Source organism: Gastrolobium bilobum, unplaced genomic scaffold (genome assembly GCF_033153095.1).
Source record: "Gastrolobium bilobum isolate Gb01-03AN ecotype WA unplaced genomic scaffold, APGP_CSIRO_Gbil_v1 utg11336, whole genome shotgun sequence".
Lineage (NCBI taxonomy): Eukaryota > Viridiplantae > Streptophyta > Magnoliopsida > Fabales > Fabaceae > Gastrolobium > Gastrolobium bilobum.
Window position 1 is genome coordinate 169,649 of NW_026898076.1, and position 72,089 is coordinate 241,737.

Below are 72,089 nucleotides of genomic sequence, written 5' to 3' on the forward strand. Positions count from 1 at the left end.
GAAGCTAAAAGCTGTTTGGAAATTACATAAAAAAATTTGTTTAAAAATTACTTAAAAGCACATATTTCAAGAAAATTATCTCTCTCTATCTTTATCACTCTTCATTTTAAAAAAAAACATACAATTCAAGAAAAAGAGATAAGAGCTTGAAAAAAATTCCTCCTATGAGCTTTTAGTTTTTAGTTTTTTTTGTTATAAAAAAGAGAGTTTTTCCGTTATAAGAGCTTTTCTCAAACCTGTTTGGCCTAGCTTATGCTTATAAGTAATTTTTAGCTTAAAAAAGAGAGAATCTAAAGAGGCACTTAGACGTATGGATGTGTGTATGATAGTTTTCTCCATTTTAGACTCCCTTGATTGCTGCCCAATATTTGTTTACTATACTCGTAGCAATTTTCAACATGATACAAAAAATTGGTGATCGGATCAATCCATTTTTAAATTTGTGTTATGTTCATGTTGACAAAATTGACACCAAATTGTGTCATGTCGTGTGTTAACCTCAAACTCAAAATTGACCCGCTTTAATAATCTGACGGGTTATTAGTTTCACATCGTTTCATAAATATGTTATTTATGTCTTATCGTATCTTGTCAATCCGTATAATAAGTGATATATTTTGAGGTTATCCATTATTCATATCCTATCATGTCAATGAAAAAATAAGTGGGTTATGTTTGTGCTAAAAAAATTAGAAGTATTGGGTGTATTCATAATCGTGTTATTGCATCGAATCGCAACCCTAAATTATAAGGAAGATAGAAAATCAATATAATTCCCAACAAAAGTTATTGAAGTTCATGCTTTTATGCTTTTATATCTTTTGCTATTTCTTCTTAAATTTACATAGATATGATGACACGCTGACACATTGACCGAGCCACCCAACCACAGCTTTTGTAAGTGGTGGCCAACTTGCAACTTAACCTTTTGTCCCGAGTCTAACTTCGACAAAGCCATTACAACCATAGATTGAAACATATTATATAGGTTATCAACAAGACAGTGTATGTATAAGCTGGAATCATCTTGGGGTTGATAAAGGTGGAGGACTAGCTCGTATGACGGCTTCTCCTTTTCTCCTCAATAATTTCCATGTTATCAGAAATTTTCTTTATGAAAGTCGTACTTGGTGGATGTGTTGTGCGAGAAATCCAATGCCAGCTGACGAAGCTCTTTGGTGAGGGTGGGTGGCCCACAGTAAAATACCCCTGCATTACGTAAAGCATGCTTATCTTTATCTCTTGCAATGAGATGATGAGCTTTAAATTTTATGAAACACGTCAAATATAATAAATGATTGATATTGATCGAAAGCACCTTCACTAGGGACTGACCGTAGGAATCTTTGAAAAAAAAAACTATATATCATCATGGATCAGCAATTATTGATGTGTTTTAACTTGGAGTTGTTGAAAGAAAGAAACAAAAGCAATGTCAATTAAAAAAGTGGGAACTCACCAACTCGGCCTTGTGGATGATTAAGCGCAATGCGCTTGTAGACACTGCGCCAATTGGGTTTGGCAAAGTGAGACATGACGCGTGTGCCAGAGACGATGTCGACGCCATTCTTTGCATGGTTTATAGACTGTAACATAGCAATAAGGGCAGAGCGAGCGTCACCCTCTTCGTAGACGCTGGTGCAGTAGCTATGTAGCTCAATGACTCCCTTGCGGTCCTCTTCGGCTACCTCGTTCATCACCCCTTTAAACCAATCAAAGGAATTCTGCTCTCTAGTCACCCAGTAGAAGTATGCCCTCCTTGTCTTGAAGTCGCTGAACTTGGCGCTTTTTTGATGGGTTGTCGTTAGTGATTTAGCAACACTTAACCCGTCCTCTATTGCAGCCCCCTCCTCCTCTTCCATGGCCTTAAGATTATTCACCACGTCCTTTAGTATACTAATCATAGGGGTAGCCCCAATCCCCAGCCCCACTAGCAAAACCACCTCATACTGCTTGTAATCTTGTGCTGGCGCTCCATACGGACCATCAACCAGAACTTTAGGAAATGTACTGCATATCATTATCATAGTAAACAATCCTTTTTGTCAGAAAACTAAAACATAAATTCTTAAAAAGCCGCCGTTAGTATGTAGGGAAGAGGAAATCGACATCCTTCAAGAATGATTCGTACCAATCCTCACAACTTACGAGATTTTTTTATTTTTTTTTGTTACAAGGTTACGTGTTATTTTAATATCATATGAACACTGACTAATTTTTTAAATGCTTGCACTAGGCTTGCATGTGGACATTTCAAAAGACGTCCTAGTCGCCCTGATTTTTTTTATTATTTTTTTCAAAGTCCAGATAACAACCACTCTTTTCCCCCCGCGTGACAATAATCATTTTTTTAGTACAACGTGACAATAATAATTTGATTATAAATCATATACATGTGCGAAGGTGCCCTAAGAATCTCGGTAGCTATTATTGACACCCAAACCAACATGCACAAACAAACAAGTACCGTCTGGTGGATTTGGTATAAATAATTTTAAACAAGCTATTGTTAATTATGTTTTTCTTTTAGTATATATTTTTTATTTTCTTCCTTCAATCAATTATGCATATATCTTTTATAATTTTAAATATTTTTATTTTAATTAATAATTATATTTTTATCTAAATCTAAAAATACCTATGCAATTCAAAAGATATTTGCTAGTCCAATTAATAAGTAGTCAAATTCAAATAGTGTGAAATTTTTATTAATAAATAATTAGTATTAACAAATTAAAGTATACTAACATTTATTTAGTTTTATTTTATTTTGATTAAAGTAATTGGTGGAATTGATACAACCCATTCTAGATTACCTCCAACTTAAGTTGTGAATGACAAACTATAGTTTTTACTTGTTAGCTATCCATCACATATTTACCTTGGGCTGTTATTTCCGTTCAAGCATTCAGCTCTTAGAAGTCCACTCTGCCCATTGAGGGGTGGCTGACATGCCTAAAAGAAACCAAAGCAATAGACTTGTTAATTACGAGAAACCCACACCTTAATAATTAAAAAAATAAAGATTGATTCACCTTTGAGAATGTGGCTTTCAGACTTCGAGTCCAATCTCCAAGTATTTTAATGTGAACGCTAAGGTAATCATCATCAGGAGCGGAAGTTATGGAAAATGGATGCCTGTAAATGCATAAACAATGAACAACAGTGTGGGAATTAGATATAATGGCAAAGGGGAGGTGGCCCATGAGCCTTGAGGGTTATACAATGGTATTTAGATGCAACATCTCTTATAGAAGATGTTTCTTCAAATGCATACCATTCAAATGGAGACACGGCAGAACATTTGACAAACATGTATTGTCCACTCTTGTAGCTAAACCCCTGAGGCTTTGACATATTAAGTGCTAACACATTTCCAGGATAAACAGCCACCTTCAAATTTGTCAGTGAAAATGTGATGAGACGTGCATTTCGATATTTATACATGTATCATACTTTCTAAGCTTAGCCAAAAGTAATTATGACGTAACCATATGTTTCTTCATGAAGTAAATAATTGAATTTTGATTATTTGGTAGTTACCTTTAATATTCTCACAGTACTCTTGCTCGATCTGAATGCTCTATTCAGTCTTTCCAACACATAAAGGGTGATGGGAATAGCCAGATACATCCAGGTCTACAAAAACACGTAATATTAAGTGCCTGTAATCGATTATTTTTCTGCTCAAAACAACTAGATAAATAGACAAAAGGGTTAACTGAAGGCACTAACCGTTTTCTTGTACCAATCCCTAGTCAAGTAAAGTTTGATTCCATGCACAACCAGCAGGGCATAGACAAAGATGAAGAGGTGATGGGAATACCAAAAGGCATTGAAACCTGTGAGTTTGTCGAAGGGTTTAGGTAGTTTGGCCCGGCCTCTCCTGAATCTAGGATTGGCCAGAGTAAAGGCTATTGCCATTAGCACAACCATTATAATCCCAGTTACTCCTTCCCATGATTTGACAAAATGCCAATAATTTGATGGTTTATCTCCGAAAAAAGGTTTCATGAGCTTGTACTTTTCATTGCTTGCATGAAGAAGGCGAGGAAAATCACAAGTAAGATGATAAATAGCATGTATACCAACACCAATTGCTATTGCCACAGCTATCACCTGCAAAAGTACTCACATTTGTTTACTACTGTAAAATTTTATATGCCTTGTTGATTTGTGAAAGCTGCTATAACCCAACAAACACATGAATAAATTAGATATACTTTATTTTATTGTTACTCTCGAAGGAACGAGCAGAAGTAAAAATTACCTTGTGAAAGTTGAGGTTGTCATCAAAAGGAACTACTCCGCCTAGCTTGGTCCTATTCCTGAGCCAGGTGATGGTGTTTCGGCAAACAGGTAACAAGATAAGAGCCATGTTCAATTTAAGTGTCTCAGCTGCACCTTTTGCCATGCATACACAATGGCCCATCACCTCATAGGCAGCTCTTCTCCGATATTGCACGAATTTGTAGGCAAATAAACCTAACATCACACAAATCCACAGTGCAAGTACCCAAACTCTTTGCCAATTGTCCTGCAAGAAGTACTTGGTATCTGTATACCACCTACTAATAGGATTTTCCACAAATGTAGGCGTAAGCTTTTGGCTTAGCATTTGGCTCAGGTACTTACTATCTCCTCTTGTAGTTTCTTCAGGTCCATGTAATAAAAGCATCTCCAAGTTGTCTATCTGTTTTTTCCCAATAAAAAATGGCCAAACGTTTAAAGAGGTTCGGCTAAGGTGAGAATTCTATAATAGTGAATAGAGTCATTCCCATCTGGAGACTATAGGGTAGGCTCTGTCATTTACCATGATATATCCTGCCTCATCAGGGTCTAGTTCTTCCATGATCAGAGCCGCATATTCCTCTGCTTGTTTCTGGATGTTTGACAGTTTGTTGGCTGTGGCGCTTAGGCATATAATCTGAAAGCATAATTGATTACAAATGATCGAGGAAAATCATAATCTGCTGAGGGGGGAAATGCAGACTAACAAAATTTGCTGTTAAAACTACTTTTTTATATTAATTTTTGACTGTTGAAGAAACTTAGAAAGTAAAGTTCTGTGCAGCTCATATTCAGATTCATTAATGGTGAACTAATGATGTCATACCTCTTTAATTTCTTCCTCACTGATTCTGCCATCTGCGTCTTTGTCAACCCTGCATTCCAAATTAATCTTGGGTGAGATATACTTACAAGCCATTTCAACAAATTATTCATGTTTATAACAACCAAAAAAAGAATGAATTACATGTCAAAGAATGTCTTGAGCCTAGAATCAAAGCTCTGGTCAGAAATATGGTCCCAGAAGTCCCTTAGCTGGATCTTGTTAATAGAACCCCCCTGAATACCTCTCTGCCGAGCAAGAGTATCAAACAGCTTCTCTGCATACGCCTCAGACTCCTTGTTCATTCCTAAAATCAAATCCAAGGATATATATACTTAAAAAATTACTCTATATTCAATATAGCTACCAATACCATTTAAAGCAAGATGGTAAGGAATCTGGGATTTTAATAATACCTACGCATTTGGCAAAGAGAGCACGAGGAAGATAGCCATCAGTTGTAGCAGTAAGCTTGTCAAACTGCTTCTCAACCTCACCCCATCCTGCACCACCATCGGTTTTGCTGATAAACTTGAGTCCCGTAAGAGCATGAGACACTGCAGACTTAGTCCTATCATATTGTTTTGATGGTGATGGTTTTGAAAATGATGTCAAACGCTTCAGCTGCTTCATGCGAAGGGAAGCATTCTGAACAACAGAGGCACCAAACGAGGTTTTCTTCTCAAGCCTTTTCCCCATCAAACTCAATTTCTCATCTCCTCCGATGTCATCACCACCTGCAACATTTTTAACGCTATGTAAGGCAACAGAGTCACCTTGAACATCCATGGTGACCTCAACATAGTGTGCTTCATCTCCATTCTGGGATTTGGTGCCACTACTATGTCCAACATCACTGCCAGCGTTAGTGCTGTTCATGGCAACCCTTGCAGCACCAGTGAGTTCTATATCCGATTCATGATGATGAAGATCTGCAGAAGCTCCTCCCATTTTGTTCCTTTTTTTGTCTGAAACACTGACTCAAACAATTTCAGGTCTCTTTTTCCACTCCCATTTGCTCCTCTGTGAGCTCCTGTGTGCTGGCTTTTGCTTTATACGTATACATACATACCTCTCTCTCTCTCTCTCTCTCTATATATATATATATATATATATACACACACGGGAAAAAACATCTATCATTTTAAAAGATATAACTTTATATCATTTTAGATCCTAACCGTTGATTTCCGTCCATCAACAATTATAATCTATTGGGTCAAACTTAATAGGCCAAATTTATTATTAATTAATTAATAATTTTGATTCAATAAATTATAGCTGTTGATGGACAGAAATCAACGGTTAGGATCTAAAATAATATAAAATTCTATCCTTTAAAATGACAGATGTTATTCCCATATATGGGAAACATCTATGTACTCCCGTAAGTACATAGTGTAACATAATATATTTCTGCGGAGTACATAGCGTAGTTTGTAAACAAAAAATTTGTAAATATAACCCTCTCCATATATATATATATATATATATATATATATATATATATATATATGGCTTATCGTTTGTTAAGCTGCTTGAGATATTTTTTTCTCCAGTCACTAAATCATAACCGTACAAAGATGGATCTATGGTGATAAAAGAAGAGAGAGAAAAAGGAATCATAATCATTCAAAGGTGAATCAATTAATATAAGAATAAATAAACAAGACAACATAATTTTGGGATGGCCGGAGATAAATATATCTCAAGCAGCTTGAGAAATATTTTTCTCATATATATATATATATATATATATATATATATAGTTAACATTTATCCATATATATATAGTTAACATTTATCCAACCACTTGAGATAAGTTTATCTCAAACTACCTCTTTAACTATGTACTATGGATAGTATATAGTTATAGCATTAAGTTTGCTTTTTTATTTCTTTCTCCTCAGTCACTTTTCATATTTGTCTGCTGACGTAGAGAAAAAAATAACTTTAATATTATAACTATGTACTACTCATAATACATAATTAAAAGGGATACTTTAAGACAAATTTATCTCAAGTGACTGGAAGTTGATGTTAATGTTAATATATATAGAGAGGGGGGATTTTAATTTTGTTGTAGAGATATATATGTAACGAAAAAAGTTATTGAAATTACTTTTAAATGGCTTAAGGGAAGATATATGCATGAAATTCACTAAAATTTAATCTTTTTAATTTTGCAATAAAAAACAAAAAAATACAAGTTCGCATGTTGAACTTTTGTAGAAAGAGAAGAGACTGGATGTAGCTTATTTGACAACTGAACAGACTGGAAAGAGAATCTGTATTTGATTCTATCAAATATATTTTTAGGGGGAGGGTGAAGCTAAGCCGGAGTTGATTTCATAGTCAACTCAAAGAGTTAAAACTTGTAAGAATAGAGGTAGTTAACTCTTCTGAAACAATTAATTAGAATCTGTGTAAATAAAGAGAAGAGACGCTACATTTCGCAACTGTGAAACATAAACCTAAAATTTAGGCTTTTTGACAAATCCTACAAAAAAAATTTGATTGGGTGTATTTGGGAAACAAATTCCTTGTTGTCTAATTGATTCCAACTTTTTTTTTGGTAAACAAATTGATTCCAACTTAATTCGTCATTAAAATTGCAAAATTAATTCTATTTGATTTTAAAATTGTAACTCTGACTAACGATTTTTTTACTTTTTGGCCTGAAGAAAGAGAATGAGAAACCAATTAATATATGAATACATATTAACTAATAATTGTTAAGAAGAAGATATGGGAGAAGCTTTTATATGGAACATATTATTTTGCAAGATTTTTAAATGACTCTTGGATCGAACTTGAATTCAAGACTATTTTACTAGGAAATTCAGTATTCAATGTCCTTAAATTTGTTTCTCTCCATTAATTTGTATTTTGTATGATTTTTTTATCTCTCTATTAATAGAGAATTAGAATCAATTTTGGTTAGAATCAATTGATGATAAATTAATTGAAAAAATGATGTAAGTGGAATTTGTGTAATGCAAGTGCCGTCACATGACTATATATATATATATATATATATATATATATATATATATATATATATATATATATATATATATATATGAGGTAGGATCCTTTGACATTGGTGTCAAATTTAAAGTTTGACACCTCATTTGAGAGTCGTTAGATCAAAAAAGATCAACGACTCTTATTTGTAAGCATGTGACACCATTGATCTTTTTTGATCTAATGGCTCTCAGATGAGGTGTCAAACTTCAAATTTGACATTAGTGTCAAAGGATCATACCTCTCTATATATATATATATATATCATTTTTTGAGATAGCAAGTTTGCCTCACCCACCACATGTAAAGGCCTAAACTAGATAGGAAATTTATTTCCCAAATATATTCGATGAAAAAAAAATTTATACTCTCAAAGTCAATAATAGGCCCAAAAATTAAAATCATTCATACGTAGCTCGTTTATTTGTGTACTGTTGGGAGACAAAGGACGTATGATTGGAGAGAGACGGCACAAAACTCCAAGGATACTAATAATGATTGAGAAATTATAAATCTTCCTAAACATTTCCCATTTACTTTAAAGAACAAAAAAGCAAAAAGACATACGCCAATAAATTTTGGCACTTGATTTATGTCATCACGACATTAAACGTGAGTGACACTTGACAATTAAGTGTTATTCAGGATTTGAATTCTCTCATGTGAAAAAGTAATTATGTGATTATATTATTTGATCATAATCATTCATTTAAATTCATATAATTTTCTCTCTCTTATCTCATCATCAATGAATGATTGTGATCAAATAATATGATTACGTGATCAAATAATATGATTACATGATCATTTTTTCATGTAAGAAGATCCAAATCCGTTCTTAAAATAGAATTTCAAATGTATTTAAAGCAAAAAAAAAAACTCAAGTTACCCTAAGAGGTTAATTTAATTTCACAATTAATTAACTCAGTTTGAGTATTTATCCCTTAAGGAATTAAGATATATAGTGAGAAACAAAATTGAAAAAAAAAATATTGACTTGAAAAGTTTAGGTGCATTTTTTACTATAGTATTTAAATTCATCATGATATAATGTAATCCAGCATAACTTCTCTTTTCTTCAACTTACTTTTCTTTTTCTTTTTTTCTTTTAAAAAAAGACATATGTTTTGACTTTTTAGAGTTTTAAACTTTTTGTAATACTTTTTATACAGTTGAAAATCTATTAAAGTAATATTTCAAGAACATTTAACATTGCACGCAATGATATCTGCCTGGCCAGTAAAGAACCACCACCTTATACAAGATATAAAAAATTCAGCAAACACGCAATAAGAGGAACATATCATGTGACACTCTCACTTTCACCACCTTCATCTCAACGCATGCCACTGATAATTAGGCAAGTATTGGACTGATGCGACAACAGCAACGCTAAACGACATTGAATTGAAATCCACGATTTAAATATTGAACACGTAGTTGTAGATATTAGTACTTTCGACTATTTATTCACTTTTTTGCATCAATTTTTATTTTAACTTTTTCAATTATTTCAATTAAATTATATCATTTGATTAAGGATATTATAATTAAAAATTCAAAACTAACAAAACATGTATATAAAAAATAGGAAAATATTTTCTCATGTTGCATGAGAATTCAATTCTCATGTTGTGACCTTTCGATTTGCGTGCAAATTTTTTCTTTTCTTTTTCTTTTTTTAATAAATGTGGGACTCACCACTGGTTGAGTCACAACAATGAGAATTGAATTCTCATGCAACATGAGAAAATTAAACCCCATAAAAAATTGCAAATCATTTTTAAAAGCAAGCACGGGAACAACATTACAGCTAGATGTACATTTTACAGCTCGATAACAGCCAATTGCCTTGCGTCTTTGATCAGTAAATTTAATCGATGGATATGATAATTTTCCAAAATTAATTTATATTTTCAATTTTATAAACAATTAAATAATAAAATATGTCATTCTTGAAATAACACATTTTTTTTGTATTTAGATTAGGTATTTGGTTTAGGTTTTGAAAATTAAAAAAAAAAACTGATTTTAAAAGGATTAATTTTTAATTCTACTCAACCGAATTGAATTTAAGAATCCAAATATTAAACAAACAACCAAAGATACTGTTGAACTTGATTTTAATTTTTTTGACAGCTCCCTTGATTCGGTGGGTAACAAAACAAGGAACGGATCTATAACATTAATTGGTTGTTCCCTTAATCAACGCTGTTCTTGACTCACAAAAAACATTAATGGGAAATGACCTCTTATGGATATGAATATCATATCTCAACTACTCATTTAAGAATCTACTAAGAGATAGAGTTATAAATATCTCAACGCTCTAAACAGCTAAGAGGCACAAGATAGGAATCACATCCCAACAGGAAGGGAGTTAAATCCTACTGTAATTGGAGGAGTTCAAAAGGCCAAGCCTAGAAAGGTGATCTATAAATAAGAGTCTAAGGACTCCAGGTAAACACTTTTAACCTAAAGCAATGTAAAGTTATCTATTTTTGCAATTGTGATTGACTTGGTGTCGGTCACTGACAACAAGCTTTTGGACGAGGGAAAAGCAATTATTCAATTATGTAATAGTTAGAAAGTGAGCATAGCGGGGGTATCTACTACACAACTAGTCAAACACACTAATCATGCATTGTTTGGTAACAAATAATGAGAAAGAAAGGAAGTAGAATATATATATTTATTTAAACTAAACGTAGCCTAGACATATGCTGTCCTTCTCCTTCCTATTCTTTATCTCTTTTTTTGTTATTTTATTTTTCTTCAAAATAGTTGGCATGCACGATACAAGTGAGGTTGCATGGAATTGTGAATTATTTTGTCACTTAATAAAGTTCCTTATTTTATAAAAGTTAGAGGTAAATTTTATATAGTGTTGTTCTATATCTTTTATGATGCGTTTAGTTTACTAAGTAAAAAGTAATAATTAAAGAATTAGGTAACTATTTTGAAATGAAAATAACTTTTCATTTATTTATTATAACAAATATTTAAAAAAAATATAATCATTTTTTTCTTTATTTTATTTTATTTTTTATGTTTTCCTTGTTTATCTGTTCATCCCAAATAGATTTATTTATCATCGAAATATATATCATATATGTATGGGCATGACTACATTATATTAACAATTAAATACATGTGAAATTAACAGTTATAATTGAGTGTAAGATTTTATATTCTTGTACCAATATAATTTGATTAGTGATATTTATTTTCCCAACATTGTTTGGAATAGTATATTTGGTTTTGATTATTTCGTGGGGTTTTTTTTGTAGTCAATAACCCTTTTTTTTGTAGTCAATAACCCTTTTAATATAAACGGTTACCAAACACAGAATGAACTAATTTAAATACACATCTCAAGATAGTAAATGACCATACTTAATATGATGTAAGAAAAATGACTCTTATGTCAAAAAGCAATATCCCCCCTTTGATAAATTCACAGCTGAAATCAGGTGAGGATATGTAATCCGAAGTAGTTTCAATTAAGCTGTAAATTAGTTAGTGGTTCATGCATTTCATAGTTTTTTTTTCCCCTCTTAATGTTAGACATAACAGTATCTAATTTTATTTGAAATTTGAACATATTATCGTTTAAAAATTACAGAAAAAACAATAAACTAAATTTATATAAAAAAAAAAAGAATTGATAAATATTGAGTAATAAATAAGAATTTATAAAAAATAAAATAATAACAAAAGAGAATGAAAGTTCTATTTTATTACAGAGGGATTGGTACCAGATTTATTCTTTAATCTTTACAAAATTTGTGTAATTTATAGAAGCCGTACGTTAATTATTAAATTTTTGTTCTGCAATGAATTCCAAACGGAGTTAAATTAAATTCACTGAATTCAATTTTTTTTTTCACGTGCATTTTCATTGTAATTGTGACTTTGCATTGACAGCTTTACCACGAGGGTATTTGGCTGTTTATATAGAAATGGATCATCGATCGTGCATGGGACTGGAATTTTGATGGCAAAGGGTGTTGTGGACGTAAATGACAAATGTTGCTTCATGGTTATTTGGCTTTTGCGTCGATTGCATGTACCAACCATGTTACTGCTCAGAGTTCAATTTGAGAATTTCTTTGGATTTTAAAATAATAAATCAATAACCATTTGTTTAAGGGGTAGAAAAAGCTCCAATTTAGCCCAAGCCAGAAATTTTGTAAAATATAACAGAAAAGGAGTCAATAATTTATATATTTTTATTTTATATTTGAACAGATTTATGTACATTACATAATATGTGACTATGTCTGAGTATTTGAAGATATAGTTCTGGTGGTGGTAGCACCACGCTCCTTCGTGTGCTCCGGTGAAAAAAGGAAATGTGCATCTACAGGGTATTTTGATACTCAAGTCAATAGTGATCATATCTATTATGTGCAAGATAAAACATTTAATTATTTCATGTGTTGTTTTCTTAATGAGGGTGAAGACCTCCGTTTTTATATGGCAGTTGTAGATTCCCCGAAGGGATTTATAGCATGTTTGTTTCCCCTTCTTCGAAAAGTAATTTTTATCTTTTCCTTAATTTAGAAGTATTTTTTACAAAAGTTAAAGCTATTTATATTTTTATAAAAATATTTAATTTTTGAAAAAAATTAACTTTTGACTTTTACTTTTTTTAGAAGTTGAAATTTTTAACTTCTGAAAAAAAGTAGGTTTTTGACTTTTTTGTGACTTCTGTTTTTTTTTAAAGCAACATCCAAACGCTAAAGTAGCTTTTGGAGAGAGAAAAGCTCCTCCAAACGAGCCTTTAGAATTTTCTCTTTAGTTTATATTATCCAGCACAATTTTAATTTCTAAAGAGACTCTAAAGTAATCTAAAACAATTTAGGACAATGTTTTTCTCATGCTACATAAGATAGTATTATCTTATATAGAGACATAATTAGGTAAGTTTGGTTAGGATAAATTTATATTTAAAATGATTAAATAAAATAAATCATTTTCAAATTTCAGTAAATTAAAATAGGAAAAAACGTTTGTCATTTTAAAAGACATAATATTATATTATTTTAATTGAAACAATTACATTGTGGTGTATATTTGTTGGTTTTTTGATATTTTATTGCCTCTACAATACTCATTCCCCCCACCCCACCCCCAACTTTGTGCAGAAGAGAAAACGTAAAAAAGTCAGTAAATATATATCAAAACTGGGTCATTTCATTTAAAATAATAAATATTTTTTTTCATTAAAACATCAATAGACATTTTACTAAATCACTCTAAAACATTACTATCCCTTTAATTTTTTTCATCTATATTACATTGAAAAAGTTGCGCAACAATAAGCAAATTCTTTAGACTGCAAAATGACGAATAAAATACAGTATTAGTAGTTATTAATTTAAAAACTAACTGTTTCATGTAAAGTGCACAATACACTTGTGAGTCCAAAATCATTTCAATTTGATGATGATGTGTACAGTTTAAATTGCTTACGGGCAGGGGTGGTAAAAAAACCAGGGACCTTTAATTCGGTTCGTGAAAATCTGTATTTATATATCTAAAATTGATTGTTAGAATTAGACTTTGACTTGTATAAAAGCTCGTTTAATTAAAAAGTCTTAGACTCCAAAAGTCTGATCTTAGAGTCTCTCAGGTTTGCATAATATACTAACTTTTATTTTTATTTTATATTCTTATACTACTTATAATAGTTCTCTCTCTCCAATCCATTTCATTCTATTTTATTGGTTAAACAGATTTTTTAAATAATTTTATTTTATATTATGATGTTTGGATGTACATTAAATTTATGAATCTTTATGAAATTATTAGTGCGGTTAATCATATATTCTGTTTGGATAGATTTTAATTATTATTTTTTTAAAACATGTTAAACTATGCTTTTATTTTTTATAAATAAGTCAGATCATATACCAATAATTTATATTCATAACGAATAATAAATTAGGTCATATCAGCCTGACACATTTAAACACTACTTTGATGGGGATAGGGCAAGTGCCAAGACTTTGTTGTGAGGTCACGAAGATGAAGTAAGCACTCCATTATTATTATTAAGCAGATTGGCCCCAGCCCACCCTTATCATGTTTCCTTCTTTAAAATTTCACACTCAAAGCTTAATAACGTTTTGTTCAATGAATTAATAAAGAAGCTTTGTGACATGATTTTTACGTGAGGTAACGTGGCGAAAGAGTATTTATCTGAGATAATTTCAGTTATTATTAAGATAAAAGATCGAGGAAAATATAACGGTTAAGTCGTCTATGTACACTGAAATTGGGCTATTTGATCATTTTACCCCTCATTAATTAATTAATAATCATTTTGTCTCTGATTCGAAACTATCTACCAATCTGCTCCTCTTTAATCGACTACCTTGCATTTGTAATCGACTAAATGATTGTTGGAAGATTTAATCGACTAAATCTCCCTACTTAATCGATTAAAAAATCATACTGACTTATTTTTCTTTGTTGTCTGTTGGGAGATTTAGTCGATTAAATAGGGAGATTTAGTCGATTAAATCTCCCAACAGTCATTTTTGCCTGTTTTTGGCCATTTAGTCGATTAAAAATACAGGGTAGTCGATTAAAGAGGAGCAGATTGATAGATAGTTTCGAATCAGGGGCAAAATGGTTATTAATTAATTAATAAGGGACAAAAGGGTGAAAAAGCCATAGTTTTTGTCTCTACATTTTTTTTAGAGCGTTTGGTAGGTTTTTTCACCCTTTTGCCTCTTATTAATTAATGGGTGAAATTTGCCCTTGTTAATGATCATACTATCTTTAATTAGTAACTTTTTGATATATTGGTCAGTGTTCCTTTCTATTTTCTACTTTTTTTCTACGGTGTCTCACTCTTTTCTCTTTAGGAAAATTTTATGCATCATGAAAAGTTACAAGCCCTTAATATAATCATACCAAATCAATAATTATTAATTTCGTACTTTTTATTTTGATAGTTTTTCTTTCATTTCTCTTCACTGCTATTTGGTCATGAGTGGTTGTGATCATGTGAAAAAATATAGGAGAGAATTCATTTCCCATGACAATAGAGTTGGAAAAAACTTCACCAAAAAAAAAAGAGTTAGAAATTTTTTTGAAAGAGATTATACTTATTACCTTTTCTTCTTGCCACTTCTTATTATCAATTTAGTTATTATTGGATCAAAATTAAATTAATGGCTCTCGCTTGATGTTATTTTATAGGGGTTGGTGTTTGTCATTTTAAATGACATGAGTTATGCCATTTTAGGAGAGAGATAGACACAGAAAAATAAAAATCATGGGAGAGAGAAAGTTGGTATTTTTTTAATTTAAATAAAATTTGTTTTTCTGTGTCTGTCTCTCTTTTAAAAGGACATAGTGTTATGTCATTTAAAATGACAAATACTTTTTCCTATTTTATAACTGTTGATTTAATTTTGATCAAATGAATAAAATTTGTAGTAAAAGGTGATAAGAAAAAAATTAAGGTAAGTACAACATATCACAAAAAAAAATACTTATTTATTTATGACCACATATATGGTATCATATAATTAAAAATATTAAATAAAATATGAAATGATTCATTTTAAAATTTTAAAGTAATATGACACAATTTCAAGGGCTATTTGACCATTTTACCCCTCATTAATTAATTAATAACCATTTTGCCCTTGATTCGAAACTATCTACCAATTTGTCCCTCTTTAATTGACTACCTTGCATTTTTAATCGACTAAATGGTTGTTGGGAGATTTAATCGACTAAATCTCCCTACTTAATCGATTGAAAAATCATACTGACTTGTTTTCCTTTGTTGTCTGTTGGGAGATTTAGTCGATTAAATAGGGAGATTTAGTCGATTAAATCTCCCAACAGCCATTTTTGTCTGTTTTGGCCATTTAGTCGATTAAAAATGCAGGGTAGTCGATTAAAGAGGGGCAGATTGCTAGATAGTTTCGAATCAAGGGCAAAATGGTTATTAATTAATAAGGGGCAAAAGGGTGAAAAAGCCATAGCTTTTGTCTCTACATTTTTTTTAGAGCGTTTGGTAGGCTTTTTCACCCTTTTGCCCCTTATTAATTAATTAATTAATAAACCTGCAAATGGTAAGCTCTTTCAGCCATTAAAGATAGTATGATCATTAACAAGGTTAAACTTGCAACCTATTTTTCCTTATAATCTCTTACAATAATTTTTATTATTATTAGATCAATATTAAATCAACAATTTTCACTTGATATTATATTATAACTATTGATTTGATTATGATTCAATGATAAAAAAAGTGGTCCTAAGAAATTGTAAGATCAACCAACTAGTGTTACTATCAATGTTACTACCAATCAATTTCACCGTAAGATCGATTATGTTGATCAAATGATTATATTTATTTCAATCTTTGTATGATTATGATTTCTCATATTTAATGTGAAAGCATTAAATATGAAAAATCATAATCATACAAAGGTGAAAATAAATATAAAGTATTAAATATGAAGAATCATAATTCATAATCATACAAAGATGAAAATAAATATAACCGTTGGATCAACATAATCGATCTAACAGTGAAATTGATTGGTAGTAACATTGGTAATAACACTAGTTAATTGTTACAATATCCTTCCCCTAAGATATATATATATATATATATATATATATATATATATATATATATATATAGGTAGGATCCTTTGACAACAGTGTCAAATTTGAAGTTTGACACCTCATTTGAGAGCTATTAGATCAAAAAAGATCAATGGTGTCACATGTTTACAAATCAGAGTCATTGATCTTTTTTGATCTAACGGCTCTTGGATGAGGTGTCAAATTCCAAATTTGACATTGGTGTCAAAGGATCCTACCTCATATATATATATATATATATGGGAAAAATATTTCTCCGACAGCTTAAGACAAGTTTATCTCCGGTAACCCCAAAACTACGTCATTTTGTTTATTTATTTCCTTATATTAATTTATTTACCTTTGGATGGTTATGATTCACTTTTTCTCTCTCTTCCTTTGTCACAATTGATCCATATTTGTACGGTTATGATTCAGTGATCGGAGATAACGTTATCTCAAGCAGCTTGAAAAATGATAAGCCCTATATATATATGGGTTTGGTGTTTGTCATTTTAAACGACATAAGTTATGTCATTTTAGGAGAGAGATAGAAACAGAAAAACGGAAATCATGGGAGAGAGAAAGTGAATGATTTTTTTTAATTTAAAATTTAAATAATTTTTTTTTATGGGTTTGTCTCTCTCTTAAAATGACATAACCTTATGTCATTTAAAATGACAAACACTTTTCCCATATATATATATGTAAGGAAAAATATTTCTGCAGTTAATGCAGATAAGTTATCTGCATTTATTCTCAAAACGACGTTGTTTTGTATTGAAATCTTAAAAAATTATAAATATAAAGATTATTATAACCCTGAAATAAATTAAAATTACAAAAACACTATAATTTCCACCCAAAACAACGTCGTATTGGGCTTACTGAGATAACTTATCTGCAGTAACTGCAGAAAAAGCGAACCCATATATATATATAAGGCTTACCGTTTCTCAAGCTGTTTGAGATAATTTTATCTCCGACTTCTAAATCATAACCGTACAAAGATGGATCAATGGTGATAAAAGAAGAGAGAGAAAAATGGTATCATAATCATTCAAAGGTGAATCAATTAATATAAGAAAATAAATAAATAAAACAGCATAGTTTTGGGATGACCGGTATGTATATAGGGCTTATCGTTTCTCAAGCTGCTTGAGATAATTTTATCTCCGTCTACTATAAATCATAACCGTACAAAGAAATGGTGATGAAGGAAGAGAGAGAAAAATGGAATCATAACCATTCAAAGGTGAATCAATTAATATAAGGAAATAAACAAACAAAACGACGTAGTTTTGGGGTGACCGGAGATAGATGGAGAAATATTTTTCTCATATATATACATATGGGTTCGCTTTTTCTGCTGCAGATAAGTTATCTGCAATAAGCCCAATACGACGTCATTTTGGGGCGGAAATCATGGTGTTTTTGTAATTTTAATTTATTTCAGGGTTATAATAGTCTTTATAATTGTAATTTATTAAGATTTCAATACCAAAATGATGTCGTTTTAAAAATAAATGCAGATAACTTATCTGCATTAACTGCAAAAATATTTTTCCAGATATATATATATATGGGAAAAGTTTTTGTCATTTTAAATGACATAAAATTATGTCATTTTAAGAGAGAGATAGACACAAGAAAATATTTTTTTTAAAAAAATTGAATAAAAAAAATCACCCATTTTCTCTCCCTTGATTTCTATTCCTTGTGTCTATCTCTCTCTCAAAATGACAAACAACAAACTCATATATATATATATATATATATATATATATATATATATATGGTAAAACCATTTCTGCAGCCGCTTTACGTACAACAACGACACGTGTATGGTTATGATTCCCCACATTTAATGCTTTCATTATTTGTATGGTTATGATTCCCCATATTTAATGCTTTCAAGTATATATATGAAGAGTATTTGATTGCTACACGTACAACAGCTGCAGAAATATAAACCCATATATATATATATATATATATATATATATATAGGGAATTAATTTTCTCATTTTACATGAGAAAATTTTCTCATGCTAAACTCACAATACATGAGCGGGGTCCACAAAAAGGTGAGAAGACAAAAAAGTCAAGATGGGACCCACTCATGTATTGTGAGTGTAGCATGAGAAAGTTTTCTCCTGTAAAATGAGAAAACTATTTCTCATATATATATATATATATATATATATATATATATATATATATATATATATATAGGGTTTAGCGGATGTACAGTGACTGCATGTCTGCACCTAAGAATTGGCGCAATCATATAAAATTACGTCGTTTTATAGTGTGAAAGCATTAAATTTCGGAAATCATAACCATACAAAGGTATAAATAAATATAAAATATTAAATATGAGGAATCATAATCATACAAAGGTGAAAATAAATATAAGAGTAAATACCATTTTTTGTCCTCAACAAATTTCACGACACCCGTTTTAGTCTCTAGCAAATAAAAAGGCCCATCGTGGTCCCTAAAAAATTCAAAATGGACCCATTTTAGTTCTTTTAGGGACTAATATGGTCTTTTTTGAATTTGTGAGAGACCAAAATTTCAACTAAATGGGTCCATTTTGAATTTTTTAGGGACCACGATGGACCTTTTTATTTGCTAGGGACTAAAACGGGCGTCGTAAAATTTGCTGAGGACCAAAAATGGTATTTACTCTAAATATAATGTTTCCTTTTTGAAAGCGAACTTCCTTTTTCTCACCCAAAACGACGTAGTTTTTAAGTGAATGCTCCAATACTTATATGCAGTCACATTACAAATTATTTTGCCATATATATATGGGAAAAAAGCATCTAATGTTACTTTAGATAATTTTGTCTAATGTTCATCGAAACGACGTCATTTTGGGTTAAAAAATTAAAAAAATAGAATTATAGAGACTATTATAACCCTGAAATAAATTAAAATTACAAAGACACCATGATTTTCGCCTCAAAACGACGTCGTTTCGACGAACATTAGATAAAGTTATCTAAAGTAACTTTAGAAAAAACATACCCTATATATATAGGGGAAAGTTATACTTACAACCTATTTTCGTTTACAACTTCTTACAATCATATCTTAACCGTTGATTTCCGTCAATCAATGATTAAGATTTTTCGCAAATCAAATTTATTAATTAATTATTAATTCACAATAAATGACAATCGTTGATTGGTAGAAATCAACGTTTAAGATATGATTGTAAGAGTTTGTAAACTATTTGAGTTGTAAATATAATCCTCATATTAAGAGAGAGATAGACACAAGAGTTTTTTTTTTTATTTAAAATTTATATTAAAAAAAATTACCTACTTTCTCTCTCCCATGATTTCCATTTCTGGTGTCTATCTCTCTCTTAAAATGACATAACTTATGTCATTTAAAATGACAAATACCAAGCCGTATATATATATATATATATATATATATAAAACCTTCATGAACATGGTAGTTAAAATCAAGATTCTACCTAAAATTAGAAAGAGAATTAGAAATCATAAAACATAAAATCGTAATGTAAAAAAAAATAAAAACGTAAAAACATTTGAAATTTTGATAAAACCATTTTGATTAAAAAAAATCGTAAAATTATAAAACCGCATATTTAAATCAGAATTTTAACTGCTATGTTCATGACATCCCCATGATTTTTATTTTTATTTTTAAATCTTGAATTTTTTTTATATAATATTCCCCAGTCCAGTCACTGTTATTTATTTCGCATTCACACACCTCAATGACACTATGACAGTGCTGTCAACTTCCGTTTGACGGTTATCGTGAAGTTTAGACGCCGTTGTATGTGATAACCTAATTCTAACCCTGTCATTCCATTTCTTCAAATTGGGAATTTTGGAGGGAAATAAAATGAGAGCGAAAATCCATTGATTCTCTTATTCTTCTTCACTCTTCAGTTCCTTTTTTTCTCACAAATTGTTCTCTCCTTTTTCCCTCTCACTCCATCGATTCTCCAACAATTTCAATTCCCACAATTCTTCGATTGAATCCACCGCCATGATCGATTCCGATTCCGACACCGACAGCAATCACAAGAGACCCTTCGCACACGATCCTTTTTCATCTTCTTCCAACAAGAAGCCGGGGACCATCGCAGGTGCCTCCGTCGTTTTGAAACATTTCGAGGTCCCTCTGTTTTCAGTTACCGAAAGTGGCGTCGTTTCGCGCTGCGATTCCATGCTCCTTCATGCGGACCAGCCGTACGCGATCGGGCGGAGATCGCGCGACTGTGGATTCGTCTTCCGTGACCGCCGGGTCAGTAAGCAACACTGTCAGATCTTGTTCGACGGTTCACTCCGCAAACTCTATATTCTGAATGGGGTTTTGTTACGCAGTGATTCCACCGAAACGACGTGTCGTCTCGTTCACGAGTTCAGGAAAAGAGTGATGGCATTTCGCGACAGTAAGGTCGACGGTGTTGCGTTTCGAGAAGCTTCCAATGGTGTTTTTGTGAACGGGGTCGCGATTAGAAATGGAATTGCTGTTGAGTTATCTGCTGGAGATAAAGTCTCGCTGGTTTGTGGAAACCAGAATGGTTCTTGTGGTATTCGGAATCGGATTGGGTTTGTTGTTCAACGAATTGTTCTTGAAGGGTATGGTTATGATTTTGATGTTGATGTTGGTGGTGATGTTGAAATTGATGGGTTAACATTCTCTGGGCACTCTTCTCAAAGTGGGAAACGGAACAAGAGAGTTTTTGCTATCAAGGCTAATGTTTCAAGATATGAGCGAGTTGATGGGAGGGCGAACTTTCTTCTGGATAGGTGCAGAGACATATTGCTTAGTGATGACCCTGTGTCTTGCATTCTGCGTGCTGTTTCGGATATACAATCTGGATTTAAGTGTATGGATTCTGGTAATGCTGCTAGATTTTTGGTGGATAGTGAAGTGCAGGAGTTACCACAAAGGGTGATGGAAAATACAAGTGCTGGTCTTGTGCAGTCTATACTTTGTGAAAGTAAAGTGATGAATTTGGAGGCAAAAAGTGACATCTTTTGTCGAAAAGGGAATGTGGGAGTTGCTTGTGTGAATGCTATTGCTGATAGGAATCATCCTAATGTAATGCTGTTAGATTCTGTAGGGAAGGATAATCTTCCTTCTGATGGCAACAAGCAGGAAAAGCAAGGAGGTGTCTTTTATCCACCTCCTGGGAAGAATTTTTACCTGAATCGCCTTGAATTTCTGTGCCATGGCTCCTCGGCTCTTCATCATTCCATATCTCTCCCTGAACTTCTTTATCCTGTTGAAAGCATTTCAAGAATGTTTATTGCCACATTCACAAGTGACATAAAATGGTGTGATTACCTAAAATCTCCCAATGTATTATTTTCCTTTCTTATTATTCTTTTTCCAAAGCATTTTGCCTCTTCACTTGTGTTTCTTTTTCGTGCCTCCTTACTTGTGACTTTATGCTTGCGCTTGGCTGACAACTTCCTATGTGCATGTTCATTGTTATGCATATCTTAATATTATGCGTGAACTGCCACACTTGAATTTGTTTATATTTTACAATCCTAACTGAGGTGTCTTGTTAGGTTCTTGAAATATTGCAAGATTCCTTTTCATCTGCCAGTTACGATAGCTTGTCACAATACTGAGAGATGTTGGAGTTCAAGACCTGATGAAAGAGTATTTGTGCCTTACCAGGATTATACTAACCTAGTTGTAGTGTAAGTTCATTTTAATTTTTTTTGGAGGGGGGAATTGTAACTTGATTTATGCCCTTACTGTAGGCTACTTTATTTCTCCTCTTTGTTCATGTTCTTTCTCGTTGTGTGTTAGGCATCCTCCATTCCCTGAAACCATAGCATTTGGTAATAACCGCAAGAAACAGGGGATTGCTTGCCATCATCCTAAGTTGATTGTTCTGCAAAGAGAAGATAGTATTCGAGTTGTCATTACATCTGCAAATTTGGTGGAAAAGCAGGTATTCTATTAGCCAAACTTCTAGTTATAAACATTAATGCATAACTTTTATCTTACAAATTGAAGAGCAAAATGCTGCCTTCATAGTATGTAATTGATTAAATTGTTTATTTAGACATCAAATGCCTATTGGCCTATTGCACTAATAGGAGAAATGTTGTTTCTACCTTAGGGGTATTGTCCTTTTGAGGTCTGCTTGCTCCCAAATTCTATCAGAAGTGATGTCTGTAATAAATCCTTTTTCTAGCATGATACAAGGTTTATTGGGTCTGGTTGTGACTTAGAAATTAGAATGATGCACTTTCATGATGAAGGCATACGCGCATTCAGCCAAGAAAAGCTTACATTTGAAGAATATGTAGAATGTATATGATTACAAAGGATAAGGTTTCTGAAGTAAAGCTGTGACTGAAATTTTTCTTGGTGTATTGACTGTCCTGTATTTTCAGCATTGAATATTGAAATAGTATTTGTTTTTGGCATGTTTTCTTTTTATTTTAATATGTGAAAAACATGGCAAAACTTAATTAGACCAATCATGGGAGATAGGAAAATAAGCATAGTAAGAGAGAAAAACAGGTGTTTTGGGTGCCACAGCCACTTCACACGAATAAGTTGATTCATATGATATCTCAGTATAAAAACTTTCTAAGCTTTAGTACTTCTCTTGTAAAAATGTTTAGATGAAAGACATAAGCTACAATTGCCGGAGTCCCAAATATAAATTTTGAAGGTTATATTATAGTAGCAATATTTGTATGCAATGCTCTTTCTATGCTGATCATCTTGTAAAATTTTGTGTATATCAATTATTAAATGAGAACCTTTTATCACACGGATAGTAGGCGTATTGCTATGTTATTTTTGTACGTAATTAACTTAGAAAAACTATTGATTAATATTTATGTCTATGTAGTGGAACAGTGTGACCAACACTATATGGTGGCAAGATTTTCCTCACGCCGTTTCAGCTGATTTTGCATCACTTTTCCCAAAAATTGATGATGGTGAAATTCATAGAAACTCAAAATGTGATTTTGCTGCTCAGTTGGCTGGATTTATGGCATCTCTCATTATTGATGTACCCAGCCAGGCTAACTGGATCACTCAGCTGGCAAAATATGACTTTGGAGGTGCAACAGGTCATCTTGTTGCTTCAGTGCCTGGAATTCACTTTTATAGAACTTCTGTTCTGCCAGAATCCTTTCAGGCCTCTCCTGTAAGTACTCAAGTATTTCATGAATATTGCTGCTTAATTGAGGTGTTGACTGATTGCCCTTGCCCTTGCCTCTGCCTCTGGAGTATGTTGTTTGGATATAGACTATCATCCTTTTTGTGCTTTTCAATATTTGAAAACTGCACCTACCTTGCTTATAGTTGGGTTGGAATATTCTATCCCTAAACCTGGCTGCTTGTGGCTAAAGTGATGCTAGTAGATCAAAGTTTTCCAGTTGAATTCTAGCACTAATTATAATGTCAACCATGTAACCATTTGGTGGCTTAGTTAAAGCCACTTTCTGCTCTGGATTCTTTGACTGAAATGTATACTCTTATAGATGCTAATTTCTGTGCATTTTTGTCATATGGTTTGAAGTTTCTTGGTTCAGTTGTGGCATCTGTGGTTGGTTTGAGCCATCTTTTCTGCACTGTGGCAGACTCAAACAGTGCAAGACTAAAAGCACTGGCTGCTTTCCTCGGAAAGTCTTGTAAGAATGCTTATGGGAAGTTGGAGATTGTTTTAAGAAGAAATCCCAATGTGCCTGCTGATGAAAATGCTATTAGCGTTCTTGTTTCCAACCCTGATGGAACTTCTGAGGGAGGTAAAAGCTACATTGCCCTCTTTTTGTACCATTATATTGGATTCCCCATTCATCTCATGAATTTCAAACTTAATTTTTATTTCCATTTCCTTTTTTATGTGACTTGGACTCAGATTTTTCATGTTGTCAATAACTGTAATAATATCTGTTGCTTTTTTGTTCCTTTCTATAGATTATGTTCCGCTTGGTTTTCTGCCTAGAAATATAGCAAAATGGGTTTCTCCTCTTTGGGATGCTGGATTCTTCATGTTTTCTGGATACGTTTGTCCAAAAGAGGCCCTTGCAGCTTCCTTCGGAGAAAACTGTAAGAAAGTACAGCTGATACTGAATGTGTCAGAGGTGTGTTGGATGTGCCTTCTATAGGATGACTTGTTAGTTGCCTTGTATATGCAGCCTGATATATATATAACTTTATGTCTTATGAGCATGCAGGGGCATCATTTTCAAGATATGTCAAAGATGATGCAATCTGACCAAATTGTTGCGTTGTGCTCACTCATTGCTTCAATCCAAAGATGTTATGGCCTCTGGAGATTGCAAGAGGTAAATAGCGCCAAACCTGGAAGATCTTTTTGCATTGACTGGAAAAGTCACACCTAGTTTGATATTGAAATTAATGTTATATTTGATCTCTTTTGTAGTTTGTTGGCTCTAAGGAGTTACTTATGCCATTTTATTTGTCTCTCAAACACTCCCAATCTTCTTGCGTATGAATGACGAAGTTTCTGCTCAAATAATTTTTGAAAGATCCAATTTTAATCTCATTATCGTTCTTTTTGTGCTAGGTTCTAAATCAGTACAAATGGCCTGAATCATTAGAGTCTGATATTATATATGGTAAGTGCATTTTTTGAATATTACTGAGTACAATACCAACCCTATTTCATTACAAGCTAAAAACAACAAGCTGACCTCATTCTTTTTTTCAACCTTTTGGACCTTCTTGTTTGATACCTTTTCTGTCTATCAGGTGCGTCTTCTATTGGTTCATCTCTCAATTCAAAATTTCTTGCTGCGTTTTCGGCTGCTGCTGGGAAAAAATCATTGCAACATTTTGATTCAGAAGAGTCTGATCCTGAAGTAATTTGAAGGCTCTTCCATTATATTTGCTTGTAAAGTTTTACATCTTTTCTGTAAGATGCATGATTCGTTGAAATTCTGTTTGTTCATTAATTCAGTAATTTGTTGATGCTTTGACAGTGGGGCTGCTGGAATGCTAATGAAGAATCCAAGAATCCTTCTGTTAGAATTATTTTCCCTACTATAGAAAGAGTGAAGAATGCTTATAATGGGATTTTGCCCTCGAGACATATTCTTTGCTTCTCAGAGGTAATAGGGTTTTCTTATCAGCTTTGAATGAATAAAGTTAGATGTTGAGTCTTGGAATATACATTCCCCCCACCCCCTCTAAGGTACATTCCTTTAGTACCCTTTATTTTTATGAGGGCACCAGTTCCCTTAGTAATTAGCGGTCTATATTTTTTTCATATCGCACTTAATTGAAATATAAATACAGAAATAACCTGCTGTATTTATTTCAAATACGTAGAATAAATGAACAAATATTAACCGGTGATTGTTAAGGGATACCGGTACCCTCACAAAAAAGGTAACGAGAGAATCCTTTTCTTTAGATCATTCTGAATTATCAAGGACAGATCTCAGTCCTCTTATGTGAGTTTTTTTACATGACAATCTCATGTGGAGAGAGACACGCAAAGATCTTCCACAGCACAAAATTTGCGGATCCCTCTTTAGTGTCTTCGTGTCCATCTCTCTTAGCATGTGAAAAACGCATTTTCAAAGGGGTATTTTAAAGGAATATAGAGTCAGCCAACCCCCTCCCTCCAACCAAAAAAAAAAAGGAGAAAAAAAAATTTCAAACGGGTTTTTTAAAGGAATTATCAAAACATTAAGTTGGAAGTTTTAAGATCAAAAGAATTTTGTTCACTATTCCTTTTTTTGACATCATGCATATGAATCCCTTTTAGCTCGGAATCTTTATATTTTGTTAGTACAATGCAGAACTAATTCCCTGCTTTTGAACAGAGAACATGGCAAAGGTTGAAGACTTTAGATATACTTCATGATGCCATCCCTCATCCTCACCAAAGAATAGGGCATCCAATGCATGTCAAGGTAAACTATATACTAATTTATACTCCCGTGCTCCAAATTTTTTATGATTAAATCAACATCAATAACATCATTATCTCAAACTAGTTAGGGTTGGTGGCAGATGAATCCAAATGAAAAATACGAAAAAATTAAGGAAAAAAATAAAGGATAAAAAAATTAAAAATTTTAAAAATATATAAATAACACTAAAATTAAAAAAGCAATAAAAAATTTAAAGGAAAAATAAAATAAAACAAAGTAAAATTAAAGATAAATAAGCTGCGCAGGAAAAGCCCAAAGCCAATCCCAAGAAAAAAAAAGACAATGAATAAATAAACAAGAGAAGAAAAATAGAGAGGAAAAAAGAGAAAAAAAGGAAATGTAAAGAAAGAAATAGAAGGAGATATAGGAAAAATGATTAAAAAGGGATCATATGAAAAAAATTGATGATTAAATGTTTACGAAAAATATACTAATAAAAGTTAGTGTAAAGTTGTTCCTTTATGACTGAAATATGTTGCTCCAAATAGAAAATATGCAAGGGTAAGACTTGCAAGAATTTTCTCATCCCTACCCTCGCAAGCCAAGGTTTAATTGGGAGCTCTTTTCTTTTTTATACTCATAAAAGTTGTTGTATGTATTCTTGTCATGTTATATGAATAAAGTCCCTTGTGTAGATGAACGTAAAATCGGGTTTGAGAGAGAATCAGTACCTCCTTTTCTTTATCCTGTCTTTTCCAATCTCTAATTTTGATTGGAAAATCGGGCAACTCTTGAAGTAGTACTCTTCCCTTTTGAAAATCTGGGTAATTTTGTGTAGCAAGCTATTGAGTTGGATTTAATTGGTGATTTAAAAGTGTTCCAAATTGACAATCACAAGTGCAATCTTTCTGGCTCAGAATTTTTTGTGCAGAGTTTCCTGATCTTGTTATAATTACTTGAAAAATGGAAGGAAAATATATTATTGAATTGTGTGTTACAATTGTACAGGAGCTCTCTATTTAAAGAGATTAAATGACCTAATAGGCTAAGCCCAAAGAAGATTCTAGAATGAAAAAATAAATGAATAACTAATTACAATTACTTACAACACTTTCCTCAAGCTGAGAAATAGATATTTATCATTCCTAGCTTGCTCGTAAGCTTTTGAAACCTTTCTGAGGGAAGTCCCTTCGTCAAAATATCAGCTAATTGACGTCCAGAAGGAATGTATGAAGTGGTGATCAACCCGTTATCAAGCTTCTCTTTGATGAAATGGCGGTCGACATCAATGTGCTTAGTCCGATCATGTTGATCTGGATTATGAGGTATACAAATGGCGGACTTATTTTCACAAAGCAGCTTCATAGGTCCTTCACATCTTATTTTGAGATCATCAAGTATAATTCTCAACCACAATAATTCACAAATGCCTTGAGCCATAGCTCGAAATTCAGCCTCTGCACTTGACCTGGCAACCACATCCTGCTTCTTACTCCTCCATGTCACTAGGTTACCACAAAGAAACACAATAACCAATAGTAGATCGACGATCAGTCACAGATCCAGCATAATCAGCATCAGTATAAACTTCTAAAGAGAGATTGTCATCATGCTGGAATAATAATCCTTTATCAGGAGTGGCTTGAAGATACTGAAGAATTCTCTCCACTACCTGCATGTGTTTTTCTTTTGGATTATGCATGAACTGACTCACAATATTAACAACATAAGCTAGGTCTGGTCTAGTATGAGCCAGATATATTAGTCTCCCAACCAGCCGCTGATATTGTCCTTTATCAACTGGAGGACTCTCCTCTTCATAACCCATCTTGTGATTTTGTTTAATAGGAGTACTAGAGGATTTACACCTAAGTTTTTCTGCTTCTTTAAGAAGATCAAGGACATATTTTCTCTGATTGATAAAATTCTTTTCTTTGAATGAGCTACTTCTATTCTTAAGAAATATTTCAATCTCCCAAGGTCTTTAATTTCAAATTCAGAGTCTAATCGTGCTTGTAGAACATGTCTCTCCTCAATATCATCATTTGTTATAATAATGTCATCGACATACACAAGGAGCACAGTGAGCTTCCCATCTTTGGAGTGCTTAAAGAAAAGTGTGTGATCTCCTTGACTCTGTTTCTTAAGATCATCATAACCTTAGTAAATCTCCCAAACCAAATCAGTGTGGATTGGTTCCTCCTGTGACATACCAAATCTGGTGTCACAATCTTTTGTGTCTCTGGTGTATTTGATGGATCAGATACAAGTGTATTTGATGGATCAGACACAGGAGGAAGAGGTGTACGAGTAGACACGGAAGATCCAGACTCAAAGAAGGAAGGTGTATGAGTTTGCTGAAGAACTGCTCTCTCCCTGAAGATGAGGACCACGAAAAAAGGACTCAGATTCATGAAATGTAACATCTATAAAAACAAAAAAAATTCGACTGGCAGGATGATAACACTTGTAGCCTTTCTTATCTGAGGCATAACCAAGGAAGACACACTTAAGAGCCCTAAGATCCAACTTACTGCGATGTTATTTATAAACATAGACAAAGGTAACACACCCAAACACTCGCAACTGAAGACTCTGCATAATGGGAACAAAAAGAAAGAATGAAGTCATGGAATGAATAGGACAGGTATTGTTAAGGACCCGTGAAGGTAAACGGTTGATCAAAAAAGTTGCAATTAACATGGCTTCTCCCTAATAAGAACTAGGAACAGATGTCTGGAAAAGTAGTGCTCTAGCGACTTCAAGGAGGTGACGATTTTTTCTTTCACCAACCCCGTTTTGGTGAGGGGTATCAACACATGTGAGCTCATGAATCATACCCGTGTCTGAAATGAATTGCGCCAGACGTTGGTTGACGTACTTAGTACCATTATCAGATCTTAATCTTTGAATATTTTTACCAAACTGATTCTCGACCGTGCGATAAAATCGGATAAATATCTCTGGTACTTCAGACTTGTCTTTCATCAAGAATTTCCATGTTATCCGAGTACAACCATCAATAAAAGAAACAAACCACTTTGCATCTGAAACACTACGCACTTTAGAAGGGCCCCAAACATCAAAATGAATAAGAGAAAAAGCTTTTGATAGCACTAGAAAGAAAGGACACTCGATGGTGTTTTGTAAATTCATAAACATCCCAATGAAAGGTCTCAACTGGCTAATTTAGAATCAGAGAAGGAAACGTTGACTTCAATAGACTAAATGGTGGGTGCCCCAGACACTTGTGATGTAGTCAAATCATAGATTTTGCAGTAGAAAGATGACTTGTCATTAATAGCTGATTGTTGGTATCTTTTGTAGTATGTTTTGGAAGGAGATTATACAACCCACCCTGTTCCTCAACAACTCCAATTGCCTTCCTCGTTGTGAGATCCCGAATAACACAATGAGAAGGGAAAAAGGTTATAGAACAATTCAAATCAATTGTAAGCTTATGAATGGAGATAAGATTAGTGGAAAGTTGAAGAAAATAAAGAACATTTTAAAAAAAAAAGGAAGGTTGAATGTGAATGTTACTAGAACCAATAATTGATTTATGGGATCCATCGGCTACAGCTATAGTATGATGACAAACAGTAGGATGATAAGAAAAAAGAGACTCAGCAAGACAAGTCATATGATCAATTGCATTAGAATCCAAAATCCATGAGGTTTTAAAATCAGTGCAAGAAGCAAGAAGAGATGTAGAACGTATGTTCTTACCAGACAAGATCAAAGAACTGTCAGATGGCTTACATAGATTATCAATAGCGGCCTTAAACTTCTCCAACTCCCCTTGCCGAATATTCACATATGGAGAGACATGTGGAGGCTCTGTAACAGTCGAATCACCATCGAAATCGACCATAACACAAAGAAAAAGTAAAAAAAAAACAGCAACAAAATCAACCAAACGCACATCCAAACAACTTTCGACTCTGGCAAAGAACAGTGTTTCCGGCGATGAATAGTAACCAATGAACAGTGGCGAGGAATAGTAATACGATGAAAAGTGAGCGATGAACAATAATGTTCGTAGACCGATAGATCTGGGAAAAAAAAGAGTCAAACAAATAGGGTTCCGCTCTAAAAGCGACAGTCGCGGAAGTAGAGCCCTCAGAATCGAGAGCTCTGATACCAACTTGAAAAATGGAAGGAAAATAAATATATTATTGAATTGTGTATTACAACTGTACACGAACTCTTTATTTAAAGAGACTAAATGACCTAATGGGCTAAGCACAAAAAAAATTCTAGAATAAAAAAATAAATAAATAACTAATTACAATTATTTACAACATGATTATAGTTCATATATGCAATGAAAGCAGTCAGCATGATCCTCATGTTAGTATACAATGTAATAGTAAGTAGCACTTGCTTGCTATGGTAGCTATGATTTATCTAATTTGTAATTTATTTATTTTGTTCGGTTACATGAAGTACAGTATTTAATACGCTAGTTTTTTTTTTCTGCTTCAATAGTTATCAATTTTCTAGAGTTTCCCCGCCATTTTCTGACTTGCACAAGTGCGCGAGTTCTGTGTCTTTTTTCTCTCTAAAGATGACATGAAAACCGAGAATCCAAATCCATGGGCAGGTTTTCAAAGTACTCTTGTGTGAACTTTAGTTCATGCATATGGTTGTCACGGAGTTACTTTGGTAATCTATGCCTCATATGCTGTTCTTTATTTGGATTTGGCTTGGGCGATTAACTTCTCAATTATTTAACCTATTGTGATTTTTCCCCTACACCATAAATGTATGTTTTAAGTGCTTATATGGAAAATGTTTTGCTCAGGTGGTACGTAGACGCTTCTGGTCCAGGAGGGATGCACCTTCCATTGGTTGGGTATACTGTGGGTCTCATAATTTTAGTGCTGCTGCCTGGGGGCGACAAATTTCAAATCCGTTTGTTCCAAAGCCTGATGGACCTAGAAAAGGGGTCCCTTCTTTGAATTCTGGGCTACACATTTGCAATTATGAGCTTGGGATTATATTTACTTTTCCTCCTACAGAAAATAATGATTGTCCTAAAGTTAAAACCACAAAATTAGATGATATAATTCTGCCATTTGTTGTGCCTGCTCCTAAATATGGATCTAGAGATAGGCCAGCTACAAAGCAGGCTATGAGGGAGGTGATGGCTGAACTTGCTGAGCGAGAGAGGGAGAAAAACGCAGAAGAAGAAATGATGGAAGAGCTTCTTGAGGAAGAGGAAGAAGTGGAAGCAACAAATTATGTTGGAGAGGAGAATGAAGAGGAGAAGGCATATGCAGATATACTCTGGAGTCAGGTTGATTCTTCCCAGAACTGTTGAACTTATGCAAGAAGCAATACTGGGAGCAGGAAGCAGTGATTATGGAGCTGTCAACAGGAGTATCTGATACCCAATTGTTAAGGTGAAATGTAGGTTTAAGATGCAATGGTGACTTGGAAACTTACAGAATTTGTGGCAAATATCCAACTTGGGAGGAAGGGAAGGTTTATCCTGAGATATTAGGAAGAAGCAGCAAAGCCGTTGACCTCCCATCTAGAGAAAGTGATGAAGACTCATCATATTAATTTATAGGGAAAAGTTCACCGATGCTCACGTGGTTTGCTTCAGAATCACTTATGTCCCTGTGATTTTTTTCTTATCACATATGCCCTTGTGCTTTGTAAAAAATAAGAAACCATAGGAGTATATGTGATAAAAAACATACCCTTTTACAAACCACAAGGGCATATGTGATAAGAAAAAAAGCACAGGGGCATAAGTGATTCTGAAGTAAACCACATGGGCATCGGTGAACTTTTCCCTAATTTATATTAGGAGCAGAAAATGATATTTTCTACCTCCTGTGGTTCAGTCCATTTTAGGCATGGCGGATTATTGGTACCACTTTCTAGCCTCATGTCTCAATTCTAGTTGCTCTCAACGCCTTGTTGCTAGGATTCCATCTCCGTATGGGTTTATTAATGAAAGATACTAGGAAGACAAATGGAAGGACCTATTGTAGCATTCTTCATAGTTTACGGGATCAAATGGAGGTTTAGAAAGTGGTGGCTAGATGCAATCGCTTCAGTAGTGAAAACTGTGCAATAGCCCCAAGAAAAAAGAGAGGGAGGAACTATTGCAATTTGGTGGTGAAAATTATGTAGATGTAAAGTGATGTGTGAATAGTATATTTTTTTTCTGCTAGAGCTTGGTAATCGGCTTCGGAAACGTGCGATTGGACAAGAGTAGGCTGTTGCTACTTTTTCGATTGGGCTGTTAAAGAGATATTGGGTTTCCCTTAAGGAACCAACAGACCCATAGGCCATAGCAGCAAGCTACTCTCCGGTCCAATTGGGGCTTGAAAAATTGAACTTGCAAAATCTTTGGCAGCAGGCTACTTTGGATCAGTAAGGCTTTACATTGTGTATATATTTTAGCATTAATATTCAATTCGGAGGCATTCTTTGCAAGTAAACTGTAAAATGCTGCAACCACCTCCTGTTCAATGGGTGTCTGTCTTTATTTATGAGATAGCGGAGAGAAATAAGTGTTGATTGTTGTAGACTGCATCATGTATGATTGTATTTGTTCCAATTTTTTAAGTCAATTTTAGGTGCCTAAAGAGATACAAGAAAGTGATTAGGTGAGATATAAAAGATAGAAGAAAAAGAAAAAGAATAGCATAAATAACTACGAAGATGTAAATATCATTAATCGTATGGATATAATATCATCATATAAACAAAGTAATTGTATTATCATAAATTAGGAAACAAATATATAACAAAAATAAATTTAACCTCCACTAAAAATAAGATCACAAACTATCGGGATAGAAAAAAGTAAAGGATATCATTGTGACTTATTAAAAAGGAAAATTCAACCCCATTCAGATGAGTTATAAATTATTATAATAGAAAAGTAATAGGTACTCATAAATTAGAAAAACAATATATGATAAAATGAGAAATTTAACCTAAATAAATAGGTTACAAATTAATGATAAAAAGTAAAGGATACTATTATGTAACATAAATATATATTTTTGGGTAGAGTATAAGTGCATAACTTAAAGTTTTAACTTTCATCAATCGATTACGATTACGAACTATAAGAATAGAAAATTAATTAAAAAAAAAGAAAAAGAAAAAGAAAAGTAACGAGCACTCACGCAATAGAGTTTAACTTGTGGAATGACTAATGATATTCAGACAAGGACATTTCAAGTAACAGATGGGGAAATGCAAACTCCCAATGCTTATAGAGCGGTGTAGCGTAAGGAGGTGTCTAAATGAGTCCATTAATTTATGTGTGTGTACTGTTGCAAGAGAAATGTGATTATACCAATTGAGAAGTGATTCGATAAATAATAGACGCGTGATATGGGTTTCCACGATTACATATCATCCCCTCATCATTAGTACTAACATAAGCTCTTCTATCTTGATAATATGGGATTGATTTGATGAATGTTAAATTTGTTTATTTTTGATATATATATAGGAAAAAATATTTCTTAAGTAGCTTGAGATAAGTTTATTTCCGGCCACCTCAAAACTACGTCTTTTTTTTTTTTTTATATATTAATTGATTCATTTTTGAATGGTTATGATTCTCTTTTGAATGGTTATGATTTCCCTTTTCTCTCTCTTCCTTTATCACCGTTGATCCATCTTTGTACGGTTATGATTTAGTAGCCGGAGATAAGATTATCTCAAGTAGCTTGAGAAACGATAAGCATATATATATATATATATATATATATATATATATATATATATATATATATTAGCCTAATAATTACTTGCCTTTTTATTGTCACAAATTGCCGGTAAAAAAATAATTAAAACAAAAAAGACAAAAAAAATTAACAAATAGAAAAGCTTAACCTTGTATAATAAATAACAAATTATTAAGATAAAATCATAACCGACAAAAATATAATTTCATAAAAATAAAAAGGAAAAAACTGCACAGAAAATATAATTCACTAAAATTTAATAGGTATCCATTAGAAAACTCTGAACTACCAAATTTATAAATAGATAGATATATTTATTTGTATGTATTAGCGGAAGTGAATCGTTAAAATTATATATTATTTGGTGAGATCAGTATTGTAGCCACGTTACAACCTACAAGTGTTTTGGTACTGGCTGATTTTCAAAACCAAAAACTTTTTTTTTTATCTTCATTGCGTTCTACATACTGGTTCATAATTAATTAATTTTTTACACTAATTTTCCAATTTTTCTCTGGCTCCCCACTCGGTGTGATCCAATTATTATTACATTCATTCCCCTATTCTTATCATACGTCAGTTGGATAACGTCATAAAATTTTCAGGGAAAACTATTTTCATGTTATATGAGATAAGTTTTTTCTCTTACATACTCTTCGATAATTGTGTCACCTTTTTTCTTTTATTTTATTTTATTTTTTCAGGTGGTGGAGCCCACAAAGTTATTTATATGACATGAGATAACTATCTCTTTTAACGTAAGAATAATAAAACCCAAATTTTCAACGTGCGCGTGAATTTTGCTCAAAATAGAATTTTATAAAGTTTTCAAGTCCGAAAGTTCAACGACATAAGAAGCAAGAAGCTCTCTATCCTTTCACTTCACTTCACTTAGCTCCCCGGTCGTGCTTCGAGATCACCGAGGTACCCAATTCTATACATCCTTTGTTTGTTTCTAATATTCTCTGTGAAAGCTGATCTTCGTTTTTATTGGATGTTTTGTAGAAGACAGAAAGTTGTTTTTTCTAGAAAAAAATAATGAAGAAGTTGAAGACAAGTGATGAGTTAGTTTAGGCACCATATGTTTTACGTTAGTATTGTTTATATGCTTATATTAAAAGCATTTAACGTTGATGCATTGTCAGTGTCTCAATTATTTGTTTGGTGGTTCTTTATGAACATTATCAATTCCATGTTTTTGTATTTAACTGAGAAAAATCATGATCCAGAACTGAGCTTTTACAGATGAGTTCGAAAAGAGGAGGTGGGAGGCCTTTTACTGTGGCGAAAAATGATGATTCTTCTTCCAAAGGGAAAAGTAAATCTGTGTCTCATCCAAAAATTGAGCTATTGACTGAGGGTGTTGCTGATGTTAACCTAGACCCAGGACAAGATGATGGTGAATGGGAGGTATATGCAAGGAAATCCAAGAATAGAGCTGGAAGCAGTGCTGCAAAACCACCTGGTGCTCTGGTTCATAATTATAGTTCTGGAGTAGTTGGGAATGCAGAGATGGCTCAAAAGCCTAGCACTTGGAATAATGGAGGAGTTGGAAGGGCTTCTAGAAATACCTGGCAGACCCAAAATGATAACTTAAAGAAACCTTCTGGCAGAGGAAATGGAAGAAGACTCCAGTTAACTACAAGTGGATCTGAAGGCAACAATGTGACTTCAAATCCATTAATTCGACCTCCGCTGGAGCATGGGTGGAATTGGCAATCAAGGACTGGTTCTAAGCAGTTCAAGAGTGTTGATGATATCCAGGTGAAGGATGAAATTACAGCAGATTCCCCTGTGATGGATAATAGTATTGATGATTCTGGGGACGAGGGGTCGGAACCTATGGAGGATACTGATGATGATCTAATGAGTGATGATTATGATTCTGATACTAGTCAAAAGAGCCATGAGACTCGTACGAAGAGCAAATGGTTCAAGAAATTCTTTGAGATTTTGGATGCCCTGACTGTTGAAAAGATAAATGAACCAGAAAGGAAGTGGCACTGTCCAGCTTGTCAAGGAGGTTCTGGTGCTATTGATTGGTTCATAGGACTTCAGCCTCTGATAAATCATGCCAAAACAAAGGGGTCAATAAGGCCAAAGATCCATAGGGAGCTTGCTGAGCTCTTGGATGAGGAATTGCGCAGAAGAGGTACATCAGTAATTCCAGCCGGGGAAGTATTTGGTAAATGGAAAGGTTTAAATGATGAGGAGAAAGATCATGAAATAGTTTGGCCTCCTATGGTTATAATTCAAAATACGAAACTTGAACAGGATGAAAAGGAGAAGGTATAACTATGTTTTCTTATTTGCATCAAATGATGAATAACTGGCAATAGTATAGTTCTTATTTTGACCTCTTGTATGAATGTAGCTAAACATTCTTAATTTTCCTTAACTATCTCTGGTTTTTGTGTTAAATCCATATTTTCTTCTTTGTATTTAGTGGATAGGTATGGGTAACAAGGAGCTTCTTGATTATTTTAGTGGATATGATGCTGAGAAAGCTCGACAATCTCATGGCCCACAGGGTCATCGGGGAATGAGTGTTTTGATATTTCAACCCTCAGCTACAGGTTATTTTGAGGCCGACCGCCTGCACAAGCATTTTGCAGAGCAAGGAACTGGCCGAGATGCTTGGTTTGGTCACCGTAATTTATTTCTCCCTGGTGGCAAGCGACAGCTTTATGGATACATGGCTGTAAAAGAAGACCTGGAATTTTTCAGTAGGCATTCCCAAGGTTCGTTTTCCTCTTTCCTTTTTCAGTTCTTTTTCTTCCTCATACGCACATTGTACTGGTCTTTGATGTCTACTTGTTGCATGTACAATGGAATTTATATGGAGACAGTATACTGACTTTGTTCTTTTGTCTCTTTTTATCTGAAATTGTATAGGTAAATCCAGACTCAAGTATGAGATGAGATTATACCAAGAGATGGTTACAAACCAAGTTCGGAAAATGGGTGAGGACAACCAGCAACTTCTTTATTTGAAGAACAGGGTTGTCATAGAACAAAAACATGCAAAAGCTCTTGAAGAATCTTTTGGTATAGTGTCTGAGAAGCTGCGAAAAACAATAGAGGAAAATCGCATTGTGAGATTGAGAACTAAAATGCAACATGAAGAGAATAAGGAAGAGGTAATACTAACATGGTTTATATTTATGGAGCTGTTGATAGATGCATTTTTGCTTTGCTTGATGTACTTTTAGCTGTTGATAGATGAGGTTTGGATCTTCCTAGAATGATCTGTTTCATTGAAAGGTGTTAGCTGTAACTTATATTTTTATAGTACAATTTCTGAATTTTCTTCAGCATGGATAATCTATACTTCCTCACATTTTCCTTCTCTTCACAACTCAGATGGTTTTGTATATTAATTTGACTAAAGTGCCAATAGAACTTTAGTCTAACCTGACAAATTAGAGGAGCAAGGAGGAAGAGTTATTCGGTTATTTAATCTATGTGCCTTCTCTCTCTCTCCCTCTCTCACATATTAAATCAATGAGCAATGATAATGAAGTTGCACTGGCCCAGAATGCTATAATTTATTTATAAGAGGATGTTTCTATCAAGCTTTAGAAAAACAACAGATATTCTTGTAATGATTTAGTAAATGGTGATTACTACTGTTTTGTTAGAGTCTGTTGCACACTTCCCATGACTCATTTTGCCAGATCAGTTTGTGTTGATTAATTAATTGATCCAATTACTTTTCCACTGAGTGTCCTGATAATTTCATGCTATTCTTCGTTGGTTTGCTCTTTTAGCTAATAATATAATGCTTAATAAAACCAGGCGTTATCTGTTTCAACATCAACATTAATAACACCTTTATCCCAAATTAGTTGGGTCGGTGGTAGATGAATCCAAATGAAAGGAACGAAGAGATTGAGAAAAAAACAATAAAAATAAAATTTGAGTACACACACACACACACACACACATATATATATAGGAGGACAAAAAAGAATAAGAAAGTAAGAAATGAAAAAAGGCAGTATCTGTTTGCTATCCAAAAATTATTTATTCTTTTACACACAAGTTGACTCTAATCTCAATTTGCTTTCCCTTCTGAATTGAAGATGTACATGCAAGAACAATTTTTTAAGGACCAGATCAAAATCATTCATGATTCAAGGAATGCAAAGGAAGAAGATTTTGAGAGAATGCAACAGGAGAAACGTGAGAAGGTGAAGCAGTCAAGTATTAGTCCTTTAAATGCAGAGCAAGGGAGAGTCAAGTAAGAAAATGTCATTCCTTGAGATTGTATTTTATATTCAGTTGGACTAATCCCAACTAATTATTTATTCACATCTGGTGCTAGTATATGTCTGGTAAATTTTGGGAAAGACAATATGTCCTAGGTGATTCTGAACTGGATGACCCAAGGCAAATTCAAAGAAACCTGATTTCACATGACTCTAAAAAATTAATATTTTAAGAAAAGGTCTATATACATGTATAGAAAGAATGTAGTCCAGTTGTTTTGGTGGTGCATTTGTGGTACTTATATTTTCAATGGCTTGTGATAAATTTTGGTTTTTGTGGATGATAGGGTGGATGAATATCTAAAATTTATTGATTTTCAAGATAAAGAAATGGAAAACTTTGTTGCTGAAGAGGAGAAACTCCGTCAAGCTCATAAAGACAATATTGCTGCAATGATGAGCTAGCCAAGCTCATGGAAAAGTACTCCCCATCTCTCCCGGAAACAAAGTCCGATGGTATCTGATGGTGGGGTGTTGCACAGTGCATACAAACAGATAAACACAGCGAAATAAATGGATAGAGGCATTGTTCTGACTTGGAGACCCCAGAAATCCAGCATTTTAGGAATTGGGAATTCAAAAAATTCAGTATGTCTTATTGTCCTTTAGTACTTGAAGACAAGGATATGCCTGGAGATAGAAATCTGGCTAAAATGATAATAATGACAGAGCATTTTTTCTTTCTGATCTTTGGTTCTAGTGGCTAGGACTATAGTGTGTTATTTTACAATTTCATTGACTAGCCTGGCAAATTTAAGTGGAGAGAAGTGGCTGCTTAGGTTACTTTGGCCCTAAGGAGGGGTAAAGAGATGTAATGTAAAATTATGTGTAATTTTTGGGTAAGTTGGTTCGAGAATTTTTACATGACCAAATGTTCAGAATTTGATATTTTTTGTTCTTATTTTTATAATAAAAAGTTGAATTTCACTATAAGATAGCTGAGGTGGGTATTTGTTGTAAATAATAATTATTATTTTATTTATTATTGTTGTATTTTAAAATCTTTCTTAGGCTTAGCTTAATAGGTGATTTAGTCTCTTTAAATAGAGAATTCTTTGTAGAGTTGAATATATAGTTTTCAATAATATAATCCTTTTTTTCAAGTGTCTTGTTCACGTTTCAAACTCAAAAGGCTTGTATAAGAGTTTTGTTGTTTCTAGTTGCTCATTACAACTGAGATATAAATTAATTTGATGTGAATAATGTTTTTCTTAATGGTGAGTAAGAAGAAATTTACATGGAGATTCTGCCTGGTTTTGACTCTATAGATGGAGAAAATAAAGTTTATAGGTTAAAAAAGGCTTTGTATGGATTGAAGCAGTCTTCTCGTGCCTGGTTTGGGAGATTTACCAAGGTTATGATTATCTTCGGATACAAACAGAGTCAAGGAGACCATATATTGTTCTTTAAGCACTCCCAAGACGGGAAGTTCACTATGCACCCTGTGCATATTGATGACATTATTATAACATGTGATGATATTGTGTAGAGACATGTTCTACAAGCAAGACAAGCCTCTGCATTTGAAATTAAAGAGATCGGGAGATTGAGATATTAGAGGTAGCTCATTCAAACAAAGAGATCTTTATAAATCGAAGAAAATATGTCCTTGATTTTCTTAAAGAAACAGAAAAACTTGGGTATAAATCTTCTAGTACTCTTATTGAGCAGAATCGCAAGATGAGTTATGAAGAGGAGAGTAATTCAGTTGATAAAGGACAATATCAATGGCTAGTTGAGAAATTGATATATTTGGCTCATACTAGACCAGACCTAGTGTATGCTGCTAGTATTTTCAGTCAGTTCATGCATAATCCAAAAGAAAAACACATGCAGGCAGTGGAGAGAATTTTTCAATATCTTAAAATCACTCCTGGTAAAGGACTGTTGTTCTAGCATGATGGAAATCTCTCTTTATAAGTTTACACTGATGACGATTATGCTAGATTTGTGATTGACCGTCGATCTACCACCAGGTATTGTATGTTTCTTTGTGGTAGCTTAGTGACATGGAGGAGTAAGAAATAGGATGTGGTTGTCAGGTCAAGTACAGAGGCTGAATTTCGAGCTATGGCTCAAGACATTTTTGAATTATTATGGTTGAAAATTATAATTGATGATCTCAAAATAAGATGTGAAGGACGCCATGAAGCTGTTTTGTGATAATAAGTCCATCATTTGTATAATTCATAATCCAGTTCGACATGATTGGACTAAGCATGTTGAGGTCGACCGATATTTTATCAAAGAGAAACTTGATAGCGGGTTGATCGTCACTCCATACATTCTCTCTGTGCGTCAATTAACTGATATTTTGACAAAAAGACTTCCCTCAGATAGAATTCAATAACTTACTAGCAACCTGTGAATGATGAATATATATTCTTCAGCTTAAGGGGAGTGTTGTAAATAATAATAATTATTTTATTTATTATTCTTGTATTCTAGAATTTTCCTTGGTCTTAGCCCAATAGGTTATTTAGTCTCTTTAAGTAGAGAACCACGTATACAGTTGAATATACAATTTTCAATAATATAATCCTTCTTTTCAAGTGTTATTGTTCGCATTTCAAGTTCAAAAAGCTCTTGTATAACGAGGCATTACATATGTAACGTAAAATTATTTGTGTCTTCATGTTCAAGCTTTTGGGAGAATCATTTCATGATGGGTATGAATTGAAGCATGAACCTTTCCGGTTTTCCATCCTTCAGTTTGAATTTGAAAAGGATAAGAGCTTGTTCAGGAATTTGGGATCATCAGTCAAACCTAACTGGCTACTTTAAAAAAGTTTGATTAAACATTAGGATCACTATTTAATCGTTTTATTGTTTTTACAGAGCTAAATATTTTTGTTTGCTATTAGGTTCACTTGTTTGTTCATTCTTTTCAATGGTTAGGTTTTTCAGGTTAGATTAGTTCCCTTAAAACGTGACTGTGATTTATACCTGCATTTTTTATTTTTTATTTTTTATTTTTTATTTCATTCCTTGCCAAGTTCCTCGTGAATGAAGCGACATGAAATGCGATGTTCCCGTTACCAGGCAAACGATATTTTGTTAGATACTATTTATGACCATAAGAATGGCAACGTTTTCCTACTTTTCAAAACAAAATACAACATGATACAACGATTGACGTGACGGATTGCTCGTTTGAAAATTTATGCTTTCTGTATTTCTTTCCGTGTTAGCAATAATGAAGATCAAGCAAATTTCGATGAAATTAAACTAACTTTTTTCTTTTTAAAGTAAATTACCGCGTGGAATTTTTATTTTTATTTACCATAGTTGTTTTTTGTTGTTGTACAACCTTGTAACCTTTTTAAGGTAAATTAAGTTGGGAGAAACCAGAACATTCCAAAAAAAAGGTTCAAAGATAGACGGTGGTTATTTTTCTGCCATCTAGATCTTAGACATACACAATTAGACTTGCTTCTTCACATTGTCCTGTCATGAGCATTGGTCATCTAGATGATCATTATCTTTGATAAAGGTAATATTCCTCAAGTTGTCTCTCCCTTTAGAATTGTTGATTTTTCTTTGAATCTTAGTTAAACCAATCCTATTTTGGCAATAACTGGAAGGAAAGTAGCATGGTTCATTGCCCTTTACAACAGGTAGTTGTTATGGCAAAGCTAATGGTAGGACTGCTTTTTGAGGTCAGAGATTCTTTGTCCTAACTGATTCCAATCTTGTACCATAAATCTTTAACTACACTCCCAATAAGGCTCTTACCCCCTCTCAGACTTTTTTGTTCTTCCTCTTCCTTTTCCTTTCTTTTTCAACTTATTTTCTTCTTTGGAATATTAAGATAAAAGAAAGTAGCAGCGTTGCTTTACTACCATCAAACCACCTTATTAGGTAGGCAAGAAATTGTTCCTATCATTTCTAGTTTCTAAGTTTCTTAATTATGGTTTTTCTGAAATTTGGTTTTAAGCTCGTGTTGTTATATTATATGGTTCTGATTCATGTCAGCTTTGTCAAAGGTCAAATTCTGTATCCAATCCACCATTCGAGTTTGTTCAAACTCAATTGAACTTAATAGCTTTGAAATGTGCAGAAAGTTTATGGAATGCATTTTTTCTAGCGGGAGCCTCATAGAAAATCATTGCATGTATTTTTAACATTTTGTTAAAAGAAAAATAACATTATTTGGAGGTAAAAAAAGATAACAGTAGATAGTTGGTTCCTTAATTATGCTGATAGGGGTTCGATTTCTGGCAGTGTGTATGAAATTTTTTTTGTTAAGAGAGGTTTACCCACTTAATGTGACCTCCCACCTCGAAAGGATTAGCCTTCGGTTGTCGGTCGGAGAATACTTTGGGAAATCAAAAAAAATAAAATAACAGTTGATATGTATTCCATGGCTAAATGAGAGAGAGAGTAGAACTGCCAGACAAGTCCAACTCAAAGACCTCAAGAGTCAAAGAAAAACAGGTAAACTAGGTAATACAGTCAGTTAGGCATAAAGGGTCATGAGCTGGAAAATCTCAGCCACATCCTATTATAAGAAAAACATAATTTACTGAGTTGGCTCTTGATGGGTTGGCTCAACAAAATGCCTACCCTCTATCTAGGACATTATTGAGGGACATTTGTTTGTAGTGTAGTTTCAAAATTCAAATGCATGCCCCTGTTTATTAACACAATTCTTAAGAACTCCTCTTCCCTAATCTTAAGTATGCCATGGATCATTTTATGTATGATTTACATCTTCCATTGAATGAAGGCATGCTTACAGTTTAATTTAATCATGAATTAATATTGCAGGTGAGGTGCTAATCTGATTGTCAAATGAAGTAATGACAATGGAGAAGCCACCAATGCATGGTTCAGGAGCTGATAATGGTAAACCAGTAACCACATTTGTTCACACAGACACAAATGCATTCAGGGAAGTAGTGCAACGTTTAACAGGTCCCTCAGAAGCCAATGCAGCAAAAGAAGGAGAGGCCTCAACAAAGGTTACCAATGTGAAGAAGACAACAACAACAACAGCCAAACTCCATGAGAGAAGGAAATACATGAAGCCTAAACTTGAGATTGTTAAACCTCCTTTTTATTTTAAACCAGGTGCATGTTTATCACCCTCTAAGTCAAGAAATTCTAGCTTTCCTCCAAGTCCTGTATCAGGTAGTTCAAGTCTTCTTCCAAGCCCCACCACCCCTTCAACATTGCTCTCTCAATTAACTATTATGGAAGATGAAAAGAAAGAAGAGTCAGTAACAACAGGACTAAACATAGAAGAAGAAGAGAAAGCTATCAAAGACAGGAGATTTTATTTGCATCCATCACCAAGGTCTAAACCAGGTTACACTGAGCCAGAATTGCTTGCTTTGTTTCCTCTGGCTTCTCCCAATGCAAGTGAGAAAGTATAATTTTGAAGATCATGAGCTGCTATTCTATATTATGTGCTGCATGCTTCAAATTACAGATACCACATGTTGTGTATGGGGACAAGTACTTTGTATAAGTGAAATAAATTTGTAATATGTCTTCTTTTTATTTTTATTAATTTGTATTGGATTTTTCAAAATTGTTATTTTGAGAAAGACTTTATTTAACTATGATCTCTAACTCAAAATTTTATGAGTCTGTTTACACTTTTTTTGTAATTTTTTTTTTTTTTTTTTGTAATTTTTAAAGAATTTTCTTAAACCACCACAAACCTGAAATTGCGCTTATAATGCCTACACAATTTAAAAAAAAAAATGTAAGAAAATAGATATTTTACATTAACAGCACCATTACAATAATAAAAGTTCTAATCTCTTTGGCCTTTAGTACTTTTTCGCATCTTATTACTCCTTAAGTCCTACCTGTTTTGACGTGGAATTAAGGTAATATTTAGTAAATATGTTAAAATAAGAATTAAGGTAATATTTAGTAAATATGTTAAAATAAGATGAGAATTATTTAAATAGTATAAATAATGGATAAGAAATAATTTAAGGAACAATACAAGTCTCTTAATTTTTTTTACCTTGTATAACTCAAAATGAGGAAAAATAAAACTAATCATTCTTATAATTTCTTTACCACATTTTTTATTTTATGCAAAAGAATGCACAACAAAAAGCTAATAGCACACAAAATTATTTTATAACTCAACCACTTGTATTATTTGTATAGTATTTTGACATCCATCATAAAATATACATTTTATTTTATATTTGAAAGATCAAATAAAAATTCTTAATTTAAATTTGATATAACGAAAATAAAATAATTATAAAAAACTGTAAGAAAAAACAAATATTACAAGCATAACTTATCTTATTTTAAAATTAGAATAGTAATATGATATGGATTAAAATTTCTTGCAAGGTGTAATAAAAAAGCCCAAACATTATCTGCTTATATATTTTAGAGTAAAGTCATTTTTGGATCTCTAATAAAAAATATAATCTCTACTTTAATTACTTACAAAAAAAAAATAGCTCTTAGATCTCTAAAAAATTCAAAGTGAATTCATTTAATTAAAATCATAGTCTCTCATAAATTTAAAAATGACCCATATTAATTTTTTAAAAAATTAAAATGAATCCACTTTGAAAATGACTAATTTTTTTTGTAAGGTGAAAATACTATTTTTTTTGTTCCGGTAAAAGAAACGGAATAAAAAAGTCCAAACATTATATAATTATCTTTCATCTTAATAAGGTTGTTTAGATTTAGAAGTTTAATTCTTCAGTACAACAAATTTTGAAATTCAAGCCTCATAACTATCTAAAGTCTAAATTCATTATCATTGGCATTTCATAACAAGTTTTCTATAATATTTGCATTCGCCAATTGAATATATGATGAATCTTTCACTGGATACTCTCATCAACTAATTTCGCCAAACACTTCCATTCCATTCCATTCCGAAACGGAAAACACCGAAACGCCGCCGCCGAAGATGGCGCCACCGGCGGCAGAAGGGCAAAGGAGAGAGCAAGGTGGGTTGGGGAAAACCATCACAGGAATCATACGCATAGCAGTGTTCTGGTATTTCGCTTCCAAATTCTTCTCTCCCAAAACCCCCACCCAACCTTCTTCTGCTCTCATCTCCAACCTCTTTCACCAATCTCAACCTCTGGTAATACTCACCAACGCCAATAGTTCTTGATTTCGATCGGTTTCGAAGGCTTTTATACTTCATGTTACAATCAATTTGTATTTTTTATTGTGAAATTTGTTCAGGATATGTGGCTTTATCTTTCGGAGCATGACAAGTTTAATGACTTTGGTAGTGGAAGTGCTCTTGTGTGGCATGAAACCAATCTTCCATTTGCTTCTTGGGGACCTAACAGTACTCGATCTCTTACTCTTAAGTATCACCCATCGGAGGTTTGCTCCTTCTCCTATTTTATGCTTTTAGGTTATGGTTCGTGACATTATATTATATATCATCCGTTTTATTCAATAATGTTTTAACTTTAAACTATGGAAAAAATGTGTATCATTTTGATATGTAAAGTTGTGTTATTTAAAGTGAGAGAAAGAGATAGATAAAAGGGGAGAGAGTGTCGACAAAAAAAAAATAAAGGTGCGGATCTCACCTCTTTGTGAGAGTAAAATGACATAAGTTGTGTCATTTAGAAACACAAACACTTTTCCCTTAAACTATATCCCTTGATAAATGTAGTTAGTGGACTTTATATCATTAGTTTTTCTTCTTCTTTTTTCAGGCTTTGAAGCACAATGGGAGTCTGTATGCTCATGTTTTCTTTGCAAATTCTGGATATTCACCTGACCCAAATGACCCAGAATACCAACCTCATGCGGCATTTGGAAGGACACATCGTAAGATAATGTTTTTTTTTTTGTTTTTTTCCTTTTATTGATTCCTTACTCACTTTAAAAATGTATAACTTTAAGAATGTGGTTTATGGTGTCTCTCCTTTAATTGGTTTTAGCTGTTGTGAAATACTTGCCCAAGACAAGAGCTGATAAAAGGAGGAGTCTGTTGGGGTCTTCACCCGATTCTAGTGAAGGTCAAGTGACCTCCGAGGTTTGTTCTTTGTTCATATACTACTTTTTATGATTAACTTCAAGCCAACTTGTTACACATACGATCAACAACACATGTGCTAGTAAATGTGATGGTTCCAATCAACTGCGGTTAAATTTAGAGGTTTACAGACTTCATGTGATGATCCCAATATAGATCTCTTTTGTTGTGTCAGGTGGTTGATGATACTCAAAATGATTCTGAGGATGATGGCCCTGTGGAGTGGGCTTCATATTGGAAACCAAATATAACAATAAACATGGTTGCTGATTTCACGCAGTATGTTTCTTGCAATTCATTGAACATTCTAGTGCACCATATTTTGAAAATATTATCTTATATTTTGCCATTTTTCAGCCAGTCATTAATTTCTGTATAAAATCATGACCTGTGATCATTATTCTGTGAGAAAGCATCATGCAGGAAGATGCAAGAGTCCGGCAGATTACCTGGCCTTCTTTTAATGGGCATATGTTGGTCTTTAGTTTTGTACGAGGCTATTACCTTAGAGAGTTGAAGCAATTAGCAACCTCTCATAGAATGATAATTCATTTTAATTCCCCCCTTTCTTTTCAGGGAGATTCCGGCTCTAAGACTGGAACTTAACAATGATGTAGAGGATCCAGATAGTTAACCATGAATTTGAGCTAAATAATAACAGATTAACTGTAACTTTTAAGCAAATCACTAAATTGAATTAGGTTAATGGGGGCTTTACATTGCCCTCAACTCTTAAATCTCCCTCCGTTTGGGTCTTTTTGGCTCCAATTTTCAAGATCGACCACCCAAATAGATTGAATTTATTGCTATTCTTAAATGATGTGATGTCAGTTGAAGGTCATGTCTATGGACTCCTAGATCTGGAATATAGTCTTTGGTCCAAGAATCGGCTTTTACTTAAGTGCATCTGGTTGTCAGTATTCAATCTTAAGTTCACATTTACATTTGTGGATTTATGCATGTCAGTCTTAGCCTTATGTTGGTTGCACATTATTTTTAGATAAGTCAGAGGGCCTTATACATGGGAACTTATGATTGGTTTTTTTGGTTGAAGGTTTTAACTTGAATTGGACAGAAAGTTATGGATCTATACTTTTGTCATTGTTTTCAATTGATGTTTTGTTAATATTAATGATTGTTGTTACTGAAGGCCTGACTGCGAAGTTGTTGACTTTGTTTTTTGTTTCAATGGAGAAACAGTAACTTGTTCTCTCAATGAAGACATTTCCTTCGCTCATATTTTTTCTAAGAAGATCCATGGTGAAAGTCTTTCTTTGGCAGAATAATGAAAAAATTATGTCTCTTGACACCCTAGTTAGACAAAGGAACTTGCGGAGCAGTCTAATACCCTAGTTTATGGGAAAAGTGTTTGTCATTTTAAATGACATAAAGTTATGTCATTTTAAGAGAGAGATAGACACAAAATAAAAAAATTTATTTAAAATTTAAATTAAAAAAAAAAAACCACCCACTTTCTCCCCCGTGATTTCCATTCCTTGTGTCTATCTCTCTCCTAAAATGACATAACTTATGTCATTAAAAATGACAAACATCAAACCCTAGATTTATATGGTTGAATTGAACCTAAAAGTGCTATAGCAGCAATAGTTGAAAACTTGAAATATACTAAGCAATGTAATTTGTTTTTAAACTCCCTCGGAAATTATAACACTGTTTTCTGTTTGCTTTCATGATTCCCATCACCGCTATAACTAGTGTATTTGTGTTGGTCTTTTGGTTCTATTTGTGTTCTTAACTCGTTTTTAGCTATGCATCTTAAACTTGTACTGTATTTTATATTTTCCCTTGAAAGTTTCTAGTTGCCATTATGGTAGAAAAGCCTGTGATAATGGGTTTTCTTCATGCTGCTTATTATTAAGTTACCTTTTCCTGTTTGCAGGTACCCAAAAAGTAGCATCCCACCTAACATTGCCCCACGTATCCTTGGAATTTAAATCTTTTGCTAATTGGTCTTTTTTTTTGTCTCGACTGTAGTTTCTTGGCCTTGGTTTCTGGATTCCATGTCTTGTATTCAAAAGAGTATTATTCATATTCTGCAAGATTTATGTACTCGTATAAAAAAAATTAGATAGCAGGGGCTTGTACATGTGAATATTTTTTTTGTCACTTCCACGATATTTATGATTTTTATTTCTTTTTGTCATTCTAATTTTAACTACCTTCTAATAACCTTCCAATCAGTTGATGCATATGCATGCTCTCCTTTCTTGTTTAGGTGTTTTATAATGAGTGCAAGTTAACTGATCATATGTGAGTTTCCTTAACTTTGGATGCCCAGACTTGAGCATTGACCCTATCACAGGGAACTACTACCCAACTGTATTTTTCAACGAATTCTGGTTACTCAGGGATAAGCTGATACCAATAAATGAGACAGTAACTGAGTTACTGCTTAATCTGGAGGTTGGTCCCATTAGTATGACAAAGTGGCAATTATTCCTGCAGATTGATCAGTCCTTCCAAGTTCAACGTAGTTATGGAAGCATGGTTGACGGAGAGGGTGATGAGTTGAAGGTATGACTTGGAATTTGGAGTTCAAATATCATTGATTGATTTCCCATGTACAGAGTATTACATTATATCGATGTGTAAGAGCAATTACTTTCTTAGAAAGAGAGTTGAATCTAGGGAAACAAATAAGAAACAAACCTACCCTATAACATATTCTATCATAAAAAACAAATCTACAATAATTACATAATTCTTCATTTTATATTTTCAACACTCCCAACTTGTTTGTGAGGTTTTGAAATATCTCTATGGGTAGTAGTAACCAGCCTACTATCCAATCTCTTCTCGATGAAGTGGCAGTATATTTCAATGCTTTTTGTTATGTCATGCTCAACCAAATTATGATAAATACTAATAATGGTGGATTTATTATCACAGAACAACTTATATGCCTGACTATTTGTTCTTTATATCAGAGGGTATTCTTGGAAGGAAATCCTTACCTCCTGGGTGTTACTATGATGGTTTCTCTTCTTCATTCAGTTTTTGACTTCTTGGCTTTCAAGAATGGTAAGTGATTCTGTTTGAAATGGGATAACAAGGAAATTATGGAGGATTTGGTTGGTCATCTAATTATTGCCTTCTTCCCCAGACATCCAATTTTGGAACAAAAATAAATCTATGGAAGGACTCTCTGCAAAGTCTGTTGTCGTGAGCTTTGTTTCACAGATTATTGTCTTCCTCTATCTGCTTGACAATGACACCTCTTGGATGATTCTTGCAAGCTCTGGAATTGGTTGCATTATTGAGTTCTGGAAAATTGGAAAGGCTATGCACATAGAGGTGTCTTTCATTATCTTCATGTTGTTGTTTAATATGTGAACATATTTGATAATTGTGTATTCTGATATAAAAAGTAACATGTTTCTGGAGACATGATTACTGTTACTGAGTACTGACATTGCGGCTCTTACATCTCTGTAATCAAACTTGTAAATAGCCCCGCTTTAGCGCGCTATAGCGGAGTTGCGTTGCGGTGCAGCGGCCACAGACCACGCCGCTACGGTCAGGTGAAGTGTAGCGGATGTAGCGGCCGCTACTGCGGCTGAATCGCGGCGCTATTGCACCGCTACAGTAGTTTCCGCAAAAGTGTTCTCGTCATAGAAGGAAGAGATTTACAACTTAGATACAAGTTAAAGTGAAGATGAAGATTTGGATGTTCATGATTTCAATTATGATTAGTTCCTTAAGTTCTTTGATTTTGACATTTCACTTAAGTGGCAGTTTGAATTCTGACTAATTTTGCCACTTTATTTTGTTGTGTTACATTATTTGAGATCCTTCAAATTTGTTTTTTATGTCACATTTTCACATTTTAAGTTTTATATTTGTGGAGTACAATTTAGTATATCACTTAGGTACACTTTGCACAGTAGCGTTGTAGCGCTACCCGCTATAGCGCTATAGCAATATGGAGGGTCAGCCGCTACGTGCTGCTATCCGAGATTAATAAGTATGATATTTATGCATACCATTTTGCTGAGACCTTTACTTTTATGTTTCTGTTTTATCACTTTTTTGGTTTGTAGGAAGAGGGTGGATTTTGAAGTTGCTTTCTAGCTTTAGTCTGCTTATGCAAATTGTCATGTTTCCCAATTTCTTTTATGTTTTCTTTGATGTCTGCAATCTGGAATTTATGTTGTTCTTTTTCTTCATCCCCAGATTGATAGGACAGGTAGGATACCTATGTTGAGGCTCCGAGATCGTGAGTCATATGTACAGAATAAGACAAAAGAATATGATGATATTGCAATGAAGTATTTATCATATGTTCTATTACTCCTTGTTGCCTGCTTCTCTGTTTATTCGCTGATGTATGAGCGTCACAAGAGCTGGTATTCTTGGATTCTATCTTCACTCACTAGTTGTGTCTACATGTTTGGTAAGTACTCTTTCTGTTGTCATTGTGTTTTTGTCCTTTTGGGGTGGTGTTACCATTTATGGCCATGAGTATTAAAATTAAGTTTAATAGAAGTGCTTTCACTCTGATAAATTTGCTTTACTAAGTTTTAATTGTGACAGTTCTTGTACCATGAATAAAAGAATCGTGAATGAACCATTTTTGGCATGAAAGTTATAATTTATTATAATTTAGTAATTTTTGCTAGTGTACCATGTGTGATGATTATAGTTGCCAACACCGACTAGTAAATATATCGGGTTAAACCTCCTAAATGCAGAGTTTTTTTTTTTTTTTTTGGTTCAAATTGGAGAGAAGGATTTTTTAGATTGCTTTTTAACTAGGGAGTTGATTGACCAAAGTTAACATGGCCATCAATTCTGAAAGCAGAGTGTATCCTGTTGTAAGCATAATTAGTTCTCTTTCTAGGCAAGGTATATCATAATACTATCTGGTTTTTCTCTTTTTCTCCCTTTATTCTGTCTTTGGGCCAATATAGAATAAATAAGAAGTTTACCAATAACATTGTTTGCTACTTTCCTTGGTAGCTATTTTACTTTTTTGTTAATTACCCTCTGCTTTTTTCTATTTAAGGAAAGAACAGTAAAGCACTGTATAACAAAATAATAAACCGATTTATCTACAGTCATTGGATCATTAATCATGATCATTGAGTTTTCTTGTTTTGTAAATGTTATAATGTCCATTCGCCTTTTGCTGAAAAAAATAATGCAGGCTTTATTATGATGTGCCCTCAATTGTTCATCAACTACAAGCTTAAATCTGTTGCTCATCTTCCTTGGAGGCAGATGACTTACAAATTTCTTAACACCATCATTGACGATCTTTTTGCCTTTGTCATTAAAATGCCAACACTACATCGGCTTTCTGTTTTCCGTGATGGTAAGATTGGAATCATAAGATCCTAACCATCTGCTCATAATTGTATGCTCTGTATGTGATACATGAAGTTATCTTTCTTCTGTCTTGGGTTACAAAAGAGGTGCTAAGGCCTGGTGAGGGGAGGAGGAAAGATGGGTTAGCTGTAAGCATTAAGAGTAACTAGAGGTTGGACTCAGGATAAGTACTTCCCAAAGAAGCTAGGAGCCACTAGACTATAAGGTCAATGGCAAGTGAAATGTTCTCTAGTATGAGCCTCGTTAATCTCTTTCTGATATATATAATGGGAATTTGAATCCCAGCTCAGCCGAGAGCTATTAAACTTGACCTGGACTACAAGGTCATTGGCAAATGAAATGGTCTCTACTAGGCACTAGCATCCTCTATTATTCTTTTTCTGATATATATTCATATTACATAATGGGAATATATTTATACTACATATTGGGAATTTGAATACTGCCGGGAATCTCCAAGATGAAGGTGAAACTTTGTTACTTTGAGAAGCATTTCCCAGAAGACTGAGGCACCTAGTTTACTTTTTACTCGAGGAGTTTTGGAGCTGATGGTTCCACTTTCAAAGAAGGGAAGGTGCTACAGAACTAATGGAATAGATGGTTCAGTTGCATTTTATAGTGTTGCTTTATTTCCTTACTTTACCACTTCATGAGTCTTCATGGTTGCCACTTAGCTGAAAGGCTTATAGTTCTTTAATGCAGTGATTTGTTCCATTATTGGACAATTTAGTTCTCTTTTAAATTAAATCGGAATCATGGCTGAAGTGAAGTCATTTCAGAAATAATATTTGCTTTGTGATTTATTGTTTGAGATGAATTAACTTTGTTAAAAAATTGATTTTTCTCCCAATTGCGCTCGATGCTGGAATCAGTTTGTTTGTTAGATGGCCTTTATTGTTGTCTTAATTTCTTTTTGCCCTTTCCTGGCTTGCAGATCTTATCTTTCTCATATATCTATACCAGAAGTGGGTTTACCCAGTGGACAAGAAACGCGTAAATGAATTTGGTTTTGGAGGTGAGGATGGTCAGGTTGTAGATTCTACAGAGGTTGATGCTGCTAACCAAGAAGAGAAGAAAACTAACTGAGCTAGTTATCTGTCGGCCACTTTAGAGATTTTATTATTATTTATTTATCTTTTCTAGAAGACAAATCACTCAAGATAATTTTACAGAAAATACTGTAGAATTCCGTTGAGATTAACTTGTTTTCCCTCCTTTTTTATTTACATTCGTTGTCTGGTTCTTAAACAAAAGCGTTAGTTCGGCCCTGTCTCTACAAGTGTCTTTCATTTTTTGTTAAAAAATAAAAAATAAAATAAAAAATCTTGGGTTTGAAGTCTAGTGTCAACATTCCAATTTCCATCCATTATGCAAATTCATTGTTAAACCGTTATTATCTGCTGAGTGTTTTTACGAACTCGGGGGTCTTTATCTCAGCCAAAAAATATACCTTGATCAGCGCTGCGTAATGAATTTTCTCCTTATCTTTAGGAATTTCCCCCTAATTTCTGTTTATGCTTTGACTGGATAATAGGAAAAGTGGGTGTCCCACAACATTTGTAAGAGATTTTCTCGGAGATTTTTTCCTGTGACACGTCGTTGATTTTATTGATATGAAAATGATGACGGGTGTAAAAGAAGATAAAGATTGAAGTAATAGCACCAAGCCTTTTGACCATCATCCTGTCTAAATGGAGCGGATGACGGAAAATGATACATTCATAATTTTCATGAAAGAATCATTTGTTTCAGCAATCCTAAGGCTTTGTTTGGGAGCTATATTAGGAGGGAAAGAAAGTGATTTTTTTTTTTTTATATCTTTTCTTTATTTGTGAGTTTAAAATGGTAAAGGAAATAAATTAATTTTTTTTTATAAAATCCTCCAAAATATTTTTTATTCTTGAAATTAAATTTTTCCTCTAAAATCCTCCAAATGTAAAATATTTTAAATTATTTATTTACTCTTGGCACTAAAATCAAAACCCCTCTTTCTTTTCTAACCCAATTTCTGAACGTACATACTGGGTTCGTTAACATTAAACTTTAGTTATTTTATAACTATCTTAATAGACTTTACCTATTATATTTTTAACTCTTAAATAAAGGAACCCTTCATTTTTCTTATCTTTCTTTTCCTTTCCATTGGATTCTCTTTCTTCTCTTCCCCTCCAAACTCTCAAACAAAGGCTAAATTTTTTATAATTTAAATGCTTTTCTAACTTGAAATTGTGGCATAATCAGCATGTCAATCAAGAAAAAATTTAACTACCAAAATCATTTAAAAAGTTTAACTTTCTTAAGAATATATGAATACATTGTTAAATAATAATATAAATTCTTTAAATTAACAGTACATCAAATTTAAATTCATCCCAGAATAAGAGGTAAAGAACTGATTTTAAAAAAAATAAAATAATAGCATGACATTTTCAAGAAAAAATAATAAAAATACCAAGGAACCGACAGAATGGTGTTATTCCTTTAATTACGGATATTACTTTAAAAATAATAATAGCATGATATTTTTAAAGTAATAGCATGATATTACTATTAAAAAAATTCTTGATTCCATCATTACTTTTTGTTGGAGTTGGAGCAACAACCTTTGATTACGGATAAAAGTAAAAGGTTTAATATCTTCTCATGTCACATAACATGAGAAGATATTCTTATCTTACACACAAAATGTAAATCCCGTTAAAAAAAAAAAAGGAAAGAGAAAAATTTCACTCAGACCCGCATATTTATCGTGTACTTAGAAAAAAAAATCATCTTTTTATATAACGTCAGAAGATATTAACCCGGGTCAAAGCGAGATATAATATGACAGCTGGCATGGAGCTTGACTAAGAAACTGCAATAAGTTGTGTGGGCCATTTCACATTTTCATGCAATGAATCACCAAAGCAAATAATGCATCAAGCTTGTACTACCCAAATGGACCTTATCGTGATCAAGTTGAAAAACTTTTGTAAATATAGGTCTATTAATAGATATGCAAAATTTGGTCAAGTTACATATAATATTGAAATTTATCAAATTATCTTCTGTCAATTTTTTGGTCTCCAAGTAAATACTAAAGGTGGTAACCATCAATAACTTGATTGGATCCATTGCCTACTAATCCCAGAGCATCTCTTAAATTGAGTGTTTTTCTCATAGTTCGCCTTCCTATCCCTCCATTGCCCTTTCTCATCATGGCAGCAAATTCCCCATAATCTATTTGTCCATCCTGCATCACAAACCATACATTAAATACAAAACAAACAAGTTGCCATCTACACAACCAACCACATAACAGTGTTGGCATATAATCAAGAAAGATGAAATTTAGGAATATTGTGGTCAGTACAAGAAAACTTACAATAACAAGACAAAAAACAATACTTACGTTATCCTGATCAATTTCCTTGATCATTTCATCAATATGGACATCCTCTAAACCAAAGTCCTTACAAGCTTGTTGAATCTCATCAATGGTTATGTAACCACTACCATCTTTGTCAAAATAGGAGAAGGCTGACACCAGGTTTTCCTCTCTCTCCAGTTTATTTAAATGAACAGTAGCAGCAATGAATTCACCATAGTCAATTGTCCCACTTTTATCAATATCCGCCTGTCACATGCCACATTATAAGATCTTGTAAACAGTCAAGTTCAAAAATCAAAGGAAAAGCAGCATATATCATGAAATTGGATTTAACTAAAACATAATTTACCCCCAAAAAATAAATAAATAAATTATCTTACGGCATCCATAAGATCCTTGATTTCAGACTCCATAAGTTCAGATCCTACTCGCTTCAAGCCATCTTTTAACTCGTCAAACGTTATGGTTCCACTGTTGTCTGTGTCAATCATCTTGAATAACTCTTTTAGGCCACCAATTTCTTCCTCAGATAGCCTCTCAGCAATAACCTAGGATTAAGTAACAAAACCATAAATGTTGTGGTATTAGGATTTGACATGCATAAGACTACAAAAATAGATCACTTTCGACTTCCTGTTTCCAGAAAGAAGGAATGATAAATCCTAGCTCAAAACTGGTATGAACTCTAATATTACAAACTACACATAAATAATGATGCTTGCTTGAAGTTCAGGATAAGGTTGAGAAGAAAGTGACCTAATTTCATTTTTGCTGATTTATGTTAATTTAATGGTAAACTTAGAATAGCAACAATGAAAAAAAAAAACGCAATTTTAAAAAGAGAATGTAAAGAAACCTCTTTCAAATTCTATTCATGTTAGCTTTTCAACCTCGGTATTCCCTACTTGAAGCAACAACCAAAACTTGAATGAAACAACAGTTCAAGTTCCTTCAGAATGGAACCTCTGCAAGCCTTGTCTTCCAATCTTAAGGCACGTGGATAAAGATAACGTAGAAATAAGGATGAGGCTGCCTCATCGTCCATATCCAACACTCATACAAAATGGAATTCATAACTGAGAACCAAAATTAAGAATCGGAAACCCAAAAGCACATGTATAACAAGACTCAATATATAAAAGTAAATATCAGCCTACACATAAATGAAATGCATCTACCCAATGATAGCTGTTGAGAAAACCATTGGGACATAATGCAATTTTTTCAGTCCAACCATGTAGCTTTTTCTGGCTCCAATGCATCTAATGCTCTTGGCCTTTCTTTGATGGTAAGGGTTGTCAAGAATGAAAAGTTGATCTCTATTTCATATTTTTTTAGCAACAAAACAACATATCTAACAAAAGTCACTAATGATATTTATTGTAAAAAAAATCCTTCATACATGAAAATATATTAAGAAACTTTGGCTCTAGTAAATCACCCCACCAGTTTCTAAAGGGTAGCCATAAACCATTATACATGAGAAACATAAATGCAAGTAGTATTGCATTCCTTGAACTTCAGAATTCAGATTAGGTATAGGATAGCCATATTTCTTGGGAACTTAATACTGATGATGCATCTTGCATTCCTGCAGGCATAAAAAATGCCCATATACCAAACCAAGACAGCCGTGTAAGACACTCAGGTATCTTGCTCTAAAATAAGAAATTTCAAAATTCTCGGGCATCATTACTGTGGACAGAAATAAACAACACTCCACCATGTATTGAAATAACCTTTAGAATCAAGAAGCTTTTTTATGAGTCTCGTTAAAAAGAATGCAAAGGAAATTCATAAACTACGAAAATAATGGCCTTCCGGTGGATCTTGAAATAATAGTTGCACTCTGCTTGGCTGAAATTCTAATAAAAAATTGCATATAATTACTTTTTCATTGTAACAGGAAGACACACAACTAGGTATTCTTGCGAGCAAACTTGTCCATCCATGCTCAGCATATCAGCACAGAAATTATTTAGTCATAGCTAAAAGGTCTATAGAAGAAGCCTTACACGCAAAGCCATCTTTTTCAGTTTATTCATTGCAGAGAACTGCTTCAAACGTGATAAAACCGCAGAATCAAGAGGTTTATCAGGTGCAATGTTGTCATCAACAATCCATGGGTGGCCTGACATAGAAAGACACTTTAGTGCCATAGCCTTGTAAAAATCTTACAGCTGTTAACCCATTCTAAGAATTGTTTTAATTATTAATGCTGTAAAATCAATCATGCTAATTGCTCAATACAAAGTTTAAGAGACTTACGGAGTACTTCATATGCTGTAAGCCTTGATTTTGGATTTTGATCAAGCATTTTCCGAATTAGATCCTTGGCGCTGTCTGAAATGCTAGGCCAAGGCTCAGACTGAAAATCAAGTTTTCCTAGTAAAATCTGTCGGAAGATCCCCGGCTCGGTTTCTGAAGGTGACAATTTGCAGATTAGTATCAGCAATGACAAAGGATGTACATGAAGAAAACAGTAATAGGCCCACATCCCAATTGAAAATTTAACACATGAATAACTAATAGCTACCTGCCCAAAATGGTGGCACCCCACTTAATAAGATGTACAGAATAACCCCGGCACTCCACACATCTGATTCAGGTCCGTAGTGCTTGCGCAAGACTTCTGGTGCGACATAGTATGGGCTCCCAACAACATCACAAAAGGATTCACCTGAAAAGTATATCACTGTGTTAGGCATAGTGACATACACAGCATAAAAGAATTTCCAGTTGATCTGACAATGACTGAAACGAAGGAAAGTATAGAATTCAAGTTGTAAATATAAGACAAGACTGCATAACTTAAATTTTAAATAGCGAAGTATATTTTGCTAAACAAATACTTCTCTCTGTTCATAATTTGCACCAAGATAAAGCAGGTACAAGAGCACCTTTTCCGAACACTTGGCTCTGTGTCAACTGTCAATCACAAGGATGCAGCTATAAGACTCCATTAAGAGAGATGGTAATGATTTCAACTATTCTACGAGTTTTGCTTGCACAAGACACTTAAATATAGTATGGCTCGAAAAAATTACTTCAATATACAAATACAGGTTCCACATTATGCTCAGTGGCACATATATAGCCCTTTCCCATAGTACAGACTTCTAGCAGTTAGAATGCCAAAAAGTTCATGTTTTAAGACACTAAAATGCATGGATAGAAAAGGTTACTAACTGGGCTTATCTCATTTGAGCACCCTTTCCTTTTTTTTCCTCTTTAATACATCATATTGCTTTTCTGCTATCATCTCTTTTGAACCCCAATAGAAAAGAAAATCCCTTTCTTCATATCTCTCGGACATAACAAATTAACAATTGCTTTTGACTAATGTAATACATATATCTAAAAAAAATTATCCATTTACGTGATGTAAAATTCTATCACTGAATGATTGTGATTTCAATTTATGAGAGAATAAAAAAATAGACTAGAGTGTTTTTTTTGGATATAACCTATATAACCTGCAGCTGCTACAACATTGAATTGTCAAGTCGTTCACTTGGAAACACATTTATAAACTTCGTGAAACTCCATTTACAGTATATATTACTATCAAACACAACAATTGCATCTTTTATTGAAAAAGATAATAAACCTTTTTTATTTCAATATCATTTGATGGTAGGGTCTTAAATAAGTTTTCGAGTAACAGGAATCTGTCAACAAAAATGCAACTTCTAAAATCTTGGGACCGTAGTTATGTGGGGCATATTATTACATAGAAGCACTTACAAAGCACAAACCTATAGAATGCAAAGTAAAGATGAATTCTGTTCCAGAAAAACTATCGATGCACATAAAAGCTGTAAGTGAATCCAAAGTAAAATAGAACCTCTGGATCACTAAAGGAAAGACAGAACAAATAGCACAGAATTAGTTTGAGTCACCCAAAAATGTTTATTCATGTTAATACTAGAGTATTATTATTAGCTTATGTGATGCATAACATGCTTCCAGCTCAGATTAACTAATTCAGTTCAATCTCCAGTGCCTGCATGAGATTCTCACAAAACACCAAGTTCTATTACTCAATCTAATAGACAGCACGAAAAATCAGGACAGAAAAATCCAATTTTGAACCCCAGGTATTGCATCAACTAGGAATTTCTAAATCAAACACAGCAGCAGTAAGAAACAAAGGTTTGAATAACGAATCTACCTTTAATCAGATGAATATTCTGAAAAGTTGCTAAATTTAGAATGTGGAAATAAACAAGCATATTGAACCTACCAGGCTTGTAAAAAACCGACAAACCAAAATCGGTGGCTTTAAGCTTAGCATCCTCATCAACGGTATCAAAAAGGAAGTTCTCAGGTTTGAGGTCCCTATGCATGACACCAAGAGAGTGACAAGACTCAACAACCTCAACAATTGTCTTTATCAACTTCGCAGCTTGTCTCTCACTGTAATGCCCCTTCTGCACGATCCTGTCGAACAGTTCTCCACCTTCACACAGCTCCATCACCAGATGCACGGCCAGCGCGTCCTCGTACGTGCCGTCGATTCGAACCACGTGCGGATGCTCCGACAAGTGGTGCATTATCTGAATCTCCCTCCACACATCCTCGTAATCCTCCTTGCATAACAGCTTCCTCTTCGGGATCGACTTGCACGCGTACCTGCGACCCGTGGACTTGTGCGTGCAGAGGTACGTCGTTCCGAATTGACCCTGACCGAGTTTTCTACCCAGCGCGTACAACTCAGTTATGATTTGTGTGCGGTACGGTAAAACCCATACGGGTTTCAATGGCAGCGTGTTTGTGTTCGATTTCGCCATTGTATTCTATTATTGTCGGAAACCCAACACAGAAGAGAAGACACCACAGATAAAAAACAAAATATCTTCTTCACTATCTATTACAAACTGTGATCAAATTTTTCGGCATCCTATATTTTCTCAAACAGCATTTTTTTGGGATCTCTGTTTCTCTCTCTCTCTCTACAAAAGAAGAAAAAAAGGAAAACAAATTAAAGCTTCGTCAGACTTCGTTCTCCACTTGTATCTGTGGGCTTCTTCAATTAATTAATAAGTGATGTTACTTTTCCATTATTATCTCCCAAAATTACTCTTCACTATAAATTCTCTGCACAAATTACACCTTATTCTTTTATCTTCAAAATAAATTATCTTCCAAACATGCTATTTTTTTCAGATAATAATATAATGACATTTTCACCTTTTTCAATGTAAAGTAATTATGAGTTTCCTGCATATGCACGAGAAGGTTAATATACATAAATATATATCATTTGATTATTTCAAGGGGTCATGCCTTAGGAATTTATTTTTATCCTATGACACTTAACCGTTATTAGTAATAAAGTAGGTAACAATTTAACTACCAAAAAAAAAAGTAGGTAAGAATTTTAGATAAATATTTATTATTTTTAATAAAATTATGATATTTTGGTGTGTTTTATCATTTTTTTATAAAATTAGAAAGAAAAAGAAAATGGATTAGAGAAAATGTAAAAAGACAACATAATGATGTAGTTCCATTAAAAAATAATATAATTTTCTGTCATTTAAAATTATAAATATTTTTTTATTATTTATAGGAAGAGGTTATCTACCTCTTTTTCCTAATAGCTCTTACTATAAAATTTTAATTGTTAATTTTCGTCAATCTAACAAATATAATTTATTAAAAATTAATAATTAATTAATAAATATGATCCAATAAATTATAACTATTAAATTGATAAAAATTAACGATTAAAATTTAATAATAAAATATAGTAAATATAAGGAAAAACATTTTCTCCTTCTAAAGGAGAAAATTTTTCTCATGTTAGTGACTCAAAGCATAAGTTGGTCCCACGTTGAATTTTTTTCTCTTTCCACTATTTTGTGGGACCCACTTATGCTATAGGTCATTAACATGAGAAAAATTATCTCCGGAGAAAATGTTTTCCCTAAATATAATATCTCTAAGTGCCTGTTTGGATCTTCTTTTTTTTAAGCTACAAGCTACTTATAAGCATAAGCTAGGCCAAACAGGTTTTGGGAAAAGCTCTTATAACGAAAAACTCTTTTTTTTATAATGAAGAAAAAAGCTGAAAATTAAAAGCTCCTAGGAGGAGCTTTTTTTTAAGCTCTTATCTGTTTTTCTTGAATTGTGTGTTTTTTTTAAAATAAAGAGTGATAAAGATAGAAAGAGATAATTTTCTTGAAATATGTGCTTTTAAGTAATTTTTAAGCTAAAACTTTTATGTAATTTCCAAACAGCTTTTAGCTTATTTTTTTAAGCTCTTTTTTTTAGCTTTAGCTTATAAGTAGCTTCTAGCTTAAAAATAAGAGGATCCAAATATTTTTCTAACTTTTATACGCCTGCGCGTGAAAGATAGGATGACATCAAAGGAAGAGGGCGAGACAGAAATGGCATGCTCCTTGCAATGCATTTGGTCACATGTGTGGCTGAATAAATACGAATGTTTTGAGTTAGACAAAGTCCATTTTTCTATACAATCAGACAAAGTCTTCTAACTTATCTGGTGGTGAGTTTTCTGAGAGATGACATTTATTGATTTGTGGACTCAGTTTGGTGCCTTCCCCTCCTTAGTCCTTTCTTTACCATAATCGTCACATATATGTTCAAAACTTCAAAGAAAGTGGCTACATAATATTTGGTGGGGGGGGGGGGGGGATATTCATGTTAAGAGAATTTTTTCTCCAATCAGTCAAACATCAAATTATGTGCAATAATTTTTATTTTATTTTTTATTTTTAATGGGTGGTATGGGAAATGCAATTACAATATTGCAAGAAGACGAATAGTATTTCTTATTGATACATCGAAAATCCCCCATTATATTTTTTTTCTTTTTTCTTTTTTGAAGTGACCCCACCATAATCTCCTCTCTTTAGAAAAACTATTAGTCATTCGTACAACAGGACAAATGGACTTCCCAATATTTATACGGTGTAGAATATAATATAATAGCATTTCCAATTTAAATAGCATAAATTGAATCTACTAAAAGAATATGTGTCCAGTTTTTTTACAATAGCGGTACATATTTGCCTTTTGCCATAGGAAAAAAATTACCAAAATCCAATTTCATATCCTAATAAATATATAAATACGGAAGATACTGAAATAAATTTGCCAAAAAATATACATAATTGCATTGAACAGTATAATTTTTATAGGGTTTAATGTTTGTCATTTTAAATGACATAAGTTATATCATATTAGAAGAGAGATAGAGACAAGAAATGAAAATTATAAGAGAGAAAGTGAGTGATTTTTTTAATTTAAATTTTAAATAAAAAATATTATTTTATGTTTATTTTTCTCTTAAAATAACATAACTTTATATCATTAAAATGATAAATATTTTGTTTACCAAAAAAAAATGACAAATTTTTTTTCTAATTTTACAGGGATGTCACGTGCCTTCGACTCTGTTACGTTAAAAAGTGTACACTTTTTAACGCACGTGAGTGTACCATTCTGCCAAAGGGACATGTATCGATGATAATGTAAAGCTAAAATCATGTACCCCATTGTACTTAAATAAAATCATGTACCCCGTCCGTCATTGGGGAATGAATTTTTTTGAATAATCTGGTAATTTAAATAATAGTTTATTAGATTAAAAAATATGAAAAATGTGTAACTACGTCATTGGAAACAGCACCTTGTAGTTGTACCCTCCTCAGCTGGGAAATGAAACATACATCCTTCGTATCATTGAAGACTCGGTCTATTTTTTTTATCAAAATTAAAAAAATATTTTATTTAATTTATCTATTCTTTATTATTAATGTTATTTAATTTTTTTATTTTTAATAAAAAATATCTACTTCCATACCAATGAAAATATATTCTTTTACATGAGATTTTTTTTATTTTTTAAAATGCAATAATAATATTAATGTACCTAGGAGCGGTATATATTTACCATTACAAAAATTTATTACCCTTACAATCAATCTAATTATCATTAATTTTCGTCAATTTAGCAGTTATAATTTATTGAATTTATTAGAAATTAATAATTAGTCAATAAGAACGATCCAATAATTTTTAATAAATTATAATAGTTAGATTGACGAAAATCAACAGTGATTATGTTAATTGTAATGATGGTAAACTTTTGTGACGATAAGTATACTATTTTCCATGTTCTTATTACAAATCTACTACCATTGTATCACCATGGGATTCCACTTTTCAGCAGAGAATTTATGAAAAAATTTTGAAGAAAAAAAAACAACTTTTAATATGTTTCCCATAATCCATAATTATATTAGAGTGATAGTGGATTAATTGTAGGAACATATAGTAAGAATATATTTATTTTTTTGGTAAGCGGGAACATATAGTAAGAATATTCTATTTCTATAAAATATGTATAAGAATTTAAAAATAAACAAATCGAGGGTTGAATTTGAAGCCTCTTGCCTTCTAATTCCCTCAACGCCGTCAGCCTTCATTATCCTTTATACCAAATCACAGAATCCTTCTTGTATTTAACAAATAAAAATTCGTTGATTTACAAAAAAAAAAAAAAATTGAAATCGTTGATCAAACTTAAGATAATTTTTCTATAAAGTAAAGAAAAAAGAAAGTATTTTGGTATTGGGTTCGTGTTTCAGAAAATATACTTACTAAATACTTGTATTTATTTATCAAAAAAAATACTTGTATTTTAAAATGATTGTTGTAATGGTATTCGACATGTATCGTTTTTTCAATTTTGAAATATTTTTTTATACTTTTAGCCCATTATTTTAACCATTTTATAGTTTTTAATATTTATAAAAGTGAGATACCTCAATAATTAAATAAATAAAAATATTTTACGATTTACAATAATGATCAAATTGACTTATAGAACTGACTTATAGAACTATTAATACTTTTTTTTATTCAATATTTGTGTCTTCGTATAGTTATTATATTAAGTTTATATACCGTTTCTTAGTTATATTATATTTTACGCTCATTTTTGTCATCCATTTCTCATCTGAATTCACACTTCGTCATTTTGTGTGTGTGTACAACTTGGGAAAAGCCCATAAAAAACTATAATAATGGTTTAAGTCATTTTGAAAGACCATGACTAGGTCATTTTGTTCATTAAATTATGGTTTAGGTCATTCTGAATTCCGCTTTTTGCCTTTGTCAAAAAAGATAATCTTATTTAATACATTCTTATGAATTTTAAGATGTTCCATTGTTTTTAGGGTTTTATGTTTATTATTTTACATAACATAACTCCACTTTCTTACACACATATTAAAGAGGTAAGGTCCACATGTTTTTCTTTCTCTTTCATCATTTCACTTTCTCTCTCTTCATCATTGTGTGAGTTGAAAACTACCCTTATATTATGTCACATAATATTAATAAAACCCTTCATTTTATTAATGTTTTGTTCATGAAAAACAATATAATCATACATATTTTTAAATTAAATTTCAAATATTATATAATAGGACAGAATAAAAAACTTTATCTAACCATGACTCGTGTTTAAAAATTCTTCATGAAATTTGAAACTCTTCAATACAACAACTTGTATGCATATTGGCTCCTTATTAGTTTACTGCATATGCACGAGAAGGTTAATATATATAAATTGGAGAAGCTTGTATTTACAAAAAAATTGTTTATAAATTCTTACAAAATTACATTATGTCTGATCAGTCATATTTCAATCAAGAGTGTATGATCGGTCATACTTAGTGTAATTTGTAAAAAATAATTGTAAATGGATCATTTTTCATATAAATATATATTATTTGATTATTTCAAGGGGTCATGTCTTAGGAATTTTTTTTATCCTATTTAATGACACGCAACCGTTATTAGTAATAATGTAGGTAAGTATTGTTGGTATTGAGACAACATAAACTGTTATACACATAAATACATGGGAAATGGTTATTACACATCGTTTTATTTCTTATATTTTTCACATATGTATGGGTAACAAAATTAGAATGTAGGTGTATAGAAAATAAAAATAATTTTAATTGTAATCAAATAAAAAATATGTAAATGTGGAGTAATATGTGAATACATTTTATTCTAAATGGATATTAATCAACTTAGCCTTTAGACTACATTTATTCACACATACACATTATCTCATATTTATATAATTTTTACTATCTAATTATAATTAAATTCATATTTTTTAGCACTTATACTTAATTACATCATGTATTTTAAAATATTAGGCAACTTATTTCTTAATTAAGGTAGGATGTAGAGTTTAAGGTTATTATTTTTCAACGGATTGCTCGGCATTAGGGGTGTTAACGGACCGAGCCGAGCTGAGCTTTCGTCTTAAAAGGCTAAGTCTGTGTTTAAATGTATTAGCCTGACCAAGTCTGTTACCTATTATAAATATAATTATCGGCATGTGGTCTAACTTATTTATAAAAAATAAAAGACTAATTTAGCCTGTTAACAAGACAATAAAAATTTATCCAAACAGAATATACAATCATCAACACTAGTAATTCCATAAATATTTATAAAATCGTATATCCAAATAGCATAATATAGAACAAAATCATTTAAAAACTCTGCTTAACCAATAAAATAGGGTGAAATGGATTGAAGAGAAAGATAGAGCTATTACAAGTAGTATAAAAAATATAAAATAAACATAAAAAATAATATACTAGACCAGCTTGAGATGCTATAAGGCCGAACTTTTGAATTGGAGTCTGAGGCCTTTTTATTATACGAGTTTTTATACAAGTTCAAGCCTGGTGCCAACAACCAATTTTAGATATGTAAGCTCAGGCTTTTCCGAGTCGAACCAAAGGCCCCTAATTCGTTTAGCACCCTGTTCGCCACTACTTCTCGACCCAAAAACCTAAAGATGCAGGGTTCGTTTCATTTATGTGGTTCTCATCCCTCAAACGAAAGTTTTTTCTAGTATTCATATGCTTACATTGAGATTTGACTACTTTGATCAAGTCCTTGATTTCACATCTTGAGTTTGACTGATCCCATCAAACTAGAACACTAACTCACCATATAAAAAAATAATAATAATTAGTTCACAGATACTTGATGCCAAAAGCATATAGAAAATGTAACTAAACAAAATGTTGGAATATGATAAAAAAATAATTCTCCAGTTCTCAATTTCTATTAACAAAATTACAAAATTCAACTCCTAGAATAAGATTTTTAAACACCCTTTTATAAACTAATTACAAATTGATAAAGAATTCAAAATCTAAAATCTAAAATCTTAAAAATAAAAAAACTTCCTAAAATAAATATAACTGTGATTAGATTCTAAAAAAATTACAATTAAATCATTCAAAACACAGCTTAAATCTTAGATCTCAAATCATGCCAAATATGTCGATTTTCTTTTCTTATCAAATAAATCACAATTATAACTGCTGCTTCATTTGAAATTAAATTTGATCGTAATTTAATATATTTCAAACTACCACTTTTTTCAACAATTGGGTCACAATTTTGGTTGATTATTGGCTTTTTAAATCAATGGTTAGGTCATGTATAATGAGTTAATTGTAAGCGCATCATTTACTCAAATACACTAGTGGGCGGACTAGGTATATGGCAAAAAAATAAATAAAAAAACTATTGTCAAATTAGCTAAGTGATCATTCATCGTAATAAAAAAAATTTACACCGCATTTCATTTGAAAACCTTAAAATATGAATTTATAGATCATTATATTAATATGATCACTTAATCTATTTTTAATCAATATAAAATATAATTGCTCATGCTAAGATTCCTACATTATACTTAGATTTGTATATGTTATAATATTTTTGTAACTTTTATGGGATAAATCGCATAAATCAGATATGTATATAAATTTATATGATAGCTAAGTGAGTAACTGGTTCAATCGCATAAATCAGATATGTATATAAATTTATATTTTATAACTAATTATATAAAAAATATTTTAAATGATGCAAGTGAACAAGAACCAATTATATCCTAGTTGTAAATACTATGATTTATATCTACCAAACAAAGGTTCCATCCCCGATAGATGCATATTAACAAACAAACAAATGTAGCCTAGTGGTAAGTTGTTGTTTGCCATCCTCGTGTGACTCAACTAGTGGTGAACCCACATTTATTAAAAGAAAAAAAAAAACTTTGCATACAAATCGAAGGGTCACGACAATCCTCATATAACATCAAAAAATATTTTTCCACACACACACACATATATATAAAGTAAGATCCTTTGACATCGGTGTCAAATTTAAAATTTAACAACTCATATGAGGTTTGTTAGATCAAAAAAGATCAACGACTCTGATTTGTAAGCATGTGACACCATTGATCTTTTTTATCTAACGACTCTCAGACGAGGTGTCAAATTTTAAATTTGACACCAGTATCAAAAGATCTAATATATATATATATATATATATATATATATATATATATATATATATATATATATATATATATATATATATATAGGTTATACTTACAACCTTTTTTCTTTACAACCATATCTTAACACCATTGATTTCCTCTAATCAACGGTTATCATTTATTGTAAATTAATAATTATTAATGAGTTTAATTTGTGAAAATTATAACCGTTGATTGGCGGAAATCAACAGAGTTAAGATATGGTTGTAAAAGGTTGTAAAAAAAAGTTGTAAATATAACCTTCTTCATATATATATATATATGAGTGGAGATATTCTTACTACTAGAAAAATTTACTACCAACCCACTACTTTCGTATTCACCATTGGATCAATATTTTCTCTTTCTTCAAAAACTTTTCATCATTATTTCTCTTTGATCCAATGATAATTGTGAAGGTAGTGAGTTGATAGTGGATATTTTTTTATAGTTAAAATATTTCTCTTATATATATATATATATATATATATATATATATATATATATATATATATAACCACTAGGGTTAGCCTAGTAGTGTGGAGTGTGTGTGTTAAAAATGTGTGTAGGGTAAGGTGTTCTGTTTAATTTCTTGTAACCTCCAATATATATATATATATATATATATATTACGGAAAAAGCTGTACACTTTTTAACGCACCTGAGTATACCATTCTGCCAAACAGACAGTTATCGGTGATGTAAAGATAAAATAATGTACCCCGTCAATGGGAATGAAAATTTGTGAATAATCTGGTAATTTAAATAATAGTTTATTAGATTAAAAAATGAGAAAAATATTTTTGTAGTACAGATAAGTTATTTACCTTTATTCCTAAAACGACATCATTTTGGTGTTGAAATATTAAAATTTATAATTATAAAAACTATTATATTCTTAAAATAAATTAAAATTATAAAATTACTTTGATTTTCACCTTAAATTAATGTCATTTTGGACTCAATGCAGATAACTTATCTGCATTAATTACAGAAAAAATAAACCCTTAAAAAATATGAAAAATGGGTAACTACGACATTGGAAACCGCACCTTCACAGCTGAAAAATGAACATATATAGTTCGTATCATTGAAGACTCGGTATTATATTTTTATCAAAACTAAAAAATATTATTTAATTTATCTATTCTTTATGATTAATGTCATTTAGTTTTTTCATTTTTAATAAAAAATATCTACTTCCATAACAATGAAAATATACTCTTCGATTCCCTGTAATGTCCAAAAAAAAAGAAAATATACTCTTTTACATGACATGTTTTTTTATATTTTTTAAGATACAATGATAATACTTATGTTCGTGTTTATAACATATAATTTAATGGGATAAGATATTGTGACACCCAAGTTATGTTACACCCATGTGACACTCAGTCAATCTCATCGTTAGATCGCTTATGTTGATCTAACGGTTATATTTATTTCCATCTTTGTACGGTCATAATTTTCCAAATTTAATATTTTATATTTATTTCTACCTTTGTATGGTTATGATTTCCCATATTTAATGCTTTCACTTTAAATTTGGGAAATCATAACTATACAAAGATGAAAATAAATATAACCGTTGGATCAACATAAGCGATCTAACGGTAAGATTGACTGGGTGTTACATGGGTGTAACATAACTTGGGTGTCACAATATCCTATCCCTAATTTAATATAAATTACTTAAGTTTTTTATCATTAATTTACTCTAATTAAAGGCTTCATATTCTTTTTAATAGAAGGATAAGTATAAAAACTTAAAGTGACACAAATTTTAATAAGATTTTGGTAAAGTCTTATCTTTACTCTATCAGGGGGCGTTTGGTTGAGGAGAAATTTTTTGAATACTAGGGAAATGTAATTGATAGGAAAATGGTTGGAAAGTGAGTTTGGTAGGAAAATGTAAAAAAAGTTGTTTGGTTGAGTAAAATATTACTGGAAAAATTAAGTGAAATAACAGAATGAAGTGTTTGGTTGAATATTTCATATTGATGGGAAAGTAATTGAAGTTACGAAAGTATCCTTTTTTAATCATGATGGTGGCAGTTATCAGGTGCACCCATTGCACTGGCTTGTTGAAATGAACCAGTGTGTATACCCGATAACCTAGTTTTCAGATATTTTTGTGTTAAATTAATGTTGGTTACGAATAGAGAAAGATTTGGGATATTATTAGGTGCAGAATATAAAACACACGGATGTACAAAATTATGTACTTTGTTCACTCCGAAAATAGCAATGCTAGTGAAACTCATCTTAATTGCTAAATCCAAGAAAAATGAAGAAAATAATATATTTCCTACAAGCTTACATGAGTTTTTCTTTCTTTTATACAATGAATAACAAAAATAGTTACAAGAATAAATTACAGATGTAAGTGTACAATTATCAAACACTGCCAGCAAGTGAAAATATTTGATGACCCCTGAAATGGAAAAAAAAGGTCCTATTCTGAAAACAAATAATTATGAGCATATCACAAATCTGAAGGCAACCTCCACTAACAAAGGCATACTAGAGCAATGCACACTTGTAGCAAACTTCAACTGCAACAAAATTCTTTTGTAGACACGAGAATCATGTTAGCTAACTTTCTGCTTGGCCTTGGCCTTGTCCTTAGGTTCTTCGATAACAAATTCAGCACACAAATCCTTCAGAGCAATGATAACTGTAGTTATCAATGGGCCCATAATAGCCCCCTGCAGAACAACATACTCCTTCGGTCAATTTAAAGTTTGTTATGGAAACTAATAGAAGTGCATCTTAACAATTACTCACTGATAGACTGAACCAAACATGATCAAAAATATGAAAAGGATATTTCTGCCATCACTTAATAAGTAGACTGCTTCCTTTTCCCTCAAACACCTACCCAAAAAAATAAAAATGAAAAAAATAGAAAATCAAAGCCCAAAAGAATCAGAACTACTTATCTCAATTAGAGTTACTTGAGCATTTAAAAAAGTTGTCAATATAAGTTTAGTTAAGAGAATACCACACTAACCTAGTAGTCACATTTCAAAGCTTGCTAGAATTAGAATTAGAAATTATGCTATGCAGGTAAACCAGTTTTAAATTATGAAACAAGAGTATTCCAAGAGAAGCAAGTTGTCATAAAATGCTTAAATCACAGACAATACGGGTTAAAATCTGCCTAATATAGTCAAAACATGATGCACCAAGAGTGAGAGACTAAAGCACAAATTGCTTCTATAACTTTCACAAATTTATAACTTTTATATTGGATTCAACGTTGTCATTTACAAAACATTTATAACTTTCACAAATTTCAAATTTCTCCCACAAACATCCTCTCTTGTTCCATTGTAAATAGAGATCAAGTTTCTGTAAAGTTGGTGAAGGGCACAACTTTTATGTAGTGATATATCTCTACTGTTTATTTGTATTTTACTGTGAGATTTGAACTCCCTTTGATACCAGTATTTCCCCCCTTCCAGTCTAATTATTTTCTGAATTTATGCAGGCAAACCAAGATCCACAATATTGGGGCTAGGCTTGTTGGTGTTGATAAATTTGGTAACAAGTACTATGAGAAACTTGAAGACACACAATATGGTTAGTGTGTCTCAATCTGTATGTATATGTGGTTAGTCTAATAAATTACTCATGGCTAAAAAAAACAGTGAAAACTAACCTCTTGAGCCCAAGACTAGCTAAGGACTAGTGAAGGTGCTTACCATGCACTTGGGCAGCAACCATTTAAATCAAGCGTTCTGATTATTGCACATGGTTGTCTCACTATGACATAATGAACAAAAAAAGGATATGGTGACATGCTATGGCTTTTAAAATGCTTTGTCAAAACAGTTTTTGTACAGAGTTGAATCCTACTAAAGGATGATAAGCCTGTCTTGGAGTTACTACAAACTTTACAAGTAAACAAGAAATATGGCTTTCAAAGAAGATGCTTTCCATACTTGAAACCTTAAAACAGATTACACAATATGGCTTTTAAGAGCACCATATAAACATTTGAATAGAAAGCTCTATTTGTCACCAAGTTTAAAGAACAATGAATCCTGCATGTTGAAATCTTATTCCTAGTCATTAAATAGTTGGATGATCTAATGGAAGTCCAACAGTACATCAAATGCTTGATTTTGAGCATAATGTCATATTTCAAGTTATGCCACGAGAACAGCATACCATGTATAAAACTATAATGGAAGCGGATAAATACCAGAATGCAGTGGTTCTCCACACACCTTACTTCCATCTTCTGTCCAACGTGCACCATATCCATCAGCAACCCTTATTTCGAAGACAACTCCATGCAGCGCGACAG

General features: G+C 32.5%; 5 protein-coding genes and 1 pseudogene across 6 annotated transcripts; 4 read left to right on the forward strand and 2 right to left on the reverse strand.

Moving 5' to 3' along the window:
• Nucleotides 1-829: 829 nt before the first annotated feature.
• On the reverse strand, nucleotides 830-6,064 carry LOC133312682 (respiratory burst oxidase homolog protein C-like). 2 transcript variants are annotated; one of them, XM_061513926.1, is made up of 13 exons: nucleotides 5,731-6,064; nucleotides 5,530-5,670; nucleotides 5,258-5,420; nucleotides 5,117-5,165; nucleotides 4,814-4,927; nucleotides 4,271-4,693; nucleotides 3,736-4,119; nucleotides 3,544-3,639; nucleotides 3,278-3,393; nucleotides 3,036-3,138; nucleotides 2,882-2,955; nucleotides 1,460-2,010; nucleotides 830-1,209 (listed from the first exon to the last, which is right to left on the reverse strand). In XM_061513926.1, the coding sequence occupies exons 1-13, from the start codon at nucleotides 6,062-6,064 to the stop codon at nucleotides 1,100-1,102; spliced, it is 2,658 nt and encodes an 885-aa protein (XP_061369910.1). In that variant the 3' UTR covers nucleotides 830-1,099. The 2 variants fall into 2 exon arrangements, with proteins under 2 accessions (XP_061369910.1, XP_061369909.1); XM_061513925.1 differs by having other exon boundaries at nucleotides 5,530-6,064.
• Nucleotides 6,065-20,800: 14,736 nt separating this feature from the next.
• LOC133312686 (uncharacterized) lies at nucleotides 20,801-32,173 on the forward strand. Its single transcript, XM_061513928.1, has 13 exons — nucleotides 20,801-21,664; nucleotides 21,698-22,098; nucleotides 22,339-22,473; nucleotides 22,586-22,730; nucleotides 23,646-23,948; nucleotides 24,324-24,549; nucleotides 24,722-24,888; nucleotides 24,982-25,092; nucleotides 25,335-25,386; nucleotides 25,520-25,629; nucleotides 25,750-25,878; nucleotides 26,599-26,688; nucleotides 31,457-32,173. Exons 1-13 carry the CDS (start codon nucleotides 20,801-20,803, stop codon nucleotides 31,973-31,975), a joined length of 3,252 nt encoding a protein of 1,083 aa, XP_061369912.1. The 3' UTR covers nucleotides 31,976-32,173.
• Nucleotides 32,174-35,291: 3,118 nt separating this feature from the next.
• LOC133312661 (protein SUPPRESSOR OF GENE SILENCING 3-like) lies at nucleotides 35,292-39,517 on the forward strand (annotated as a pseudogene).
• A 3,932-nt stretch (nucleotides 39,518-43,449) lies between these two features.
• On the forward strand, nucleotides 43,450-44,094 carry LOC133312648 (VQ motif-containing protein 31). Its single transcript, XM_061513882.1, has one exon. The coding sequence runs from the start codon at nucleotides 43,450-43,452 to the stop codon at nucleotides 44,023-44,025; it is 576 nt and encodes a 191-aa protein (XP_061369866.1). The 3' UTR covers nucleotides 44,026-44,094.
• A 1,308-nt stretch (nucleotides 44,095-45,402) lies between these two features.
• LOC133312662 (uncharacterized) lies at nucleotides 45,403-53,257 on the forward strand. Its single transcript, XM_061513903.1, has 12 exons — nucleotides 45,403-45,731; nucleotides 45,836-45,982; nucleotides 46,324-46,438; nucleotides 46,552-46,646; nucleotides 46,822-46,925; nucleotides 48,547-48,584; nucleotides 48,946-49,181; nucleotides 49,595-49,688; nucleotides 49,771-49,961; nucleotides 50,841-51,060; nucleotides 51,814-51,981; nucleotides 52,930-53,257. Exons 1-12 carry the CDS (start codon nucleotides 45,552-45,554, stop codon nucleotides 53,079-53,081), a joined length of 1,740 nt encoding a protein of 579 aa, XP_061369887.1. The 5' UTR covers nucleotides 45,403-45,551; the 3' UTR covers nucleotides 53,082-53,257.
• Nucleotides 53,258-54,949: 1,692 nt separating this feature from the next.
• On the reverse strand, nucleotides 54,950-60,341 carry LOC133312658 (calcium-dependent protein kinase SK5). The gene is made up of 7 exons (XM_061513896.1): nucleotides 59,612-60,341; nucleotides 57,902-58,045; nucleotides 57,634-57,786; nucleotides 57,381-57,496; nucleotides 55,746-55,913; nucleotides 55,387-55,611; nucleotides 54,950-55,227 (listed from the first exon to the last, which is right to left on the reverse strand). Exons 1-7 carry the CDS (start codon nucleotides 60,156-60,158, stop codon nucleotides 55,072-55,074), a joined length of 1,509 nt encoding a protein of 502 aa, XP_061369880.1. The 5' UTR covers nucleotides 60,159-60,341; the 3' UTR covers nucleotides 54,950-55,071.
• Nucleotides 60,342-72,089: the final 11,748 nt, after the last annotated feature.

What these genes read in the sequence shown, in the direction of transcription:
- LOC133312648 (XM_061513882.1), top strand. Translation starts at nt 43,450, where the DNA reads ATGACAATGGAGAAGCCACCAATGCATGGTTCAGGAGCTGATAATGGT.
- LOC133312662 (XM_061513903.1), top strand. Translation starts at nt 45,552, where the DNA reads ATGGCGCCACCGGCGGCAGAAGGGCAAAGGAGAGAGCAAGGTGGGTTG. An exon ending in AAGGTCAAGTGACCTCCGAG is followed by an intron (nt 46,647 to 46,821) that starts GTTTGTTCTTTG and finishes TTGTTGTGTCAG; the next exon opens with GTGGTTGATGATACTCAAAA. An exon ending in GAAAGGCTATGCACATAGAG is followed by an intron (nt 49,962 to 50,840) that starts GTGTCTTTCATT and finishes CTTCATCCCCAG; the next exon opens with ATTGATAGGACAGGTAGGAT.
- LOC133312682 (XM_061513925.1), bottom strand. Translation starts at nt 6,064, where the DNA reads ATGGGAGGAGCTTCTGCAGATCTTCATCATCATGAATCGGATATAGAA. An exon ending in CTCAAGACATTCTTTGACAT is followed by an intron (nt 5,166 to 5,257) that starts GTAATTCATTCT and finishes TTTGGAATGCAG; the next exon opens with GGTTGACAAAGACGCAGATG. An exon ending in ACAACCTCAACTTTCACAAG is followed by an intron (nt 4,120 to 4,270) that starts GTAATTTTTACT and finishes GTACTTTTGCAG; the next exon opens with GTGATAGCTGTGGCAATAGC.
- LOC133312658 (XM_061513896.1), bottom strand. Translation starts at nt 60,158, where the DNA reads ATGGCGAAATCGAACACAAACACGCTGCCATTGAAACCCGTATGGGTT. An exon ending in TGAAAAAGATGGCTTTGCGT is followed by an intron (nt 55,914 to 57,380) that starts GTAAGGCTTCTT and finishes ACTTAATCCTAG; the next exon opens with GTTATTGCTGAGAGGCTATC. An exon ending in TCAAGGATCTTATGGATGCC is followed by an intron (nt 55,612 to 55,745) that starts GTAAGATAATTT and finishes GGCATGTGACAG; the next exon opens with GCGGATATTGATAAAAGTGG.
- LOC133312686 (XM_061513928.1), top strand. Translation starts at nt 20,801, where the DNA reads ATGATCGATTCCGATTCCGACACCGACAGCAATCACAAGAGACCCTTC. An exon ending in TGATGGAACTTCTGAGGGAG is followed by an intron (nt 24,550 to 24,721) that starts GTAAAAGCTACA and finishes TCCTTTCTATAG; the next exon opens with ATTATGTTCCGCTTGGTTTT. An exon ending in TGATACTGAATGTGTCAGAG is followed by an intron (nt 24,889 to 24,981) that starts GTGTGTTGGATG and finishes ATGAGCATGCAG; the next exon opens with GGGCATCATTTTCAAGATAT.